Raw genomic sequence first — 72,089 nt, 5'->3', positions numbered from 1 at the left:
TTTATGGTTGTTTATATGTTGAATGGAATATGCTGAGTGGGTTGATACGTTATGTTATTCTGGCTCAAGAAACAAGTCCAAACATGCCTTAGGGTCAGACATGTAAATGAGTTTGATGGTTTCAGCCCTAATCCCTATTGGACATTTATCTACATTAGAAAGAAAAACAAAAGCGCTACATAACTTGGTGTGCATCAGCATGATTAGCAAGTTTTTTACTTTCTAGAGGCCCATGGCCCAGGATTTGCAAATTGGGATTAGGGCACATTGGCAAGGCTGGGTGGAGAAACTTGCCCAGTCCATGTCTGCACTATGTCTGGTTTTCTAGCCATCATTCTCAGATTCTTATCAATAGTAACATTTATTAACCTCATCTGACTTCCTTCTTATACCTCCCAAAAATTCCTGGTGTCATATAATAGTGTTGTAAATAGTAATAGCCTCTGTAGAGCCAGTATTACAAAATACAAGTTTATATATCTTGTAGTCATAGTTGTGTCGGTCCCAGAATATTAGAGACACAAGGGGGTGAGATAATATCTTCTATTGGACCTACTTTTATTGGTGAGAGAGACAAGCTTTCGAACCACAACAGAGCTCTTCTTCTGTCCTGGGAAACATACTCCCAGGGCCACAGCAAAATGCAAGGCGGAACAGATTATGTGTTAAGTATTCATGCTAAACAATCTATTCCGCCTTGCATTTTGCTGTGACCTTGGAGTACCTTTCTCAGACTTGAAGAAGAGCTCTGTGCGGCTTGAAAGCTTATCTTGCTCACGAACAGAAGCTGGTCCAATAAAAGATATTACCACACTCACCTTGTTTCTCTAAAATACAAGTTAGTCTCATAGCTGCTTGGTCTTTTGTTTTATTATAATCTTTAAAATAGATCACTGGTAGCCTGATCTAATTCCTTGATCTGGCCTGCCCTTGTTTAGAATCCACTAATTATTATGACTGGTATGCATGAACACACCAAAAATGCAGTCTTGGGAAAGGGTGCAACAACATGTATTTTCCCTCTAGAAACCCCACTCAACGGGGTTTCTAGAGTGGAGTATTTTCCACTCTAGAAACCCCAGTCTTATGAAGAAAGTAGGTCTTCATAAGACTGAAACACCTCAATTTGTATGATAAACTCAGACACAATAAGGGCCTTGATTTGCCATCACCTTGCACCTTGTGCAGTTGCTTACACCAGTGCAAAATTGGTGTAAATCGCACTAAAAAGTAATGATAGCATTTTACACTCACTTTTGAAAGGTAGCTATTACCAAACCAGGCGCATGATGAATCAGACCTTGTTGTCCAGTAGTCCATGGAGAGCCAGTATATGGTGCAAACCACTGAAGAAGTGAGTTTAAGGAAAAAGCTCTCCTGACAGATTTCATATGATTCATGTTGCTAAGGAAACCTTCTCTTTTGTCCGTGGCGTGGGCACAACAGCTGCCTCATCCAGATCTCATGACTGCTAAATAATGTGGCCTAAAAGAGATGCAATCAGAATAAAATAGTTCAAGTACCAGGTAACACTCTTAACTGTGTGATACCATCTTCGGTCCCCATATCATATTCATAAAGACAATGGACCATTATTTTCATTTCTAAAATGTCAGGAAAATAATGAAATACATACACATATTATAGCTAGCTAGCTACATTATATATATTCATCAAGGTAGAGATATATCCAGTTACATCCTTTTAATCTGGCATATAGGCAAATGAGATGCAAAGGCAAAAAAGAGGAATTACGTATGTTATGTACGCTCCTGAGATACACTGATGGTTAAATGGAGCATAGGTAAGAGCATATAAGATAGACTGGCAGATTCTTATCTACCAGGTACTCTAGAATAAAAGTAGATAAATGTATATTAGCTACCAGCAGCAGCCAGACTTGAGAATGTCTCTGACTGTTCTGGTAGGTGTAAGTAAGAAAAGTGTGCATTTCTCTATAAGGGATAAATAGTTCTAACTTGTCCTTAGAAAGTCCTCCTACATATCAGCATTACTATTCTCTTGATATGTGAAAGTACAGCGGTGTGACACAAGTACAGGCTAACTTTCATGTCATAGCTCCCAGGTGACCAGCGTTTTGAACTGTGAAGCCTTTGAGCCCTTCAAACCCAGTTAAATTAAAAGAGGGAATCAGAGTTCTGTTTTATCTCCTCAGAACTGGTAGATTTTGGGGATGACAAATGCAGAATTATTTTCCTTATTCTTTATGTTTTTATTGTACAATCTCTAGGGGTTTTTAAATTTAGGGCCACATTTTCATTCTAAATTTGTTTACCAAAAATGGCGTTCGGTGGCCAGACTGAGACCACTCGGAAAATTTGGCTCTAAAGAAATAGCAAAATAGTGCCGCTTTAAGGGAAGTACTGCAGTGACAAATGTCCACATATATGCTGTGAAATATTGTGCAGTCTTTCACCAGAGTATAGCTTAGTGAATAAAGTGGGACGCTAAGGTTCAGTTTTCTGGAATTTCATCTCAGTTCACTTGGTTACATCACAACTTTTAGGGTCTCAGTTTACCCATCAATAAACAGAGATAACGATTATCCTCCTTTTTGTTTTCTTTTCACCCTTTTAAACTTCTGCTTTGCAATTACTCTCAGAGGGGACAGAATGGATCGTGCAACCACAACAACAATTGAGGTATTTCTGAAATTAGGCTCAATATAGCATATTATAACCAAGGAATAGCTTTTTCACTGTTAACTATGGGTGATGCACATAAATATTTTTAACACACAACTATTGCATTTAACAGCTACTAAATCCTTGATATATTTATTAAGGGACACCAAGCAGTTCATGTTTAATTACTTCATAAAATAAATTGTAGTAATACAGGAAGAGTTAAATGCTATACTAAAAGGAAGAAGCTACAAGTAATCACAATTAAGAGGAAGTCCCAGGCTATTTAAATGCTACAATCCAATTATATCAGGTAAAATGAATTACTCCTTTAATGCTGACTTTATACGAAGATACCTTCTTATTGCTCTCATTAATAATCATCAGACATCATTTTAGCCCATCCTGGCTGCAATAACATTTCTATTAGCATCATGGTGTAGCAGGGCTGACAATTAAAATAAAAAATAAATCAAACCCAGAACTGCATAAATGTAATTATAGTTCAGAAAAGAGCTTTTATGACTATTTGATTAGTCAACTGAACAGTACTTATCTTTTAAATCTTAAACTTGAGCTAAATGAAAATTTAGACATACTATTACTGTAGCTCCAGGAAAACGAAGATGCTTGCAGCATATGCGCTAAAGAGTTATTTAGCTGTCTTCGTACAAATATGTAATACATTAGCTGAGAAGTGTCAACTGAAATGGACTTAATGAGGCTGGAAACCGACAGAACAGGTGGAATCACAGGAGACGTTTATTAAAGAAAACTGCAACTATTGACACCAACAGTCGGGCTTCCACACTTCAGTTCCAGCTTTATTTCCTTTGTTTACCATGGACCATGCTCGGCCAGGAAATCTCTATCTCACACAGCAGCATGTTGTGGCTGAATAATATAACACAAGTATATTACGGATACTGCCAATATCCACTGCCGCAGGAGGATTCTACTCATAAATTATAGTGGGTACGATTGCATAGCTATGACTCATGTGACTTCCATAGGATGGAAGTAAGGGCAGCAGCAGGATTGAGTCCACCATTTGCAGAACATATATAATTGCATAACACTTATCAGATCCTTCTTCAAAGAACAAAAAGCACTTACAAAGAGGCAGGAATGAATACTCCAAAAGGTGAGAATTTATTTATGGACTAAGAGCAAATAATTTTTGAGGCTTACCTAAGGCAAAGTATGGAACAGAGCCAACCACAATCATGCTCAAAGGGATACGTGAGAGGTTTGGAAAGTTATAAAACAAATATTTGATCAAATATGCATCATTATCAAATTTTCCCCAGGAATGTGCAGAATTTCTACTTCTAGCCTTGAATGTTTGATGCTGAGAATTTGCAAGCGACTCATTTACACAACAAAACATGCAGAACTTTTTTTTTGAAGGTATTTTGATAAGAGCTGCTATGTATTCAAAATTTTCAACCCACGCTGAAAACGTGTATTTTAAAACTTCATAAATACTTCAAAAGTTTCATATTTGAAACTACAGAGTCAGGAATCTAATACCCATTGCCACACTAGGATACCACAACAATTACATTCTCATATTCTCATTGTTTATAATACTGCCACCTGCACATTCAAATAGGATCTTAAAGTTCCTCCTCCTCTGGGAAGGAAAATAACAATACCTTAAGTCATGGGTCTGAAAGTAACATTTACAGTCTTCCTACCTTAAAAGTTATTTGGCAATGAAAACAAACCCCAAGCTGAAGAACTTTTGTTCCATTTTAATAGCATTTTCATAAGGCCACAATATAGACTGAGCAAGTTTTGCAGTACCATTCTGAAATTGTACCAACCCAGCTGAAAAAAAAAGATGGGGGAGAGGGAATTGTTAATGTCGCAATAGGCAGTTAAATCACCCAGCTCTCACTGAAAGATCAAAAGGAGTCGGGTGCCAAAAGCACATTCCTGGTTATTAAAGTCGCCTTCTGAATAATCCACTTTTTGTCATGAAGTTTCATGATTAGTATATAATGATCCAGATCTGAACAAGCCTGAATGTGAAAGTGCTCATACCCAGCGCCAATCTGAATCCAAAATTTATATATTTATTCTTCAGCCATCAGAAAATATTTGCCCACTCTCTGGAGTGGATTTTGTAAGACTGAAGTGGAATGACTTAATTTTCAGTATCTATTGCATAAAGATTACAGCTGTATCCAAGCCCCAAAGTTCAGGTACAGATTGGGCTCTGGATCTGAGCTCTTTCACATTCAGCCTTGTTTAGATCTGGAGCATCCTTGGGTTCCACCTCTATTCAAGACGTAGAACAGCAGCTACTATAGACTAATATTCTGTGCAGTGCTGAAGCCATGTTGGTCTCAGGGTATGGGAGAGAAAAGGTGGGTGAGGTAATACCTTTTGTTGGACCAGCTTCCATTGGTGAGAGAGAAACAAGCTTTCAAGCTTACACAGAGCTCTTCTTCAGGTCTGGAAAATGTGCTCAGAGTGTCACAGCTAAATACAAGGTGGAATAGACTGATTAGCAGAAATAACATATATTTCAAGGGACCATTCAAGGTGAAGTGGCCTGTTAACACCCCTCTAGCACAAGGGTGAAAGGCTGATATAAAATGATCACATTGCAAAAAGTGTTAACCCACAGGTGATATGATTGTTTTTTCCTTTTATCATTTTCCTGTGTGAGTTCCTTCGAGAGCATAGTGAGTATCTGGTTTCACCCCAATATGAGGCATATCACCTGTGGGTAAACACTATTCAAAAAGCAGTCACTCTATATCTGACCTCTCAGTCCTCATCTTCAAAGGAAACACGCGCTACACTTTCAAAAGATGAGTTTAGGAGCTTGAATTCAGAACTTTGTGAAACACTAAAAATCATGTACTGAATAGAGACTTGGAACTATGGCTTATAACAGAGGCAGGCAAACTACGGCCCACGGGACCGTCCTGCCTGGCCCCCAAGCTCCTGCCCCAGGAGGCTCACCCCCAACCCCTCCCCTGCTATCCCTCCTCCCGCACAGCCTCAGCTTGCTCACTCCGCTGCTGGCACAATGCTCTAGGCAGCAGAGCTGTGAGCTCTTGGGGCAGCGCAGCTGCAGAGCCCGGCCTGACCCGGTGCTCTGTGCTGCATGATGGTGGCAGCCGTGGCATGGCCCGGCTCCAGCCAGGCAGCTTAGGTGTAGCCATCAGTGCGCCAGGCAGTGTGGTAAGGAGGCAGGGAGGAGGGGGGATTGGATAGAGGGCAGGGGAGTTCAGGGTGGTAGTCAGAGGGCAGGAGTGTGGATAGGGGTCGGAGTGGTCGGGGGGGAACAGGGGGTTGAATGGGGGCAGTCAGGAAGGAGGGGGGTTGGATGAGGTGGCAGGGGGCAGTCAGAGGACAGGAATAAAGGATGGTTGGATGGGGCGGGGTCCCAAATGAGGAATGAGAGGAGGGTTGGATGGGGTGATGGGGGTCCAGGGGCGGTCAGGGGACAGGAAGTGAGGGGGTTGGATGGGGCAGGAGTCCAGGGGGGGCACATAGGAGGTGGGGGCCAGGCCACAACCCTCTCCCCTAACCGGACCTCCTTACAATTTACTAAACCGGATGTGGCCCTCAGGCCAAAAAGTTTGCCTGCCCCTAGCTTATAACAACAATCCATGACCCACCAACCCCCAGCCAGCTGCCTTCCCCCTGTGAATGGAGGGGTGTTAACGGCCCTTGAATTATGTGTTTACTTATGCTAAACAATCTATTCTACCTTGTATTTAGCTGTGACACTCTGAGTACATTTCCCAAACCTGAAGAAGAGCTTTCTGAAAGTTGGTCTAATAAAAGATATTGCCTCACCCACCTTGACTAACAATATTGTAAATCAGACTGCTTTAATCTATGTTTTGTGGGCAGAGATCTCCAAAACCATTTTAGGAGTTCATTTTTCTGGGGCAAAATTCTCATTACCTCATAAGGTTTCAGTATCCTAAATGCTGATTGTGCTACTAGTAGTTCCTCAGAGGTGCTCAACACAGCCGTTGTATGCATCTTGCAGGGACTGTGTATGACTGGGTTGCCTAGACTCTACTACTGTATGAATAAATTATAGTAATGAAAAGGAGAGGCTCTCAAGATGAGGCTGTGGATTCTTCCCTCTGCCTAGGACACAAAGGCAAAATGTTCTATTCTGGAAGCTTTACAAGCGCCTTTCTGGGGCATTCTTTCCTCTATATTTTCTCATTGCTATTAAATATGCTTAAGAATGTTACTCTGGCAATCGTTTCTTACTCTCCTTTTCTCTTCACCTCTCAGGACTAAAGTCGGCACTGAATCTAATTGAGTGCCAAGGGGGTTGGAAGAAAAGTATGTTAGAGCAGCTTAGGGCTCCTTTAGATTCATATAGGTTCCACTTTTAGTCTGTCCATCACTCTTTACATTGATTTTGGTTTACGAGATATTTTTAAAAGGTTTTTTTGATTGGCCAGGCTATGCTTTGTCCTCCTGCCACTTTTACACCCATCACTAGTCTAACCTCAGCTCAAATGATCTAGTTCTGAATGCAATGGTACAGTTCAGCAGCTGCGTATGTGCAGTTCCACTGATCTGCTGCAGGTTCAGCCATTCAGTTTTAACTCTCTTGGTTTGCTGAGTCCAAATCAGATGTGCCAGGAGGTGGGGCTGTACCAGCCAATTGGCAGAAATCTTGAAGCCTATGATATATTTGTTTTCATGAGTTCACTGAAGCTATGGAATGTTGTGTCTCATTATAAAAAATAAACAGTTATGCTGCACAACTACAAGCACTTGAAGAACAAACTAGTACCAATAACATTGTTATCTGCTCCAGAACCCAAGGTTAAACTTCTCTGGGATATTCCCAAAGCTTGTCCCCTTGTTTATGCCTTTGCACGTCCAGGTGCCAGTCACCACCAGAATTGCCAAAACACCAGCCCATGAGTGAGCTGTCATCACATCATTTCAGTCCAGGATGGGAAGTAGAAGTGTCAAATCTCATGCCTTGAGAACTGACACAAGAGCTCTGGACAGTTTGGATAGCTCCAGGGTCCTGAACCAAAGGCTACTGAAGTAAACTGAAAGATTCCTGCTGATATGAATGAGCTTCCAATCTAGGCCCTAGCTGAGAACTTTAACTTTTAAATACTTATTAACACTAAAACAGGACCCATTGAGATTAACATCTTATTATTTACAATACTGCTGTATTTTACTTTCATCAACCACACATCATTATGACTGCCCAAGATAATTTGAAATCCAAAGTTTACTACCCCAGTCATGTACTCCTTTCCATATCTGAACTTCAGTCAATACATCAAATCTGAGGTGAACAGAGAAGAAGAGAGGGGAAACGGAGCTATAAAGGCTACACCATAGCACTTCTACATGGTGGATAGTGAGTTGATTGTATGCTTCAATTCAGAGTTTTGGCATGAGATTTTCCAAATGAATCTTACTTCTTTTGAAAAATCTATGGGATTTGGGCACCCAACTCCTATGGCTCCTTTGGAAATCCCAGCCTTCTTTTGGGTCAATTATATGCTAATACACTATGTCAATGCCTTTGTTTTTGATGCTGTGCAGCCTTGGCTTGCTGAGAAGTTTAGAGTTTTTGTTGTCTTTGAAATGTTCATAATTCTGTTAAAAAACCCTGAGCAATCTTTAGAACAAATTCAAATAGTAAATATCCATCATACCAAATAAAGAACCACTCACATATTGATTAATAAAAATTGTTTTGTTGATTAATCCACTGTTCTCCAATACCTTTTAAAAATTCTAGTTTTTTGTTCCAACATACAGATTTCTTTAGATCCTGGCAGCCTTGGCAGCTGATTATTTTATAAAGCCACAGAGAAAGGAGCTTACAAGGAACCAAATGACTAATCATTATTCCTCATCAGCAATGAGCTGTGACTTGTGTAAATTGCATAATAAATTATGTATTTTGAGATAAATGAATTTACAATAAACAATCATGGAGTGAAAAGCTCTACTTCTTGTCTCCAAAGGCACAAGATCTGGTAAAAATCAGCGACAGGTAGTTAAGTGATTATAAACTGTAAAATAAATCAACCTGATATAATTGCTCTAAGGAAAAAATTACCAACATATTTAAAATTTCAGCAGTGCACCCTTTCCCATATCCATTCGGCATTATCTAATTACCTTCACATTTCATTTCCATCAATGATATGACCTGCATTTTCCTTTTATAACTGTCAGGGAGGGGTGGGAGTGTGGAGTGAGGGACCACGGTGATAAATCAACCTCACCATTAGGACTGAAATGGCTCATCGCTGCAGCTCTAAATCCAGGATTTATAAAGATGTCTAGGCCATATAGCACACTTGTGGACACCATAATAAATTCATGAGCACATTGCCAAGGCAAACTACTTCATTATGTGGCAGGCTGCTGGCCATTAATCTAGCTGAGAGAGATTCCTGGGAAACTGAGACTGCTTGGAAATTTATGCAGGCCTAAACTTACCCATTTCATTATGGATTTAATCTGCTCTTTCTGCCAGAGTGCATGAAAGGTTTTTACAGTTTAGATCAAGTGCTTGTAACTCCCTATTTTATATTATTTCTTCAACAATAATGTCCTAATTTCCTCCTCAAAAAACTGTTCATGCTGAATGACTTCACGCTTGCCTTCTTCTAACATTACACTAGATAAAATATTTATACAATCAATTGACAAAGAGCAATTTTTTTCTTAAATGTTCCATTAACATGTAAATTTTCATATGATCTTTATCTCATATGCAAAATGGGCTTTGCAGTGCCCATCCTCTCCCAGACTGTTAACCCTTTAGTCGGCTATAAAGAATCCAGCTCAAAACGGATTCAGTGGCATTATTAAGAGAGCCCTGAAAGAAGTCCTGTATTTAAATTACTATTCACTAAAAGGAAATGGAGCTTGTAAAGTAATTTGGCTCTCTTCTGAGGGCTGATTATATATATGCGTGTGTGTGTGTGTGTTGCGTGCATGTGTGCATGCACACGTGAGAAACAGAAAGACAGACACATTTGAGTTGTAAAATCCTATATTCATGGTATATGAAATTATTGTGGAGACTTTATAATATAACTTAATAGCATGGCACTATTTAAGTAGAGCATTCTTGTGAATCTGATATATTAGATCATAATAATGAAAACAACTATAAAAATAATAATTTGCATTTAAACTGCACCTAACAACTGAGACTCTCAAAACTGTTCTTTTTACATTTTTTTTTAAACCTGGAAATACCACTATGAACAATTTATCACCATTATACCCACTTTACTAATGGAGAAACTGAGGCACAATGAACCTAAGTGACTTCCCTAATGAATCTGGAAACTGGGACAACAAATAAGTGGCACAAAATATAATTGTTTTCTGTTTCTTTTTATTTGCACCCTGATTTACTACTGTTATAATCCCATTAGAAGGGCTATATGTCATAAAAATGGGAGAGTGCCCCAGCTTTTTGGAGGTGGCTCTGAAAAGTTTTCATCACTAGGGTTTCAAGGTGCTTTTATTTAAATACCTCCCATTACAGTCAATTGACGAGTTCCTTTGCCGTTGTGATAGCAACATCCTCTGCCTCATTCTTGTTACCAGTCCTGATAACATATACAACATTTATTGGATAATAATCCCATCCACTATTGACAATCCCAACCTAATGCTATGGTGCAGATATAGTTAGCACGGTAGACAATTAAGAAGCAATCAGGCATTTAGACAACTTGTTCATCACTAACAGGACAAAGTATCTCAGTTGTATTTTCCTTTTATTAAAGCCCTTCATATTATTTTTTGTCTTGTGTGACAAAATAGCGAGTGCTCCTGCACACACTAATACATAAACGGAGGGGGATAATGCCATGCACACACACAGTGATGGTCTACCATGGGATCACTGTACATTTATGCTATGGAACAACTCTGTCTTCAATAACAAAATCATGATTTTTGATGGCAGCCATTAGCTTTCCTGGCCACCTGGTACCTCAGTGCAGAGACCCTCTATCCCACATACCCTCAAGCCTAAAACTATGCCTCAAAACTAAAATGTCTATATGATAAAATCTAACTTCTTTGGGTATAAAGCTCATACAAGAAATCAATCTGAGGCCTGCAAAGCCTGAAAAATTGAAAAGTGAGGTGGATCCATATTCCCATACCTTACAGAGAAATCAAGAGAATCTACCATTTTAAGACACTATAACCACACACCTTCCAAAGAGAATTCTGATCCTAGCAATTTTAGGCTCTGCATAGCAAAGTCTAGTTCTCTCTCTGTGTACAATGAGATAAAAGCTCAGAATCAATGGGCTCTACATCTCTTTGGGTTCCAATGACAACACTGTCTACTTGAGATTTGTTCTCATGCTTAGTGTAATCTCTTCAAAACCCTTCATTGTGCACTTTTCTTCCTGAGCTCCCCCAAAATATAAACTAATCAAAGCTTAATAATCTAGGAGGAGACTTCAACATAGGATCCAAATTAACACACATACATATTAATCAAACAGCTATTTAATTTAAAACAACCTTTGCAGTGGAAACATTAATCTGATTATAGAAATTGCTCCTGGAGCTTTACTGTAGCAAACTACTTCTACTAACAATTTTCTAACAATTCTCTTTCCCCAGGCTAAATCCGGAAACCCTTACTCATCTTTTAGTTAGAAATATTTCCCATTGGGGTGAAGATTCAAGAATTTCATGGATTTCCAAAAAGAATTCCAGACAGCTGTTAAACTAGGTAATAAATTATATTAAATTGACCCTAGGCTACATCATTACAACACCAAGAAGCACTTAACTATGACTCGAACTGTTCATTGAAGTGCTTTATCTTTTGTTTCTGCTGTATAGGAACTAGAATTTTAGATTATAACTAGCATATTAGATACTCAGTTAGTAACTACACTTGGATTATACAGATGATCTGTCCTGTGTAAGGTTCACTTCCCACATGCATGTGTGATGGCCACCATTTTGGCTGATACACCAGGGGCTGAACCAGAAACATCTAGAACTAAAAGCATGAGCACAGAGCGTGCGATGAAGAGTCCAGGCTCTGTAACTGAGGACTATGACAACTCCCATCCTCTGTGGATGGGATACTAGGAAGATCTTTGACAAAATCACATCACTGGGTTACACATGCAACTCATTTTTGCTGTTTGTATTAATATATTTTAGTTGGCTAAAAATGGAAAAAAGGCATCTGCTAGTACATTTATATTGACTGTGATCCAAAAAGCTTAAAAAATGGCTAGACAACTCTCCCCCCGGCACTTTTAAGGGATGGGTGGTGGTTGCTGAAGTTGTGGTGGAAATCTAAGAGAATTTCGGTTGTCTGTCCAAAGGATGAAAGTATTTTTGATGTATCTCAGGTATATCATTGGTTTTATGATGCATTTGACCAGAAATTCTTGTTCAAGGTGGCCGATGGAAACCCTAGTATCTGTGGTTGTTCTCATGGCTTGAACAAAGTGTTTCTTTTTTAATATAAAATTGTTATGAATGAGGATTACATGGATGAGTGATGCAGTGTCCTGTAATGTCTATGTGATGGATCCCTCAGATATCCACCTACGCCAAACTCATCCATTTCACTTCACCTTGAATGGTCCCTTGAAATATAATGTAAACTATTTCTGCTAAACAATCTGTTCCATGTTGTACAATAGCTGTGACACTGAGTGTTTCCCATATCCGAAGAAGAGATCTATGTAAGCTCGAAAGCTTGTCTCTCTCACCAACAGAAGTTGGTCCAACAAAATATATTACCTCACCCATGTTGTCTCTCTAACATCAACATAGCTACAGCAACACAGCATATAAAAAACTAGCTTCCAAACACATTAAACATTTGACAAAAGGATTATATTAAAATCAGACATTAAAAAATCAGACAAATTCATGCAGCATTAAAACATACAAATTATTGAGAAACTTCCTGACAAAATTTATGGGACTTTGGAGGAATGATTTCAAAGATGAAATTGTGTTCTAAAACATATTCATCACTGCTTGAGGGACCTCTGCAGGTTCACTCTCATATTGGATGCAATTTAAACTTCACAGAGGGGGTACTATCTACTCAGGAAACTGCTGAAAGTGTTCCCAGTACTGATAGACATGCTTTGGGAATGAAAGACAGCAACTCTTTTCTAAGATAAAACCTAGGGAGAATTGATTTTGTACCGAAGTCAGATCTCACTCCATTCAATCAACTGTACTATATCTGGGGAAATAGCTCATATAATTGTGACACATCAAATGTGAAGGAAGTGATCCCTTAGAACTACACTGCCAACAAAAACAAACCCAGAACAAACACACATCTTAGCTGGGTACAGAACAATGGATTAACTCCCTGTTGGAGACAATCTCATTTGAAAAAAGTTAACTTTATAAGATCTAATGATCTCTGTCTGAGCAGATATGGGGCTCTTTCCAGATATATACCAAGTAGAACTTAACATTTGGAAATATAAGCACATTATGTTAAAGACGTCATGCTTGACCCTTTATATTTTCTTCAATAATACCCTTTAAATCACAGTCTGCTTAGATGATGTGTGGCAGCATCATTAGTTCCCTGGTTCTAGGGAGGGAGAAAGAGAGAGAGAAAGCAAGAGAGAGAGAGAGAGAGAGGGAATTTCGTTCTTGCTTCTCTCTCTTTTTTAATGTAGATTTTTTAACATTTCTGGTTTTGTTTTTAATCATTTAAGCCTGGCATATTTTCATTACCAAGGAAGGCACCTAGAGCCTGATCCAAAGTCCACTGAAGTCAGTGGGAGCTTTTTTATTTACTTTAGTGAATTTTGGAGCAGAAGCTAAGACACACAGCATGTTTATACTAATGCATATATTTCTATGTTCTTCATCTATCTGTAAAGGCAGTTATAGAGCTTACAAGTTTAGCTTAGCAATGCATTTCCTACTTCAAAATGTAAAAACATTTCATTTTTAAGAAAGGAAGACATTACAGTAATTTACTATATGTTTTATTTGGAAAAAAAACAGAACTTACCTCTCTTGGTCATTCTGTCTTATTGGCTTTGGCCTGTACTTCCTCCTTCAGGTTTTCAAGCTTCTACTCCCTGTGTTTGTATTTCCTATAGTTTTCACTTTCTTCAGCAGCTGATCAAACTTGGAGTTCAGCATAGAATTCATTGTCTTCAATGAGGCAGAAATCTGGTGATTTTGAATACTCATGCCAGCAGCCTCAGAACTCACAGGCAATTCCATGAGACCCTTTCTAGCAGTGAAAGACATTGCTTCATGTGGTGGGGAGGAGACTCTGGTTCTAAGGAAAGTCTTAGAGCAGGAAGGTTTCCTTTTGTGTTTCGACATTTTGATACCTTGCAATAATCTCTCTCAAGTGTCTGTGAAAGTCCAAAAACTGGCTAATTTCCTGGGAGCGAGAGGGGGGCGGGGTATTATTATTATTAAATCATTTGATTAAGAAATTTCACAGGCACAAATCTTTGTGAATCCCAATACCAAATTGTTGTTGAGTCAAACGTTGCCAAAAAAGATAGGCCTTCTGAATGGAAGAGTTGCTTTGTGTATGGTTATAAACTTTTTCTTCCTAATTCTTTGGGTGATCCATCAAAGAACTCAAACACAAACCGCTGACCAACAAATCTAGGACTCAGCTAGACTCTTCACATCACATCTCTGTCACACTTACCATCATCTCACTGGACCTTTATGGGAGGCAGGGTAGCTAGTGGCTGCATCATTGGACTGGGACTCAGGAGACCTAGATTCTGTTCCTGGTTCTGCTGCGGGCCTTCTGGGTGACCTGGAGCAAGTCACTGCACCTCCTCATATCTTGGTTTCCCCATCTTTAAAATGATGTCATTTACCTTCCTTTTGAAAGTGTTTTGTGATCTGCAGGGGAAAAGTACTATATAAAAGAACTAGATATTATTACTATAGCCTCAATCCATTGAAACTCACTCTGCTTTTAGAGTTTCCATGCAAAATACAAATGGGTTAGAGGTGTCTGAGAACCTTGTAGACAAGTTAACCAGCCTGAGTTGGATGTTTGTATGAATCTGTTAAAGGATTTGCATAGTAGTAGGGCAGTGTTTCCCAAACTTAGAACACCACTTGTTTAGGAAAAGCCCCTGGTGGGCCGGGCCAGTTTGTTTACCTGCAGCATCCACAGGTCCGGCCGATCGTGTCTCCCACTGGCCATGGTTCACTGCTCCAGGCCAATGGGGGCTGCTGGAAGTGGCGTGGGCCTGGGGCTTTCCCTAAAGAAGTGGCATCCCAAGTTTGGGAAACACTGTAGTAGGACATCCAGAACCATCCCTTTCCTCTGTATAATCTACCTTCAAAAAGCCTTGAGAACCTATCCCTCAGGATCTCCCTTCTCCTCAATAGGCTCTTGGATAATGTCATGCAACTCGCAACTTCTCTTTTATTTTGAAGTGTCTTCTGAGGCAGAAGGGCTAAAAGCTATTATAAGTCTCACTCCCCAAAGTTATTGTGACTTGGATCATGCTTCATGTTGAATCATAACCTTAACATGAGTCAGCAACATGATGTTGTTGCAAAAAAACAAAAGCAATTTTAGGTTGCATTAACGGAGGCATAGCATACAAATGACAGGAGCACTCTATTTGACACTGGTTAGGCCTCATCCAGAGTACTGTGTCCAATTTTGGTCACCAATGTATAGAAAGAATGTGGAGAAACTAGAAAGGATCCAGAGGCAAGTGACAAAGATGATCAAAGGGATGGAATGCAAGCCATATGAACAAAGGCTGAAGGAACTGGATATGTTTAGTTTGGAAAAGAGATTAACTGGGGGCATGACAAGCTTGAAAGGCTGACATAAAAAAACAGAGAAAAGTTGTTCTCTCTTGCCACAGAGAGCAGGACAAGAGGCAATGGTTTCCAACTACAGCATGGCAGAGTGAGATTAAATCTCAGGGAAAATATCTTCACTGTATGAACAGTATGACAATGGAAAAGATTGCCTAGGGAGGCTGTGGAAGCTCCTTTGCTGGCAAGGGGGGTTAGATTAGATGACCCTTGTAGTTCCTTCCAACCCTAGATGACCTTTCTAACCCTATGATTCTATGACAGTGTCAAGGTATGAACTGTGATACAGTTTAATCAATACATTTAATGGGCAGTCTGAAAAAAGAGGACAGCAGCAAGCACTTGCTACTGCCCAGGAGGCCCCGATCCTGCAATAAGCCCTGTCCTATTGACTCTGATGGGTGCAGGGGGTGCACATGTGGTGCTCATTATAGGATTGGGGTTGAATTCATTTCTGATTTAGAGGACTTGCCACACTCTGTGTCGCAGAAATGTTATGGCTTTAGGACTAAGCCATTTTAAAATCCCCATAACATTGTGTTCCTTTTGGGACGCCAAAAGCAAACAAACCATTGATTTCTCTCACCAAACTCTCTATTTTCCAAAGCTTTGTGCACAACTGGCAATACAATAAAAATAAAATTCTACCAGAAATGTGAACAAAATCCAAGCTTTTAGCTATATTCAATCAATTTAGGCCAAAACAAATACAGGAAAAATAATTTTGCTCAGCAATATAAAAGCATATTAAATGTACCAAATATTCCTGGAGGCCTATTCCAAAATGCCAAGAATAATACACATATTGAATTTTTATGAAGACAGCACAGCCCCTGAATGACCCATTTGTATTTTTAAGCCAGTGCCACCAACGCTAGCTATTCTAAAGCATAAGGAGACTAGTTAGAAGCCTTGATGTTTGTACTTTGATAGTTCAGTTCATCTGAGTGGAATGTCTGGCAGTAAGGAAAGACAAGCTTTGAGGTGAGCAATACATGAAGGGTCAACATGAACTCATGAGCGCAAACTAGCCTGAGCCCTGGCTAACTTACGCAATCCTGCAATTCATTGCATGGGGATTGACGGTCCCCTGTGCACAAAGCCCGATTTAATTGCAGGATCAGGGCCAACAACTACTTGTCTCCTTACATTGGCGACATCCAGACTGGCTGAGCTGGTCAATCAGTCTCCCACTTAAAAACTAGAGTGACCTAAGTAAGCAGGTGACCTAATTATTGTAACTCTTGGCTCCCACTCACCCTGTTGCTGTCTTGCGTGTTTGTTGGTACCACTTGTTGTTTTATGTCTACTGTGGGGGCTGGGTTTCCCCTTCCCCCTCCCTTGCAAGCCCCATGAAAGAAACAATCACAACTGTGGTTCCTGGGCTCAGGGAAAGACAGGGATTGCTTCCTTCTCACACTGTTAGAGGCACACTGAAAACAGGAAGCATCCTCCTCCACACCAGCCCACAAAATGGGATGGGCCCTGAGGGGAGCAAGTTTGCATTTGCATGTGCACTGCCTGAACGCTGCTCTGCTGGTGTTGGAATCTCCACTCCCAGTACAAGCCAGTGACTGTTACTGATTAGCAGTGCCCCTCAGAGTATAAGATCTCTAGGGCACGAAGTGTGTCCATTGTATTTGTCTGTATGTTATCTAACATACTTAGCGCTCTGTAGGAGCCGAGCAAGGAGCTCGGATGGTCGCAATGTTATTTTCCGTTGACTTGGTGCTTCCTGGATGTTTGACCCTATCTGCAAACTACCACACAATTCAGCATGATTGACAGGGTCAGTTCAAAAGAAGCGAAGCTATGCTTAAGTGGTATGGTGGACCATGACTGAGGCCTTTGCTGACCTGGGAAGGCAAACACATATGTTACCTGCATGCACTAGCTTAAATCCTGGCTGGCTCTGAGCAGTACTGCTAGCCCGCATCTTAATGAAGTATTAAATTCAGCCAAAGTGATAACAAAATAGCAAAAGAAATGGAACTCTTTAAACAAATAAATACCCCTCCTCTTTTTTTCTTTTTAAAGGGGGACAGACTGAAGAGGACAGTGTTTGAACTCTGGTGGTCCTTGACTCTCATTCCTCAGTCTGCCAGGGGTTGGGAGAACTTCTACCGAGGCAGTTTGCATGGCAATTAGGGAGTGACGCTCCTCTTGTTTCACAACTACGGGCCCATTAAGAAGTGACTCTGACAAGCTCCAAAGGAAGCCCCCTGCCTCATGTCTGCCATGGCCTAGAATCTGTGAAGTGAGGGGAAATGAGTAGATCATCAGGGCTCCAAGGTGGAGGATGCTGCCAGCCCTTTCTTACCAGGGGGTAGAAAGTCATACTAATTTCAACATTTCATGTTCAATGAGAGTGGTGTCTTTAAACTAATGGCAGAAATGGCTCTCCAGGTTGTTGAAGTTAAACTACATTGGCATTGCCAAAAAAATAGCAGTAGAGTGTTTCAAGAAGTCTGTCCCTGGGTAGGCTGGTGGAATATTGTGCACATAGTCAGCAATATTAGAGAGAGAAAGACGGTTGAGCAGATGTGGCAATGGGAATAAGAGTAATAAGCCAGAAAGAATGCTCCTTCTTTTCAGTTTTGGGTAATTCCTGAAAACCAGGAAACAATTTAATGTAGGAAATAGATGTACACAATGTGACTAAACAGTAACAGAACTGCTAGGTCAAGGTAAATGCATGTTAAATGGGTGTAAATTCTGAGCCAGACCCTGACCTGGTGTAAATCAGCTTCACTCATCAACTTCAGTGGAGCTATATATATTTATAGCAGCTGAGGCTCTCAGCCAATATGACTCAGTGTGTGTTGTCATTTGAATACACATTTTCATCCATCCTCTTCTGTTCATGTTGATTTTAGGTGTTGATCTTTTCTCCAAAGACTCTGTTGAAAACACTAAAGAATCTGTTCTGGTTCATGGCTCGTTAATCTCCAGTTAAAGTCAATGGAAGCTGAGCACGGGAAGGATTTGTATCATAGATTTGGTAACCTTACAGTACTTGGTTTGTAATTTTACTTCCAATTTAAGCCAGTATACAATTACATTGAAAAGTATATGTAAGATTATCTAATTTCACTGGGACCTTTCAAAATGAAATGCACAAAAAAGTGCCTTACTCATCCACCTCACATACCCTCATGTTTTGAGTGGAATGCAGTCGCTCTTTACCATTGCACAGCATCTTTAGTAGAGGAGAATATTATATCCAGTTGAAGCTACATGGAAAATTTAGGGCTAGATTCCTGGTAGAATTCCACTGAGGTCTAGAGAGCTGTACTAATTTACACCAGTTGAGAATGTGTTCCCACTACCCATATTAGATTTTGGACAGGACAGGACACTGGGACTAAGGCTTCACCACTGATGTACAGACATGCACACATACATGTGCAAACTACAGGATATTTAATGATCACATACATTATATAAATATGGTTAGGACTAAAACAAACAAAAATGGGTAGAGAAATTATCAAGAATGTCAGAGATTGTTTTTAAGATTGCAACAAAAAATGGAAATTTGGCAGAAAACTTTCTCAACAAATAAAGACTGAAAAAGAGAGACATCCCAGAAAATCCATGCCCCAGTGTTTAGCCCACTCACTTGGGATGGGGGCAGACCCAGGTTCAATTCCCTATTCTAATCAGGCAGAGCAGGGATTTGAGAAATGGTCTCCCACATTCAACAGGATTGTCTGAACCACTAGACTACTGACTATTCTGAGGTGGTTCTCTTTTTCTCTCATGTTTTTACATGGAAAAAAATGGAAAGGTTTCAGTTTTGTTCTGATAAAGAATGAAAACAAATTTTGAAACCTCAAATTTTTCACAAAATAAAATTTTTGTGTTCCAGCTAGCCCTAGTCAGAACTTCAGTTTTGTGTCTCATTGGGAAGGACAAACTTCCATCAATATGATATTCAAATACTATGCAGTGTTACTGGTTCAATACTGAGAGCAAAACACTACTAAAGTAAATCACCACAACTACTTATTAAAGCATCTTTGGGGCTCTTCCGTTAATAATAATATAAATTGTTAGCCTGACCCTGCTAAGCCTGGGTGGTCTGACAAGATTGGTAGCCTGGTGGCAGATATGATAACATAATTTTCCTCTCATGGACAATTTAAACATTTTCCTTGCTAACCTCCATCTGTTTGAGTAACTCCAAAGTTTCTAATATTCATCTACCTCAAAAAATGTTTTAGATGTCAAGCCAATCAATGTATATTCAGCAGAAAACTCCATGGACATTTTTTTAAATGAATCATTTTTTGTCAGCTTCTGTCCCCTTTCCTACCTCTTTAGAGAGATTTAGCCTCATGGTTTTCGGATGGGGTAGGGGGACCGGGGGAAAATGTTTGTTTGTTTATATGTTTTTGTAAGCTCTGCTCACCACATTTGGACTTGAAAGCCACATTGGAGCACTGGTTGCTTTTTCTTGTGCAAATGCATTATACCGCAGTTGCCAGGAACTAATGATATGTGAAATGTTTCATCCCTGTAGGTTTTTCTGCTCAAACATTTTATAAATAAATAAATAATTAAAAACAATGGCATGCACCATGTTCCAGACCTGAATTCCCGGAGAAGCTCAGGTCCTTAAACTGAATAATTTGCCTCAGATTGCATATTGCAAAACCCATTCAGCAAAAGATTATGGGCCTTTAAGTGCCATCCAGGCCTGAAATATGACTCTAGGGCTTTGGGATGTCAGAATTGCTAGTGAATATTCTTTTCTGGCAGCACTAAAACTACCTTTATTTAGCAATCTTGGAGCAAGTGAAAGGGGCGGTGGAAAGAAACAATCTGACAGAGAGGAAAGAATATAACTTAGCAGAAATAGAGGTGTAGTTTTCATGTGTGGCCACATGAATTCTTTATGGAATAAAATGCATTTGTAAATCAAAAAGCAGATGCAGATTTATATTCCCACTTAAATCTGCCAAAAGCAAATAAATGAACACTGAGAGTTCCTTTTAGTTCAGGGAACCATTTATAAGGGTGGGTGCAGGCACATACATGGAGAGTCTCCTGGGGAATTAATGGCTGTCCTGCACTTTACAGTAAAGAAGAAATAGACTAAACTTAAAATTATCACCCTCTCATAAATGTAAAACCATCTACATATAATACAGCCAGGACCCTGTATTCAGGAGTTACACTGTAGCATGAAAGCAAAAGGAGCTTTTGTCATTCAGTCACAAATTACTTAGGCCTGGATTGTGGCTCTCAGCCAAAGCTCTGAGATGGAGACAGTTCTGAGACACTCATTCCAATGGGAGCTCCTTCAGAACGTACCTGCTTGGCTACCCTTAAAAGAGATGGCAGTATCCATTCCTCACCAGACCAAACCTCTGCCTCCTTCCTGTTAGTGCAGGTTAAGGCCCCAACTGGGTTTGGTCCCAAGGAGCCCTTGCATTCCCTGAGCACAAGGACTTCTACTGTGTCCAGTTCCCGCTTGAAGAGTGAAAAGAGGGAAAGAGAAAACTTCTTACACCCTGAGCCATCACCAAGAAAGAACCAGCGCTCCTATTATATACATAGGACCTTGCAACGCCTTTGAGCTTAGTCTTACAACTGTGGCACTCAGACACTCAGTCCCTTCAACTGACTCTCCACCCTCTTTTCTCTTCTCTTCCCTCCATTTTGGCTGAGGTCAGCATTATCTGTAAATTATGTGGATTCTTTCAGGTTCCCGTCAGAACAACTTACACTTATAACTATTTAGAAACGGATGAGATAGGAGGCTTTTGAATTAAGATCCTGTGATGTTACAATTTACTCCTGTTTAAACAGAGTCTAAATGGGGAAAATCCAGACTTCTCAATTTAAATAAATTGATATTCTTTTGATGTCCCTTGAGCGTAAGTGAGAGTGGAATATGGTCTTAAACATTTAATATATTTCTCTCTCCATGTATGAAACACACACTGCATTTGAGTCAGGCTTCAAGGATTGTTGGACTGGGTCACTTGTACACCCTTTCAAGCATGCTGAACATCTTGACCATGTATCCTTAATGAATATTAAGTTTAATGTTTCAGTTACATTGTTACTATTAGCGATTATTCTATTGACTTTACTATTGACCTTAAGGGGATGTGTTTGATTTTTGACACTGTGATTCAAGTGTAACAATCTGAAGGATAAAAAATACATTTTGAAACCATTAAAAAAAATCAGAAATCTACTAGCTTGGCCTAAAATTATATATGAAATTTGTCACTGCTGTACATAAAATATAATAGACACACATTATAAAATATATACAATACAATACATTCTCTCTGTCTTCGGAAAGATTCTCTCTGCTTGGAAGAACTTTAAGAGAGCACTCAGCAATTTTAAAGTAATTTTTCAAAATTAATCTGCATTTCCATGACACAAATCTCAAAAGTTGAAAACTGTCCAGCCCAAATGAAGAGTGGTTGGTCTAAAACTAGTTCTGTTTGTTTATTTATTACTAAATATTAATTTAGGAATTTTAACTAGTTCTATTTATTAATCTATTTTAGGTCTTGGGCCAAGATTTTCAGCAGGTGCCCTTTGTGGACAGCCAGCCTCTGAAGCATCAGGATCCTTATAAGTGTCTCAGGTTGGGCATCTAAAATGGAAGCATCCAGAATTACTAGTCATATCTGAAAATCTATGCCAATGAACCTATTATCAATTAAACATAGCTGCCTGATGGATAAAGTATATCAGCTATATGACAATACAAAGGAAAATATTTGATAGTTTGGAGAAAGGCAGTGAAGAAAAATCCTATACCCCATTAAAAATGAAGATGGATACAGGTAGACAGGAAGTGATTACCTCAGAATTTGCCAAAGACAACCAGATTTACACATCTATATTACAAACAGTGCCAATGAATTTTTAATGACTACAAGTGCCCAGTCAACATGCACTGGTTCCAGAGGAAGCATAGCACCTGCTAAACTATCAGTACCATTTCCTGAATCATGCAGATTTTCCTTGCAGGTCTAATATTCTTATAATGTATGAGATCTGATCGGAATTACCACACAAGGCTACTACTAGGAATTATCAACCCTGACCAAGTATTAACTGCGCAAATAGGAAAGGCTGAAACATACTTAGCTATCAAGGATTTCTAAGCAGAGAATGTCATATGGCTTTTCTCTAGTATGAAATTCATCTTCATGAGTGAAAACTGATAACTCGTGTGTATGAGCACAGAAGACATCAGATTAGTGGCGAATGAATACTAAATTAGAAGATGTTGGATTTTCACTTTCAAGGTTTCCACATTGCCCTGGTTCTCAATTTCCTGTCCAATCTTTAAAATTGGTTTCTAAGCTAAAATATCCACATCTTGAAGAAGATTTTTATGCCATTATTTCCTGACATTGATGCATCAAAGAAGTTAATAATTTAGAACAGGCACCAAAAGGAAGATATGTTTTAAGTTCTCCCAGTCTTTGGAAACAACTTAAGAGGATGGAGAAAGCTAACGTTATTTCACAATCTTAAACAGAGCAGAATCAAAATATGTGAGTTTACTGTGATGTCCATGTTAGACCAAGTCTTGAAGTTTTATAGATTTTGCAGGGGGGGTTAGAAGTGAAATGTCAGTTTGTTATATATTTTTGTGCTGAAAATATGACAAACCCACTTTTCCCTTTCATAAAAGTTATAAATAAGTTGAATTTACAACATTGTGAGATAACTCACAGCACAGCCACATATGGTGAGATACGATGATACATAAGGAACACAGCTGATCACACCTACTTAAAAGAAAATGAATGTTTTCTAAAACAAAGGAAATTTTCATACCCCTGACCTGTGTGGAAATAACTGATATAATCAGAAAAATCAGATCAGTAACTTAAATCTATCTCTTACAAGGAGCCAGAAAAAAAAAATCATCAAAAGATTTCATTCAGCAGATTAAAAAAAATCTGATGACAGACATTTACAGCCCAGTCTTATATATACTTACACATACAACCTTCCATTAAAGTAAATGAAACGGCTTACTGTACAGGAGTATGCTCAGATACATAATTGTTCGCAGGACCAGGCCTTTCACTTCTTAAATTCATAGATACTGAGGTCAGAAGGGATCGTTACGATCTAAACCAACCTCCTGCATAACACAGGCCATCAAATTTCATATGTAATATAATTAGGGTTCTTGAGTTTAACTGATAACAATAGGAACTATCCTATGGTAACTTTAAAAATGTGTCAGGCAAATTAACACATAGAAGTTATGCTCTGATGGGTGTCACAGAAACATCACCTGACTAAGCCAATTCATGCCTAGAAGTTCCTGGATTTAAAACACCATTCATGACATTCTTCCTGCTCCTGCTCCAGGGAGGACTGTGCTATTCCTCTTTTCATCCATCTTAATATTCTTAAGCCTTTCTCCAGGTGATGGCCTAAGATATTTTTTGTCTGAAATGTTTGTGATATGGTGCCTGAGGTTTTCACAGGCTTTCCAAGGGCTGCAACTGATGAAGCGTTTTTATATTTCAACTAAGGCTGTCAATTAAATGCAGTTAACTCAAAAAAATAAACACGATAAAAAAATTAATCATGATTAATCTCATTGTTAAACAATAGAATACCAACTGAAATTTATAAAATATTTTGGATGCTTTTCTACATTTTCAAATATATCAATTTCAATTATAACACAACGAAATGTACACTGCTTACTTTTTATTATTTTGATTACAAATATTTGCACTGTACAAATAGCAAACAAAAGAAATAGTATTTTTCAATTCATCTCATACAAGTACATTATGTGACAAAGTTCCTCCTCTATGTTGGTGGGACCTGTGCTTATTGGCAGATTTGTTCGCCTCAGAGATTCACCATGTGGGTCAGGGAACAGCCCAGAGACCTTCCCCCTGGTAGAAGCCACAGCCCAGGTCAATTCCTCCTGTGTCTGATCAGGAGTTGGGAGGTTTGGGGGGGAACCCGGGCCCACCCTCTACTCCAGGTTCCAGCCCAGGGCCCTGTAGACTGCAGCTGTCTAGAGTGCCTCCTGGAATAGCTGTGCGACAGCTACAACTCTCTGGGCTACTTCCCCAGAGTCTCCCTTTCAACACCTTTATCCTTACCAGAGGACCTTTCTCCTGGTATCTGATAATACTTGTACTCTTCAATCCTCCAGCAATACGCCTTTCCCACTCTCAGCTCCTAGTGTCTCTTGCTCCCAGCTTCTCGCATGCATACTACAAACTGAAGTGAGGCCCTTTTTAAACTCAGGTGCCCTGATTAGCCAGCCTGTCCTGACTGAGTCTAGCAGATTCTTCTTAATTGGCTCCAGGTGTCCTTTATAGCCTGGCTGCCTTAACTGGTTCCAGCAAGTTCCTGCTTGTTCTGGAACTGCCCGTTACCTTACCCAGGGAAAAGGAATCTACTTAATCTAGAACTAATATATCTGCCTTCTAACACGGTCCTGTATCCATCTGGCCTGACCCTGTCACATGTAGTGAAATCTCTTCATCATGAAAGTGCAATGTAAAAATGTTTTTTGTTGTTATTACATAACTGCTCTCAAAAACAAAACAGTGTAAAACTTTTAGAGCCTACAAGTCCACTCAGTCTTACTTCTTGTTCAGTCAATTGCTAAGACAAACAAGTTTGTTTACATTTACAAGAGATACTGCTTCCTGCTTCTTATTTACAATGTCACCTCCAAGTGAGAACAGGCATTCACATGTCACTTTTGTAGCTGACATGGCAAGGTATTTATGTGCTAGATTTAAATGTTTATTAGAAAATATTAAAGAAAGGTGATACAAAGAGTTTGATGTGTCAGTCATTGGTCATCGGGGGAAACATACAGAGTATGGGGGGACGCTGGCAATTGGTTATGGTTCAGCATATAATACATACAGCCTGTAATGTCCCCAATGCGGGGTGTACGGTGGGTGGGGTCAAGATATAGTAGGGGGGCAGTGAGGGTACATCGCTCATATAGTGGGCTACACACAGTCATGGGTATGAGTAAGCGGGCCGGGTAATGGGGACAGGGTGACCCTCACGTGGTGGAATCCAGATTGGTAAGTTCAGGACTCAGGGGATATGGTTTGGTAGGGGGGTTGTCTACACTTGATCTTAGCCAAAAGGCCGAGAAGCGATTCATATGGCCCTTCATGCTTCAGCCACCATTCCAGAGGCTATGCTTCCATGCTGATGATGCTCATTAAAAAATAATGTGTTAATTCAATTTGTGACTGAACTCCTTGGGGAAGAACTGTATGTCTTCAGCTTTGTTTTACCCGCATTCTGCCATATAGTTCATGTTATAGCAGTCTTGGATGTTGACCCAGTACATGTTCGTTTTAAGAACACTTTCACAGCAGATTTGACAAAACGCAAAGAAGATACCAATGTCAGATTTCTAAAAATAGCTACAGCACTCAAACCAAGGTTTAAGAATCTAAAGTGCCTTCTAAAATCTGAGAGCAACAAGCTGCGGAGCATGTTTCAGAAGTCTGAAAAGAGCAACGCTTAGATGCGGAAACTACAGAACCCAAACCACCAAAAAAGAAAATCAACCTTCTGCTGGTGACATCTCACTCAGATGATGCAAATAAACATGCATCAGTCCGCTCTGCTTTGGATCGTTCTCAGGCAGAATCAATCAGCAGCACAGATGCATGTCCTATGGAATGGTGGTTGAAGATGAAGAGACATATGAATCTTTAGCACATCTGGCACGTAAATATCCTGTGACGCCGGCTACAACAGTGCCATGCAAATGTCTGTTTTCACTTTCAGGTGACGTAAACAAGAAGTGGGAAGCATTATCTCCTGCAGATTGTAACCAAATTTGTTTGTCTCAGTGATTGGCTGAAGTAGGACAGAGTGGATTTGTAGGCTCTAAAGTTTTACATTGTTTTATTTTTCAATGCAGAGTTTTTTTGTAAATTGTACATTTGTAAGTTCAACTTTCATGATAAAGCAATTGCATTACAGTACTTGTATGAGGTGAATTGAAAAATACTATTGCTTTTGTTTTTTACAGTGCAAATATTTGTAATCAAAAATAAATATAAAGTGAGCACTGTACCCTTTGTATTCTTTGTTGTAATTGAAATCAATATTTTTGAAAATGGAGAAAATGTCCAAACAGAAATGGCATTCCGTTATTGTTAAACAACGCTATTAATTTTTTAATCTCGACAGCCCTAATTTTAACCCTCACCAGAGGCGATAGCCTCCATTTTTGTGTTTTCTTCCATATTTATTTATTTATTTGTTTGTTTTTAACCACATGAAGCTCAGAAAAAATCTTCTGCTTAATTTTTCCTAAGACACTTCAACCATTGTTACTTTTTAAAGCACAGTTCCACTTGTGCTACTGGTAAAACTGGCTGCATTACTTTTTCCACTCAAAAAGTATTCCTCGGTCTTTGTTAATTCATTCAAAGTAAAATGTCATGGAGATATAGATCAACAGATGTATATGCCACTGAACACAAAAGATTTTATCGTAAAAACAATGACTAGCGAGAGACTCTGGATTGGCAAGGGTTTTAAAAAAATCTTTATTTTTTTTCCAAAGTCATATTACATCAAACGAACATTGCAAAATGAAAAAGGAAGGTTCCTGTTGATTTCCAAGAAAACCACAACTCGCATTGTTGGGCATGCATTATCAGAGACTTGCCTTAAAGGAACCAATAGCAGAAAAGTGATACAGCTCTGGGGCAAATCCCTCTTTCCTTCAAAGTCACAAGATTCAAAGATCTAGGCACATGAGTAGGCATGGGCAAAACTGAGGTGTGAACTTAATCAAATCCACTCTCTGCAATGGTGAACTTTTCCCTTAGCATGAACCATCAGCTAAAACTGCCCCACTATCTAGTCACATGTTTGTGTAATACAGAGCAGAAGTCTTTATGATAAATATCCATTTTGGAAGTGCCTATGTTCTGGCCCAGACTTTAGGAACAACTGTCATGGTTGGCAGGAGGGATCCATGTGAATTCTATTAGCACAAGACCACTGAATATTCATGAACCTCAACTGAGGTTCATGAATTTGACTCAGACCCCAAGCCACCCTGTGTTTGGTTGGGTTTAGGGTTCTAGCCAAACATCTCCTACAGACCTGCACGTGACCTGATTTATTTAAATAGATGTCTTTAAAAGGATCCAGTTACTGAGCCCTTATATATCAAATTACAGCTTTAAACTTTTTTTTTTATTTGCCCCAGTTATGAACTCCTGAAAAATGTGGTTTATGATGGAATTGCTGAGACACAGCTTCAATTAGACTATGGTGGTGCTGTCAGGTGCTGCTACCAATTACCTTAAATGTAAATGTTTTAAGAAAGGCACCACATTTGTCAGGATCAAAATGATTTCCAGCTTCCAGTCCATCGTTTTAGAAATGAGCGGAGCATAACTCAATTAAAGACAGAAACATTAAGAACATAGTAAAAACATCACACATTCATGATTTATACATTTATATTGACCAATACGATCAGTGAAGTATTCCCCCTAATCAATATTAAAAGACCACCACAGTGATTTAAATCTGTATGTGTCTTAAACATCCCAGTCAATAATTGCTTTCATTCACAAGTAGACTTGGCAGAACCGGATTTTGGGGTTGTTTTTTTTTTAATATATAATTTCAACAGATAATGATGATGATGGTTAAGCATTTCTTTCCCCAATTTTTATGGATTTAAATTTTCACAGTTGCAGGAATTATGGGGAGGAGAGCGGCGTGTCAGAAGACAATTATTCAATGACAGTAGACACTGAGATTCAAAAAGTTTAATTTTTATAACCATTAAAACACAAATAGTCAACCCATGTCAAAATATACAAAGTAAATATCCTTAAATCAAACTGATAAATTCTCAAATGGCATTTTACCTCCTTTACCTCTCTGTAAATTTTGGTTATTATCTATGGAAATGTTTTCCTGTTGGTTTGTGAGTGTACGATAAAATCAATGTTTACTGATAAAAATCAAGTCCTTCCAAGCCTATTCATAAACATATGAATATCTGCGAGCCACTCATTTCCCATTCTCCCGCAACAAATGAATTACTGCAGCAAAATGTTGCCTTCTTGCCTAGTCTTATCCCTAATTACATTCAAATGTACATTTTTATTAATAAAGAGTAAGGTTATGTCTATAGTACAGCCTATGTCGGCAAAACTTATGTCACTCAGGAGTGAGAATAATTTTCAGAAGTATTGGAACATATTTTTACATCTTTTTCACATTCATTTGTTCTCACATAAATGCATAAGTATTTGCATGCCTAATTAGCATATGCATTTACAATAGTCACAAAACCCATACCAATATGAATTTTAAATGAACCTGCTAACTCCCCAATGTAAGAATTCATCTCCTTTGCTTGGAAATCTATATTAAATCACCTACATTTGCTCCACCTGTATTTGCTTCTGTACAGAGTTAGACAGGAAACATATAAGTTGAGCAGGCTACTTTCCTGTTGCCACACCTACATAGCTCCTGTCATTGCTAATGAGTGATCTGAGCATTCAAGGAGATTAAAAATGTATATCCCCACTTTATACCTGAATCTTGAGAAGTGATCAGCATCTGCTATTCCCATTGACTTTCACAAGAGGAATTAATTTCTTGTCTATCCTCGTAATGCAACTTTTGTATTACAATACCAGCCAGATGTTCACCAGGCCCTGCCTTCCTGCTTGCAGTACAGTTTGTGCCTGTAAATTCTATACCTATATTTGAACTGCGGCTGTGAAAGCATTGGTCACAAGTCAGTTATTGTGCATCATGGCACCAAATTTGTACCTGCAAGATGCGCCAAAACTCCAATGCCAAGGAAAATGTGGTGCCACAATATATGCCTGCAAACTAGGATGTGTCTTTTTATAGTCTATAGTGATCAGCTGAACCATAGGGACCGACAAAACCAAACTAATTACTCTTGGGAATGTTAGGGCAGGACTACACTATAGGGCTAAGTCAACCTAAGTTATGCAACTCCAGCTACATGAATAACATAGCTGGAGTCGATGTACTTTAGGTCAACTTATTGCAGTATCTATACCACGCTGGGTCAACAGGAGACGCTCTCCCGTCAACTTGCCTTATGCTTCTCATTTCAGTGGAGTACCAGAGTCAACAGGTGCGTGATCAGTGGTCGATTCAGTGGGTCTTCACTAGACTCGCTAAATCGACCTCCGGTGGATCGATAGCCACAGCGTCAATCCACAGTAAATGGAGACAAGCCCTTTCTTTTAAATACTTTATTAAAAATGAAGAACTTTGAACACAGATCTCAAAGATGTGTCCACAGTGTTCTCTTGGAGCTGTTGTCCCTTGCACAGCTCTGACACAGAGAGGCAGCCACAGTGGTTAGAATAAATGAGTAAAACTGGTGAAAGTTTTCAGGAGATCCAGCAACAAAGCTGAGGCTTAAGCAAAATGATCTAGAATCAAGTAATTGGCTGTTACTTAACGTTAGAAATTATTATGTGGTAGATTGCATTATACATCATGTTTCTCCTATACAGTCTGTCCCACCCTTCTGCCTGCATGGAATCACAGTGAAATCACTGAGGATTTGCAGATCAGATTGCACATCTAGGACCTAGTATTTTTATTAATTCATTCATTCATTCTTTGAAATGAATAGTGTCTTTTAATTTATTTTTGGAAAAGACAGTGCCTTTTAATATTCCCCACTTTCCCCTTCTTTCATCCCCAAAGATCCTGTGCTGGTCCAGCTTTTTATTCCAACCATTTCAATCTATAACCCTCTAGGACTGGCCAAACAAGTTCATTTTCTTCTCTTTTCCTCTGCATTGAATCTTACTATGGCTACCTTTACTAGTCTGAGTAGCAATAGACTGAATCCAAAACCCCAACTCAGACCTCTGTGAAGCTACTACTGATAGTGGGACTGTGAAGCACAGGACAGCTGCTGACTTAAGGATGGATCAGACCAATTGTCCATCTATCCCAATATGCTGTTTTCTGACAGTGGCCACCAGTGCCAGATGCTTTACAGGGAATGAACAGAACAAAGCAATTTCGAGTGATCCGTCCCCTGTCATCCAGTCCCAACTTCTGGCAGCTGGAGGTTTGTGAACACCCAGAACCATCTTGGCTTATAGCTATTGATGGACCTATCTTCCAGGAACGTATCTAATCTTTTTTTCAATAAGGTTACGGTTTTGGCCTTCACAACATCCCCTGGCAATAAGTTCCACAGGTTGACTGAATTACTTCTAATTGTTTGTTTTAAACCTGCTGCCTATTCACTTTATCATGTGACCCTATATTTCTTTTGTTACGTAAAAGGGTAAATAACACTTCCATGTTCACTTTCTCCATACCATTCATGATTTTATAGACCTCTATCATATCCCCCCTTAGTTGTTTCTTTTTTCAGCCGAATAGTCACAGTCTTTTTAATCTCTCCTTGTATGGAAGCTGTTCCCATGGGCAGCAGGTAATGGAGGCTGAGGGACACTAAGCCCCCAGCTAACGCTCCCTGCCACAGCCCACAGGGCTGGGCCATGATGGGGCTCAGAGGTCTTCTGGACGGTCTGGGCTCGGGGCTCCTCTGGACTGTTCTGGGCACCGGAAGGGTGGCCCAGACTAGGGGCTGCACCTGGTGCCGGTCGAGGTTCATGGCTGCACTGGCAGGCAAGAGCGGAGGAGAGTTGGATGGGCAGAGTGGGGATGGGGTCTAGGTGCAAGGGGTGGAGTGGTGGACTAGTCATGTTGCCCATGGCTGTTTTACACTCAGTCTTTTTTGTTGCCTTTCTCTGCACCTTTTTTCAATTCTAATGTAGCTGCTTTGAGATGGGGTAACCAGAACAGCACACAGTATTCAACATGTGAGTGTACCATGGATTTATGTCTTGACATTATGATATTTTCTGTTTTATTATCTATCCCTTTTCTAATTATTCCTAACACTGTTAGTTTTTTGAGTGCCGCAACACAATGAGGGGATGTTTTCAGAGAACTATCCACAATAACTCCAAGACCTCTTTCTTGAATGGTAGCACCTAATTTAGACCCAATCATTTGTATATATAGTTGGGATTATTTTTCCAACGTGCATGACTATGCATTTATCAACACTGATTTTCATCTGCCATGAGTAGTGGTTTGTAGAATTGCCACTTTAAACTAATTTTTTAATCTACTTTGGCAAACATCCTTATTTTCCCATGATTTAGTTGACTCTGGGTCATGCACTGTAGCTCTCAGATACATTAGCCTGAAAGCAAAGGTGGAAAGGATTGATAAATCACAAAAATGGATTTCACTATGGATAAATTACATAGGAAAAAAAGTGAGTTCCTTGTTTGTTTTGAGGAAAACACAAAGTGAGCACTTCATAAATCTTTCATACATTTGTTTATGAATTAAACTCTTAAGTTCCACCTAATTTTACAGCTGTAAAATGAATACCATTTTTACATAATGTGAATTAACTCTTGTAACTGAAAGAAACAGACTAACTTATTCATAAATTCAAAGTATACCTTAACTTAGCATCCCATTACTTGTGAATCAAAACAATTTTCTGCTCAGGAGCTATGCAGGAACCAACCAGACAAAACCAAGTTTGTGATGGAACCAAGAATATCCTCCAAAGAGCCTGCAAGTATATAACTAAGTATGGCAATTGGAATATTCTTGCCCAAAATTCAAATGCAGAAGTGAAGTCTCTGTAACAGATTACTGAAAGTTATGTTTGCTGCTTTTTAAACAACAAAACTCTCCTAGATCTCCCTGTCATGGTTGTGTCGCTTGTAAATTTGTGGATTTTTCCTCATTGTTTTGGTAAAAGCATAACAAATCTGCCAGATTTAGCAATGACTGAAAATGGCTGAAAAAAACAGCTTACCTTCATGGTTATACTACATAATTTGTGGGTCCTAATTGTCCACTGCCAAACTCCTAGGGAATTGATTGCCATGGACAGGAGTGAAAACAGGGTATAAAATGCTGTAATATCATCAAGAGAGTATTTTGCATTCACATTGTACAGATGTAAATGCCTAGAGGTTGAGAATCAGGCTCCTGACATGTTAACTAAAAGGAGACAAAGGGTTGAATTAACTCCTTTCTGCATAGATAGTTCAAAACACAACAGGGAAAAGGATAACTTTATGCTTTCTAGAGCCAGTGACTGAGAACTCCCCCAGAGTGGAAGTTCAGAGGAGGGAAGGATGGGAATGGAGAGTAGCACTTACCTAGTCCCAGTCAGAGGGATCAGCCAGAGAACCAGTTTTACCCATTGGTGAAAGGAATGGAAAACTAGAGTAAGAAAAGGGAGACAAGGGAGACAAGGTCTGAAGCTGGAAGGGAGAAGGTTAGGATTTGAAGGAAGGAAAAGAACTCAGAAAACAGATAAAGTGTGGACAGATCATTCCGGGCCAAAGGGTAATCTTAGCTGAACCAAACTACGGAACTACTTGAGTTGCACTAGTGACAATGCACATTACTACGTGGTGGGAACTCTTTCTTTTATTTGGGCCCTAATCCTGCACAGACTCAGGCACGTGCTTATCTGTATGCACTCTATGGGAAATCCTATTGACTTCAACGGGGTTACTTTCATGAGCAAACATTTTCGAGACTGAGGTCTTGATATGCTTGCTTGCTTGGTCATTTGTTTACACTCCAGCAATGGTGGGGTTGGGACCTGAGAGGTTTTGGAAGTATAATTAAAATTCTTAATAGTCAAAGGGTGTGCTGTGTTGTTTTCAACAGCAGGAATTACTGTGGAAACATCAAAGATGCATAACAATCATATCACAGCGATGAGCAGGCTTGGAAAGAAATATGTGCAATAAGTTTATAGAGAATATAATGTGAGCATATATACACTATTAACACCTGAAATTAGAGAAAATAGAAAAATTCTTTACAAATAAAACTACTTGGAAGTAAAAAATAATAATAATACACATTTATAACAAGCGCTTAATCTGGAAATAGGTTTTCCTGGCTAATGGAAATTCTATAGTGTTATCTTTCTTCCATGTCACCATTTTAATATCTCTTACTGTTTTTTCTAAAAACATTTATCAGAAGTAGTACAGGGCTGTTAAGGAGATAAATCAAGTTTGCACAGACAGGTAACGTGTTGAACTGCAAGACATGACAGGGCATGTTTTATGGGGCAATTAATACTTGTCTTAGGTGCTGTGAGGTAGGAAGCCCTATGAAACACATCCTGGCGTGTCCCAGTGCTGTTGAAGAACAATTTGGGTTCTTAAAAGTAATTTGGGAATTAGTTGATTCTGTTTTTCATTGTCACTGACTAAGTAACTGCATTTTCACTGGAGAGGCTAGGTCAGAATGAAAGGACAAGAGGAAACAAAAAAGTATGTTAGAGAGGAGACTGGCAACACTCTTTTAACTAAGTATTTATTTTAGCATTTTGTGGTCATTAATGTTGTTTTCAAGTGTTCCGCTTGTTGGATATGTCCCACTGGTCTCCAGCCTTTCTGTTTTGAATCTTATTCAATAGTCCGCTCACTCAACTACCATTGTCAACAGTACTTCTCTCATAGTGGGAACATTTCCCAAGGGTATGTGCTTCATTATTTATGTAAATGAGGTGCTGAGGATGAAGCTGTCGATGGTAACCCCTGGTTTATTAGATGTGACAGTTCTGTTAAGGTTGCTGTACATACTGGTGGGCTAGTGCTTAGAGGCTGAGCTGTACAAATAATTGAATTTTGGTTTTCTGGCACGTCTGAAAAATTGAAAACATGTTTCATTTCAGATCAACCTGAAATGAAATGTGATCAACATGTTCAGCAAACCAAAACGTTGGGGGGAAAAAAACCCAAACTCACAACTGTTTCATATAAAACAAAAAAGGTGTTTCAAATTTAAAAAAAAAAATCAAAACATTTTATTTAGATGTAGAAACCTTTTGATTTTTTCTGAACATTTAAAAAAAAATTTAGTGAAAACTATTCCCCAGAATCAACACGAATTTGAAAAATGTTTCAGTCACCCAGTATCTGTATTACTCATCAAAAAAACTGTTGGCTGAAAAATTTTGCCTAGCTCTACACTGAGAGGCAACTGCAATTCAGAGTGGGGTGGTCCTGAGGTCTCAGAGGGGCCTTTCACTGGTCCCATGAAAACCTGCCAAGATTTGACTGATGTATAAGCCACTGAAAATCACACTGTGCACTAGCATAGAACTTTTACAACTATTTGAGTTTCTGGCCATGAACAAAATGTCTATTGCTGACACCACTCCCACCACTATATCCTTTGACCTAAGTAACGGCTAAGCTGGTGGCAACCTGAAATTGCCACTACTGGTCTGCTTATTATACCTATGATTTGTGCACACAGCTAGCATATGCAAGACATGTTCATATCACTATCATCCTGTATTTCCTTACCCAGTTTTGTATTTACAGTGTAAGCTCTTCAGGACATGAACCACGTTTTCCTATATATTTGAGCAAGGACTAATATAATGGGATGCTGACTTGCTTCGTGTCTCTACCGAAATACAAATCATAATTGTAGGGGAAAGAGCACTGGCCTGGAAGCCAGGAAAGCACAAGTTAGATTCCCACTAAACGTCCTTAATAATTCTCAGCCGTTCCCAGCCTTTACTGCTGAGCAAATTGCCAGACTCTAGAAGGAAAGCAAAAATCATTCCCTCCATTTTACAGGCTGATAACCACAGAGATTGGACAAGGTCACTTCTGACAGAGCCGTAACTAGAACTCACGTCTCTAATACAGTAGAACCAAATCACACCACTTAGGGCAGGTCTACACGAACAGCAGCATGCAGAGTGCAGACACTGCACGCCCAGCTATAGAGTATAGACATGCCAGAACCTAGGCTATATACCCTACTTGGTTCCCTATGTGCCCAAGCAGAGCCAACCATGTCTCTATTGCTATTTTTGGCAGGGTAGTGTCCTGCTGCCTCCCATTGCCAGAACCTTTCCCCATGGCAGTGAAAGACTCTGGCAACAGGGAAAAGCTTTGGCGGGGGAGAAGGAGGCAGCAGGGAAACTCCATTGCAAAACAAAAAACATCTAGGGGTCCCAGCTCTCTGTCCCCTCTCTAACATTATACAGAAAAGACTCTTCTCCCCTAGCCAAGAATCCTAGTTCGCAGCTTTCTACTGCTGTCTAGCAAACAGATGCAGTATGATTAAATTTCTTCTTTTTTTCTTTAAAGTGGAGGCTACTTCTCCTGCTAAACAGTTCCATACATTACTGACAAGGAACCCACTGGAATAAACCCCCAAATATTCTCCCCACTAAGTAGCTCTCTGCCACTAACCAACAGAGTGACTGCGCAGATGCTGTCAAAGATCAGTCATTGTGTCTTAATGCAGAAATCCTTACTCCCATGTAACCAGAGGTCAGATTTGGACCCTTAGACTCTGAAAACCATACTGCCAACATGAGAAAATTTGTGTATATGACATACTGAGCCAGAAAAACACTCATCACTTTCCATAAAGAATGTGTATTTGCATTTTGGGTGCATCCTGGATTGTCTGACATTAGTGAACACCTTGGAAAATCCTTCGAATTCCTAGCAGCTATATTCAGACTGCAGGAGTGGAAAGAATATTTAAATCTTTTATGAATTCCCCCTCCCACCCACTGTCATTTAAACAACAATAAATGTAATAAAGTACATCAATTTACAGCACAGCCTTTTTATTACATTATCATCAGATGGCAAGTATTTAAAGATTTATATACAAATGTTGCTAGGAAGGTAATTATATTGTGATTTAATGTACAGTTGTTGTAAAACAAAGTGTAGCAGTTTTATATTGAAGATGTTCTAATAATAGATGGACTCCACACAATAAAAGGTGTTATGAAAACTTTCATTTCCTATTCTTAAAGCTTCCGAAAAGCACAATAACTTCAGTACTGTGCAATCCACCCTCAGAGATCTCAGACACAGTGAAGCAGAAAGATACTTCCGAATTGTTTTGGTCATGCATTACAATGAGCAAATTGAAATCAGTAGTAGAGAGCAATACAAGGAAGTAAACTCAAAATAAATTGTATTATTCCTGGTAACTCTAATAAAAATCTAACTTAAAAACCCTGCATTATAAAAGAGCTATAATGGATGTTCTCTTTGCATAAGACACTTTGAGCTAGAGCCTCAGCTGGTATAAATCAGCACAGGTTTATTGAGCACATTATTTACACTGACTTCAATGGAACTACACCAATTTACACCAACTGATGATCTGGTCCTTTATGGCTACAGTTGTACTCCTCATGGGCTAACTTTAACAGGATAATGTCAGTACAGCCAGTCAAAAAATATCAGTTGTTTTCCGTGGGGAAATCTAATTATTATTTTTTTCAATTTCCTGCAAAAATTTTGGGTTTTTTGACCAAAAAAAAAAAGAGGAACAAATAATTTTCAGTTTTCAAAAACTAAAATTTTTTTAACTGAAAAATGAATTGCTTTTTCTTTGTTCTTTTTTTTAAAAGAAAAAATAACAAAAAATGTTTTGTTTGGTTTCTTATTTTTAAATGAAAAAAAAAACCCAGAAATGTTTTGACTGCAAATTCGTTTTCCATCTAAAAACTGTTTTGTTAGGAAAATGTTGAGCATCTTTAAGTACCAACCATACCGTGTCTCACTGATGTTAAATATATGGAATCCCCACTAATCAACAGTTTTCGGAGGGAGTGGGTGTTTGAATGGAAACTGTTTAGGGTAACCAGCATGGTAACATCTTGTTCCCTTTGGTGAGTGCAATTTCTTGGCTAGCCATGAGAGTCTCCTACAGTGTGCATGAATATGAATGCCCTTATGTCAGGAGCAAGAGAACATAAACAAGAGTGCGGAGATGAAGGATCTGAATGCAAAAAAAGTATTGTTTTGTTTCTCTCTCTTTGCCTGTTCATTACTCACCTTGACATACTGTGGACCTCTCTGTACATTTATATTTAGATTTCAACATTTCTCCCCTTTAAGCAACATTTAGGATCCACCAGGTTTACAATCTGAAACAACAGAGAGATGCAAAATAATTTGTTGGGATTGTTTTTTAGTCATTAAGTAGTTTGTTTTAGTCATTTGTTTTAAACTGTAAAATTGTTTTCTTACCATGTATTCTACTAGTATGGGAATTAGAAGACTCCATTCTTACCCTTCTAAAATGTGGCTTTAAAGAAAAATTATTGAAATTTCCTGCTGAAATTGCTGGTGAAAGGAGCTTATGGGTTTTTTAATGGGGATTGGTGAGCTTCTTAGCAAAGTGTTGCCAATATACACACTTCTGATACCTTTCAAACTGAAAAGTGAATGCAGCTGCAAACTCCTTACTAGCACACATGCTTCAAGAGTAGTTCCAGAGTGAGACACTTACTAGATTAATTTGCCACAGGTAAGAGTCCTGCAAGTGCTACTACAAAGTGAGTTTGTGAGAGGGTAGGAGTACCACAGAATAAATGAAGTACATGATTCCTGCATTGTTGTCCTGGTCCAGTAAGATTTGGGGGAGGCTTTTATTTATTTATTCCCAATAGGGCACGGGACCAGTTTTCCAAGAGTTCAGTATGTTGCAGCTCCCACTGTGACACTTATGGCCAGATTTTCAAGCGACCACAATCCCACTCTGGTCACTTATTTCAATGCCTAAATAGCTGCTGAGCAGTTTGAACATCTCACCTATCAGTCCAATTGTACAGTCCTCCCACAGTCACAGTACTCTATGAGGCTCAGGGGAATTTGTGACTGGCTATGGACTGTAGAATCTAGCTCTGAGAAATAACATCATAATTGCTAGTCAATGACACTGCCAGGTGTATTCCATGCACTACAGATGTGTAATTCAGTAATGTTCCTTATAGCTACCTCCATTCAACCACTTAGGGTCCCATCATGAGATCACAGGATTCAATGTAAGTTTTGCGTGAGTGAGAGCTGCAGAATTAGGCCCTTAGTTGAAATTACATGGAAGGTTTAAACAAATAGAAACCTCTCTATCCCAGGAAGCAGTGACTCTGAAAAAGATTTGGGGATCATGGTGAATAATCAGTTGAATATCAGCTCCTAATGCGACTAATGCAATTGTGGCTGCATGAACAGGGGAATCTTGAGTAGGAGCAGAGAGGTTATTTTACCTCTGTATTTGACACTGAGGCAACTGCTGCTGGCATCCTGTGTCCAGTTCTGGTACTCACAATTCAAGGATGCTGATAAATTGGAGAAGGTTCAGAGAAGAACTAAGAGAATGATTAAAGGATTAGAAAACATGCCTGATAGCAATAGACTCAAGGACCTCAATTTGGGATGACTTAATTACAGTGTATAAATACCACTTGGGGAACAAATATTCAATAATGACCTCTTCAATCTAGAAAAGAAAGGTATAACATGATGCAATGGCTGGAAGTTAAAGCTAGACACATTTTTAACAGTGAGAGAAATAATTATTGGCACAATTTACTGATGGATTATCCATCACTGACAATTTTAAAATCAATATAGGATTTTTTTTTCCTAAAAGATCTGCTCTAGGAATTATTTTGAGGAAGTTCTATGGCTTGTGTTACGTAGGAGGTCAGACTAGATGATCACAATGGTCCCTTGTGGCCCTGGAATCTATAAACATATAAAGGGATAAATCCTGAAACATGACCGATAAATCCATTTCAATGGTCAACTCCCTCTAAATTCAAGTACTGACATCTTCTGCAACAGCAATAGGCATTTGGCAGTTTTGTTTTATTATTCGTTTGCTACTGCCCATTGAAAAAGAGGGACAATGTGCTAATGTGCACCCGTTGTTCTTGTTTGTTTCCAGCAAATTTCTACATATATTTCTGACACATTTTCTTTATAAAATTTACCAACATATTAATCTATTGTATTACAGTAGCACCTATAGGACTCAGTTGAGATTGGCCCTATTGTGCTAGGCAATGTGTACACTAAATAATTAATAAACTAAAAAAAGCCAAAGAAAAAGGGAAAGGAAAGAATAATATCCCCATTTTACAGATCAAGAACTGAGGTATAAAGAAATCAAGAGACTTATCTGAGGTGACATAGGAACACTGTAGTAGAGTTGGGAACTGAAACCAGTTTCTGAGTGACAGTCCAGTGCCTAAACCCACAAGACTGACCATTCTGGTATTAATAAGAGAGCTTCTAATAGGGCCTGCTTCTACCCCCAGTAAAGTCAATTAGACTTTTGCTACTGACTTCAAGAGAAGCAAGAGTGGTACCATACAAATTAAAGTTAAACCTGTCTGGACAGCGCTGCTGCCACTTCCTATCTTGAAGTAATGATAAAAACCAGCAAATATTGGCTTCCATCAGCAGCAGCCCCACTATAAAAATTGTTCCAGTGCCTCAGGCTGTTGGACTGGTTACAAAGCAGCTTACTACTACTATGCTGAACACCCTACAACTACAGAATCCGGAGGTGACCACCTCTTCAGTTGTAGTGTTCTTTTCTCAAGTTTATCTTCATTCCCTAGCCAGCCACTTCTTTACACCATGTTGGACTCCTACATCCACCGGGATTTCTGTACAGTGACCTCTACTGGCATTAGCAAGGTTACAAAGATGTTGCAAGTTTCCATATATAGGTATTCATCTTCATTAATCTGCCAGCACTGACCACTAATCACAGTCACATTAAATAGATGTCAAGTAATATCAATTTATTTGATTTCTGAGGTCCAATTAAAACATAAAATGTAGCCATAACAATTATAGTACTTTTTAATAAGAACTTAGCAGCTACACTTTTCCTGCATCCTATTAAGCATCTTATACATCTATTAAGATGACACAGTGTGCACTAAGGAGGTCAAAAACTTATAAAGTAAAGTGTCCAAAAGTCCGAGAATAGTGAAAATGTTGTTGGCATTTGACATAATTTATACCACTAAAGAGCTAGGGAACAGGAAAAGGTTGATGTAGTAATAACATTAGCAGGAACTATAGTCCATGCAAGCCACTGTTAAATAAAGTGCCAATCAATAGCTCTTTTATTAGTAGGTACAATCAATGTACAGCAGACAGACCTAGCCAATTAAGCTTATCGACTGACCGAAGAGTACCAGGAAACATTCTTTCCTCAGTTTTGTTTTCCTTTCTGTAAGTGAGAAATGAGTTCCAGTTTTTATCACTGGATTCCCACCAAGCCATCTACAGGAGTTCCTGTAGAAAGGAAACGCTGACAGAAAGCAGGCTTGAGCTATCTTGCTATCCTTTAACCCAAGGTCAACAGAGAGAGCCAATACAGTCAAGGGTCATTCACAAAGTAACATTATTTATTTATTTCTTCCCCTCCCCCACCCCCCACCCCCAAGACTGTATGAAGCAAAATGTTGTTCTTCTAGACAAAGGGAAGAAAGCACAATCCCGCAGGAAGGCTTAACCATTAACAATCCTTTAAGACCTTAGGAAATGAAGCCTATTTGTTTCTAATTCATGTAGGCACTGTACAAACAATCAATTTCCCAGTGGGGGAACTTGAATATCTTTCTTGCGGGGGGAGAGGAAAAAAAGGCAGCTCCCGTAAAGATTATACAAAATTTCAATTTTCACAGTGTAAAGGCTGCTGCAGTAAGTGGGACTTTAATATTCAGCTATGACTAACTGTGCACAGGGAAATGTGTATCAATTGTATCTCTATCTCCTATCAGTATCTCTTTCAAAAGACTTGAATTCTCAATATGATCAAGTATATGACCATGTGGTAGTCACAATGGAAATATAACTAGAAAGAGTAAATGGTAAGGATTGCATGGTACATGGGCTCATGCTGAAAATAAAAGGTCAGATTCTGATCTTGCTTACCCTGGTGTAAACCCGAAGTGACTATTCACTTTGGGCCAGATGCTCAGCTGGTGGAAATTGGCATAGATCTGTTGAAGACAATGGAGCCCTGGCAATCTACACCAAGGGAGGATCTGGCCCTGCAATTTTTGTTAGATACCAGTAACTAAAATGCATTGGTTTACATTGATTTAAGTGGGATCAGAATCTGTCATGTTCATAGCTGTGCAGGCATTTCACACCTCCAAAATGTTGTTGTGTTGTCTTTGTTCGTTTGTTTTTCTCCACACATTAGACTACAGACATGTGGATAGCTCAGTCTGAAGCCTCATTTCAGACAGTTTCCCCAGTTGTAGCCAACTCCAAAAATATTTTAACAATCTGAATAATTTGCCTAGATGTCAGTCTGACAAGCCCTGGCTTTGTGTTGACTTCTTGTATTTTATGCTGTTTGCTCATTGTTTTATTTTCTTTCCAGATGAAAATTTACCCAGAAGCCTAAGAAGAACAAAGTCCAGCAACTTCACATCTTATCTGAAACTATTAGGGCTCCCCATTCCTTAATACAGTTCAAACTGCGTCTTCTGCCTGCTCCGACTGCAACTCCATTTTGTATGCTATGATCTTAGTTCTAGCACCTTGAGCTCTGGTCAAATTCTTCAAAGGTCACGTTTGAGCAATTTGTTTTAATCTATTTGATCAAAACCAGCCTGAAATACTTCCTTAATTATTCAAAGTTTTACTTGCGAGTACAGACGCTTGAGAGAGAGATTTCAGCGGGCCAGCAGTCACACAGCTGCGTTAGAGCAGTATTGCAAGCAGCACAGTATAGAATAGCAGGAAAACACAGAACTGACACAGTTTCAGTCCTTCAGGAGCTTTAAGATAAGAGATTTAAAAACAAGAACACTGGACAATGTTGAGGCCTTTTGTAATCAAACTGCTACAGAAGCCCAAAGATTAACTGTTTGATTTTCAGAGGTGTGATCACCCAGCACTCCAGCCCAAATCCATAGGAGCTTAGAGCACTCAGCACCTCTTCAAGTCACACCCTAAACCCACATTCATGGGGAGAAGAGACTTAATATAGGCTAGAAAGGATATTTCAGTTATTTGGGGGGTAAGAACCCCTGAAATCTGTCTGTTGTAGAGCTTTTTGGAAAAAACATTTAAAAATTCTATGGCTATTTCAGATACAGAACTTTTTTTCTCGTGACATGATCCTATACAATCCAAATGTGGTCAGTTAGGGCTCAAATGCTCTGCTCTCCTGCAGAAGAAACTAGTGGGAGAGGAAACAGCTCCTCACTCAGTGACTGGTTTGAGAACCAAACACACGCAGCTCCTACAGGGAGGGTTTATAGTCACAATTCACCACTGTGTTTCTCCAGAGTGATTAATTTCATTGATATCAATAGAAGTTACACCAGTATAGAGCTGGAGTAGCACAATGGTCAATCAAGCCCACTGTGTGCAGAGGTACGTGCTTGGAATTCTAGAAATCTATGGGGAAATCAGTTCCCAACTCTATCCTGTAGTATCCATGCGGTGTTCTTGCTTCCTCAGTATTGCCCCCTGACCCCCTCCCTCATCTCCACCCTGGACGGTATCTAATTAGTGTACGGGTCAGACAGACCCATTTCAAGACCCTGTTCTCACTGGTTCTTCCTTCATAGTTAATCACTGTCCCCAAGGGAAGGGACGAAAGAGCAACAAAAACCTATTTGTGGATTTCCACTTGGAAATCTGCCTCTTTGCAAGGGAAGCATCACACATCCAAAAGTGAATCCAGAGCTTCCCCGTCCCCATGCCCAACATGTCCTCAGCTAGAACCTAATAAACCTGTGCGTGTGCTGGGGTCCCCATTCATTCAAAAGATTTGACGCACGGTTTACCCAAAGGTGTTTCTGTGACTTTAGGAGGAGGAGTAGCTTGCTGTGGAACCCCCTTTGTTTTCAGGCCCTCTGCACTTTTTTTTGGTTTTTGTTTTCTGGTACCGTTACATTCTTCTCTTCACTGAGCAGCAGAGGGAAGCATTTGGTTTTTAAAATAGGATTTTATTTTCTGATTTCAATTTTTCATGTGTCGTTTGGATCTGGCACAATATCATTCTCCAGTGCAGAAGAGACATTGTGTTAAGCTTAATTATCAAAGGCTGAAACCCAGCAAGCAATCAATCATTTAGTGACATGTTCATGTTTTCACTGATTTGAAAAAATATTTTTTTGTGGCCACTAGAAAAAGAAAAACTGTCAGAAACAAAAACGGAGTCACTTTCCTAGACTATGGGGAGATGAGTGAAGAATGTTCATTTGTTTTTTCTGAAACTAAATCCAACTCCTTTTGGCATGTGAGACTGGAAGTCATGTACGATGTCTTTCATTGTAAACAATCTTTCTGCCGAGGTACGCGTTATAATTAAGGCTGATTTAAACAATTACAAAACTGTCATTTCTAAACTGCTTTCTTTAAGAGTCAAGGGTTTTTCTTTTTCTTTTTTTCTTACTGCCAGATAAATGTTCTGTCAGCTGCATTCCTGTGGAACATTGCCATCCAGTGGTGAGTTGGGGTCAATAATGGGGTGAATTCCCCTTACAGAGTCAAGTAAATTGATCCCATATAAGCTTTTCTACTGAAAAAGAAGAGCTCCAGTAGTCAGATAGATAATGACATGAACGCACCTTGAATCATAAATACACACTATTATTTTTTATCATTCAGAGAATAGCAAACTTCAAAAAAAAGTAGCCCATGAAGTTGTTACCATGTGACCTGGGTTTATAGAATAGTTATTTTGCCTGTTAAATTCTCATTATAGTGATCACTTGTTATTTCGGTTGGTTTACTAGTGAAGCCTAGATGTGTTTTTTAGTTCAGGACATGCTGAAACATAACTCACTTGTATCCACTGATTAGCAAATATACCATACTTGGCTTCTCTTTCTTCAGTGATACAAGATGATACATCCCATGTGTTTGGATAGTATAGTATTTCAACTGATCATCTACAGTAAACCACAACAGTTAACAATTAACTTTGCTTTCATTGGAAAATAAGGCTCTTTCTAAGGTCATAGTGTGTCATCACCAAGCATAAAGGAAACGGATATCACCATATTATGTCTCCATGCACTCTGTAGACGTACATGTGAATTTCCTTAATGATATCTCCATTAATCTACACAACAGAATACGGAGCCTATTTTCAAGAAAATGTTCATGTAACTTGCTTGAAAATGTACTTGACTTTCACACACAGATTCTTGCTCATGTTTATAAAATAGTGTGAGGGGGTTAATAATTGCTTTAATTTTAGCTACACCACATTGTTTATGAGTACACTAAATACTGCAATAGAATTACAAGGATGATAGGATTACTTCAGAACACAGAGTCAGTTGTAAGGCTGGCCAGAAAACAAGAATTCTGTTTCACAAAATATTTCAAGGTTTCAAAGTTTGCTTTCATTCCACAGTGGAACAAAACCAAGTCATGATTCAGATCATGGACTTGAACGTGGCTTTCCCATATCCCAGGTAAGTGTCCTGCCCACTCTGTTACTACAGAGTGGGTGGGCCTCTCTCTCTCTCTCCTTCCCTTTCTCCAGAAATTCCATCCTGGACCTGGCACATCTTCCTGTGAAACAGACACATCTGCTTTCAACAAATCTGTATTTTCCAATGAAAAACAAAATTAGTCAAAAAATTCCCAACTGCCTCTAGTCCATTATATTTGCATTCAGTCTTGGAAAGCATGGGCCAAATTCTGATTTGAGTTTCCATTTGATTTTCATAGGGTTTCACCAGATTTACATCCATGTACCTGAGATTGGATTCTTGTTCATCATTTCTTATGCTATCATTATACTGAATTATCCAATGGATGGTTAGCATGGCTGGCGCTTTAGGCCCTTATTCAGGCACATGCTTAAATCCATCCCAATTCAGGACAGCCCTTAAGCATGTCTGGACTGATGTCATATTGACTGCAACAGGACTTAAGTATGTGCTTAAATTCTGCCCCAAATAGAGATGTTTTCCTGATTTAGGACTATCGTGCAGCAAAACACAAACTATCCATTTTTAGTTCCGAGAGGCCTCTATTCTACTTGCATTGAACTCAACAGAAAATTATCTACTTTATTGATTCAAGATTGGGCCCTAATTTGATTTTTAGTATTATTTTTGGCTTTTCCTCCTCCCCACACTCAAAAGGATAGCGATGTCTGAATGTAGGTTGTTTGCAGGTTTGTAGCCAATCAGTAGTGTGTTGTCCCTTTACACCATAATATCCTATTACAGTTCATCCAATGATGAAGAAATCACTATGATACTTACACACACACACACACACACACACCCCAACCACCATCCCTGGTGTATCCTTCCAAAGTGAATAGGAGGAGGGGGCTGCAGTTCCTACTGCTAGCAAACTCTGTGGTTTCTTTTATGAGCTTAATGAAAGGAACCTACAAAATGATCATTACGGGTTTGTATGAAATGACTAGGTATGGAATGCAGTAAATCCCCAAACAAGCTTTAACTATAGCTTGTAAGACATAATAATCAGGTAAAACTGCAGACTCTCCTTTTATAAGATGCAGTGAAACCTAATATTTTATCGGAAACCTTGATTTATGTTTAATAGCTCTGCTACCTACTAAAAAAGATCTTGTATTAGCAAATGGGTACAGATCCAGACCATTAGCTTAGGACAACTGAAAAACTCAAGGGTTTTGTGAACTAATGCAATAAAATATCATTAAACACTGTAGCATGACAAGACAGACAGAAGGTTTGAGTTGAAAGTCAGGAGAAGTGTTTGAAATGAAGTAAAATGTACAATAGATATGTTTAGGTACATCTGGCTTACATTTGCACTAGGTCGTCAGAGGACCTTAGTGTCTGTGATGTAAATGAATAACAGAGCCCTCAACAATTTAACTGTCATCAGTATAAATGCTTTAACTGGCACAGTAAAGCAAAGTTCTGGGCCTCTTTCTAAATCTCCATAAGCTTCTGGTCTGAATTATAAACAGGGGCTGTATTACCTGAAGATGAAAGCAGCCAGGTCAATTCACTTAAAACCAAGGAATTACCACTGCTAAGCAATGATGATCAGCAATTGTGTTGGGGCTTTTTGATATATCTATTAAACAGACAGATCCATATTCTAGAAGACAAGAAGAGATCAACATCTGAATGGTTGGTCACTTGAAATCTAGTGTTTATACAAAGGGGAATGTGCAAGGCACTTCACCATCTTTGGTTAGTTTAGTCAAACATTCTTTGTTCCTTTCAGACAAGATGGTTTCACATTTATCCTTCGGAACTAGATCAACTGCAGGTCACATTGCCCATTATGGTCTCATCTGCCATGCCAGGATGGTAGGGTGGAAACACTCTGGCGAGAGGAATGGATCTGTTATTATCCCCAACCAGTCCCTCGTCACCAGCCCCACAATTTGCCTTGTTTTGACCAGCTCCGTCGTCAGTGGTCCCTGTTGAACAGGTCTGGACTGGGCAAGGTCTCTGTGCAGCCAACCAGTATCACTGGGGCCTTAGTGGCAGCCCTTTGTGCAGCTGCAGCGTGACACAGATGATGACGCACATTGTCGAGGAATGCCTGCTGACTAGGTTCAGCGGAGGCCTAGAAGAACTGCATCACGCCACTGAAAATGCCATCGCTTGGCTAGACGACTATGCAAACTCAAAAAAAAAAAATGGCAGGGGATGGTGCCCAAAGCAGAGATATCATTCTGCATAAAATAGGGTGGGAAGCAAGGGTACTGTATAAGCTGTACTAAATCCACTATTTGCAAATAGTTTACCTTTGAGGCAGCATGATCTAGATAGGGCACTTGGTTGGCCTCTGCCACTGACCTGCTGTATGACCTGAGGCAAATCACTTCACCTCTCTGTACTTCCATTTTTTCCTCCCACCTCTTGTCTGTCTTGTCCATTGAGATTGTATGTTATTTGAGGTAGGGACTATTTCTATCTATGTATTTATACAGGGCCAAGCACAGTGGGGCCCTGATGTCAGTTGGGGCTTCTACAAATCACTGGAAACGTTTTTATTTATTACATGTATTAATCATAGTCCAGTCACCTGTTTCTTATCTTTGTCATTAATGTTAAGGTCAATATTTGCATACAGTAATCTTACATTCAGGGGTGTTGGATCAATTTGTATAATGGGAGTGCTGAGAGTCTTTGAACCAAACTGTAAACCCTGGATATGATGGAAATCACTTCAAGCCAAGGGGTGCGGCAGCACCCTGAGCACCCCTAGTTCCAGCACCTATGCTTACATTTCCTACAGAATGAAAGAGACTGATTCTAGTACTCCTAATGCAGACAGAAAACAAATGGCTGTTTGAAAATGTATGGGTTTTGAAGTAACTGAACCTAGTTCGGTTGAATAAGTAAAGGCATTTAAACTTTAGGAAGATGCAAAAGCAGACTGATCACAGTTAGCAGTGCTATCTTTTTTCCTCTGACGTGACCAAGTTAGCGTATCAACACCAAAACCTAAGGACCTTCTGGGCTCAGGATGAAATTGTTTTTCCTCAACAATTGCATAGGGTGTTCTCTTTTATAATAAATTCCAAACAAATTAATGGATTCCAACATGCATCATCAAATTTATATTTCCTCCTCCACAGAGTCCTACCCCTGCAAGTAATACTTAAAATTCGTCATGAAGCTTTCAAAACAATTTATGCAAACAAACATCAAGCGAAGCTATTTGTATTGGCAGCACATTTCACTTAACAACCTACAACAAGGAACAGATGGTCTGAGCTCTGGAATCAGCTACAAAGAAAACAGTAGGAGCAAGTCCATCAGAAGCACTTTTTTCCCCCAATTTTGTGAAGATTACAGACTCGTTCTTGTTTATTTCTTTGATTAGGCTGTTATTTTATGTACTCATGAATCCTTCTCTTGCATATCATGGAACAATTCCACCAGAAGCACATTCCCCAACTGTGTACAGTTTACAGAAGTGTTGCTTTATGAACTGAACTATCTTTCACTGATCCAGCATTCTGTAAAGTGGCAGGGAAGGAAGCAAAACAACATGCAGATGTTGTACAAGGAATTGACACATTTTTTTGAGGCACACACTTAACAATCCATAGCTGCCTTTATCCGCCTGCCCGTCCCTTGGTTTTGCATGTTTAAATATTCATACAGTTGCCGCCATTATGCATACTTACAGCAATTAATGGCATCACAGGATATAAAGTTGCCTTTTTACAGATTTAACTAATTATGGGACAGATTTTGACACCCTTCCACAGAATAGGCCTTTATTCTGTACTAAGGATTTACTCAGCATGAGTAAAGGAGGAACAGTGAACAACTCAAGGGCCATATTCCATCTCCCTTCTTCACAATTAATAGTACCTTAATCTGTAGGTAGCTCCACTGATTTCACTGGGATAACTCAAGGAGTAAAGTATTAGCAAACCTGAGTAAGTGTGGCAGAATCAGAACTCTGAGTTTTGTCCCAATTCCTTTTACTAAGACAGATTTACCATCTGTTAAACCCCTTAGCCCCTGTCAACCCCCTTAAAAACCTTACAGTAGGATCATCTTCCCTCAAAATATAGGGGGATCATCTGCCCCAAATATAGTTGATGCATCATGAGGAGGAATATACTGCCCACATAACAAATTTTAGAAAAACATCATGAGGTGATTATGTTGAAAACGGAGAGGGAAAGAATCATAGAAATGTCATGGAAATGAGACAGAAATCATCGGAATTTTTTGGTAAATTAAATAACCAGTATTTTTCCATTTTGCTACCAAATAAAAAGGATGGGTGCATGTGCTGTGACACCGGGGAACAGTTCTCAGCTGAACTGATCTTCTTAAAACCCATCCCAGACCTCCAGTGTTTAGACAAGCCTTTTTACTAACACTTTCTTTAATTTAAATTAAACATTCATGAGGAATCCACTATTGGGTATGCTTTCACCACCAGTATTGTCACCAAATTCTTCTTCTCAGAGACTGCCATCCAGGAGCTAACTTGCAGCTGTCGATGACGTTTATGCAACTCTCTGTATCCATCAAGCCAACCATCCATTCCACAACTCCCCCACTGTCAGAAGTCAGAGGCAAATCAATCCCTGGTTTTGACACCTCTGGAATTACACTGGGGATGAATATGGACTATGATGTTTAAAACTCAACAAACATGAAAATCAGTGAATTTGGAACTTTTGACAAGACTCCAGCCACAAGCATGACATCTTGAAATAATAGGTCCTATCAGAAGGCATTAGCCTAGCTGGAGGAAGAGACCAGTATGGAAGGGTTTGGCATTACAAGAACTAAAACCATCTTTAGTTTTGACAGACCAACTTCAAGGATAAAGCAGGCAAAGTTGACACTTTAAAAGCACCTTTTAACGTCTCAATTGAATGAACTCTATTCCATACAGCACTATGTAATTCCTGTCTCTCTATGGGTTAGCTAATGAGAATGTGAAAACAGATCTGTACTGGGGATAACAGCCAACAAAGCTGTTTTCTTTGGCTGGATCAATGAGCCATGCCTGCTAACCCTCATCTACTGTACATTTATTCGAACACTAAGTTGTATAACTTAGTATTGCAGAAAGTGTAAAATACCACCCAGAAAAAAAACAACACACATATTAAAACAACATTTCTCCCATCCATAAAATTAATATGGTTTAAACTGTTATTTTGCCCAGAGTGAAATATGACAAGATGCAGTGGCAAAGGCCCATGGGTTCAACTACACCATCTACTTTTAAACTTAGCTTTACCCATTACTCATCTGTCTACAGGAAGAGAAAAGGAAAATTCAAGCAAATTGATAAAGCTAAACTAACAGTATGGCTGCAGAGCAGAAGATGTCTCAGGGAAAGCAGCAGGAGCACAGAAATGTGAATAAGCTTTGTCCAATTATGTTCTTATGTTATGTTCTCTCTTCTTTCATTTTCTTCTAGGTTTAATAAGTTTGTTTAGAAAAAACACCAAAAACTCAAAAGTTGATTTTTCAAAATCTGTACCATCACAATGTAGTTTAAACTAATTAGAAGGTAGGTACAATTCCCTTCGAGTTCATGATGTGACCCCTGTAATGTAATATCCAAACTGAACAGCCAGTTTCAAGTTCACTTCAGATTTCTTCATATTGGGGATTAAGATGAAGCCTTTCCTGAGATTTCATACTTTAAACAGCTAATGTTATGTGACATCCAAATGCCTTTATATTTTACATTCTAAAGTTGCAAACTATTGGCCCCACCATCAAGCAAACACATACCAGCCCTCAGAGCTCGACAGTCAGGGCCTGATCTAATGCCTATTGAAATCAATGGAAAGATTCTTATTGACTTCAGTGGGTGTGGAGTCAGAGCCTTATTCTGCATACTCTGAACAGTGAAAGAGAAAAGTAGAGCTCGGCAAGAAACAGTTTTCCCATCCTGAGATAATTTTCCAGATTTTGAAATATTTTTGGAACAAAATATAAAAATCTCAAAAATTTTCATGGACTAAAAATCCACTCTGCCCCTCCCCCTCCCGCCCAATTCCATTTGGGTCCATGGGAGAAGTAGATAGAATCTCATTATACCAAAATATAGTGCAACATACCACCTTACTGCAGGAAACTGTAGTCTTTAGGGTTATATGTGAAAAGATGTCATTGTACTAGGTCCTGTATAAACACAGGTCCCTGACTAAGAGTTTGTACTAGAATATCACACAAGCAGGATATGTTTTGGGTCCCTGTCCGTTTTCTCTTCTCTTTTTGCCCTTTGTTAACATGCCCATATTTTGCCACCCACTAATTCTGAATATTGATTTCTTGTTCATGTTGCCCCAGATTAATTGAACTCATTCCCTGCAAATATCTGTGCAATTGACTCCTTTGTGTTATTTGCATTTAAACCAACAAGACGGTAATTTCTCACTTCATTTGCTGTTAATTTGTGTCATTTGTCTATTTGCGGCTGCTGCTTTTGTTGGTTCTTTATCATTCAGGGCTCTGATATTTGTGGGCACTGTGTAGAATTATTGATACATCCAGATGCTAAGTTTGGTGAACAGGCCCTTTTCTAATTTCAATAGCTAATTATGATTTAGTAATGATGAGTGAACAAGAACCTAACTGGGTCAGCCTGTGACAGTTTGGCAAACAGTGGGGTGCTGCTGTCTTGTAGAGAAGAATCTAAAATTTTAGATTCTCTCAAAAACATTTCCAGTCCTCGAGGTTACAGAAATAATCTTACAAATGTGAACTAAGTGTAAACCAGTGCAGTGACATCTGCCTGAGTCTGCAGGCAGCCTGAAACAACAGTTCTGAAAGGTTAGAGCTTTCCTTCTCCATGTGAACGTGGTGGATAACTTTGGGAGCCTAATGCTCATACAGTTTGTTTATCAATTTATTAATCCTGTCACTGCTGCTCAAAGCACACAAGAAAGAAGAAGGACATTGCAATGGCCTGATTCTCCACTGCATTATTTCAGTTAGTGGTATTACACTCCTGTTAAAATGATGCGAAGTAGTGGAGAGTATGGCCCAGCATGCAAATCTGCACAATTTACTAGGAGTGGTGTGTATTGTTTTTGTGTCTCGAGTTGGTAAGGTTTTGTTTGTGGGCAGCATTTGGCAGAGTGTTGATTTTTCATGTTTTTAATTTGATCCCTGCGGGTTAACCTCCAGACGTTCATTTTTTAATAAACATCCAGAAGTTTGGCAGCTTATTAATTATGATGACGATGATGATGAATATTTATTTATTTGTATTACCATAGCAAATAGGAGCCCTAGTCCTGGATCGGGACCTCACTGTTCTGGGCATTGTACAAACAACAAAAAAGATGGGCTTATCTAAATCATATAGAAAATGCTCAGATCTCTGTGGTTTGGAAATCTGGAAGTACAGAGATACACAAAGAGAAAATTAACCAAACTTTCCTGAAACGAGGTAACGCTTTCATATGGGTTTGATTTCAGTTTTTGACTAACGTTTGTGGGTTTGCTATTTCTGTGCTATTTCATTTATTGCTGCTCTTATATATGACCTGCATCAAGGAACTTCACAATACTTAAAAACTGACAAATTATGGTACAGGATAGTAACCAACTTTACTGCTCTCTTTCAGGGTTGAATGAAAGTAAACCTGGCTTCTGGTTTTAAATCTGTCTAAACACCAGAGAGCTAAAACCATTCTCAAGAGCAGTTCAAATGCAGATTACCTCTTATTAGGACTCAGATTTCCTACTGTTGAAAAAATGCTGTTTCAGCTGAATTGTGTGGAACAGCAGTAGCACGCAACTACTGATTAGGTTAACCACAAGGATGCGTTTCCTACGGAGATCGCAGGGGGTATCATCTAAATCCACATTACTTAAATGCTATCCAGATTTGAACTGTTCAACTTTAAGCTGAACCTGGAAACAAGAATGATACAAACTTTAAAATAGCCTTGGTGTTTGTGAACTGTCAAGGGTTGTACATATGCACAATTATTTCAATATTTTTGAACTAGCTGGAATAGGGTGACCAGATGTCCCGATTTTATAGGGACAGTCCCGATTTTTGGTTCTTTTTCTTAGATAGGCTCTTATTGCCTCCACCCAGTCCCGATTTTCCACATTTGCTGTCTCATCACCCAAGTCTGGAATAGCCTACACAACAGGAAAATAGAATATAGTTAATAGGAGAGACTGGGTTGTAAAGAGATTTGGAACTTACACTTTTCAGAGTGGTGGAGGATCTGCAGTGTGCTATGGAGCTTATTATCCAAGCAAAAGTAAAGCCTGAACTACCCACTCAAAGGTGCCCTTTGTCAACTTGCTTACCAAATGCATCTGGGGTTGATTTCAAAGGAAAATATGTCTTCCCATGACAAGGGATCTAAAGTACTACTGAACCATCTAAATGATAGAGGTGACTCCTGATTATATTTTTCCTCTCCTTGTCTCAGTGCTCTTCCTAGACCAACCCATTCTCTACTTACGATTCCAGGTGAAATGTACTGGTTAATACAGTATGCACTAGTGATAGAATATGTCCATCAGTAACTTAGAAAAGGAACTTGAAGTGGATTCCAGAACTCACATCAAATGAGTTCAAGACATGCCCCCTTCTCTTTCTATTTTCAGAAGCAAGATCAATATCCATGGTCTTTGCTGGCCATAGACTGAAATCAGTGGAAGACGGTCTCTTTAGTGAAGTGTAGATCAGCCCTGTCCTTCAGTAATTCCACGCACAAACCCCATGGACTGTGTAGAAGGACTGCAGGCCCAAGTCCATCTCAGCTAGCTGGCTGGTCTACTGTTGGGAACCACAGGATACAAGGCCAGGTTTTCAACTCTAAGTAACTACTACTGTTCTCTTGATGACTATTTGTATTCATTCATAAGGAAACTGTAACCTAGTGTTAAAAGTCATTATATAAATAAATTCAATACACTCCAAGAAACTATTTGATTTTTAAAATGAGATGATTTCTACAGGCCATAAACATAGGCGGAGATTATTCTCTCTTTACTCCAGCCTTACGCTCGTGCAACTTCACTGCAGTCACCAGCTAAGACTAGAGAATGCAGTCATGAATCAAGCCCAGGTATCTGAAAACAGGCATAGGCCTTCCAGAAAACCCTCAGGTGCACATTGAAGAGCATATACTTCCCTTACCAAACAAAACCAGATCTGCTGTCCAGGACAAAAGGGGTGAGTGATGGCCATCTGGAGAGCCTTAGCGGTGTTAACCTCTCTTAAATCCTTAGATCAAGCGTACAAGGTGGATAACCATGTCCAGCACCATTGTAGGTGCTCAATGGCAGGGGAGAGTTCCTTATGGGTAATCCTTTCCCACTTGTGCACTTACAACCTGGCTCTAATTATGTGCAGGACAACAAAACATAAATCCTGATTGACATGAACTCAGTTCAGTAGATGACAGTAATTTTCACCTTCTCTCTAACTCTTCAAAAATGTCCCTGTAAAGCATTTGAACACTCTCCGGTACACTCCCAACCTACTTATATTCTTAATATGTTAATTTTTGTTTTATTTCAGAACAAAACCAACCTTTTAAAGAAAATTTTAACAGATTTCAAACCAGAAATCCTGCACTCCCCTGAGGCATTAAAAAATGCAAACTGAAGACTTCCCCTGTGTCGAGGTTATTACTTATTTCCTTCCAAAAACAGAAGAAGTGTTGCAACAGTTGTAATGCTCCAGCTCACTGGGCCAAGGAGGTGTTTTCTTTCTGCACACTCATTAACCATGGTGTGGAACTCAATAACTGTTCTAATTTCCTACTTTAAATGTTTTTCTTTCCTCCACTTTTCATTTTATGCCTTACCTTTACATAAGAGTATATTCCACCACTTACCTTGAGAGGCTAGTTGCTGTCAAACACAATAAAAGGAAAAGGAAAAGTGTTTGGAATCACAGTACCCTTAGTGTTGAAAACTGCAATTTTATTTCTAGAAATGAATTTAATCACTTAAAGCTTCCTTTGTCAGACCTGGATCAGGAATTGATAAGCTTTGAAGGCTGGCAAATATTTTCATTTGAACCTCTCAAATAAATATTTATGTTAGATATAATAAGGCAGTTACTCTATACTTCAAATTAAATACCAGCTGGTTATTAAACCTACTCTGAGAGTTAGTAGCTGTCTCAGATAGCCATAGTACCTACAATAAATGCTGATTATCTCATGGGTTCAGAGGTTCAAGCCTGGATAAGCATCTAAACTTTGGAATGTTTATCTGAACCTAACCCCCCCAAATTGGTGAGCTCCTTCAGTCATTTGTTATAGCTTCAGGAGTCCTTGGTACTTTATCTGGCTCACAAATTGCTGTGTGAGTGGAGGCACATCACTTCATTTTTCCACTCCTCAGTTGCCTGTTCTGCAAAATTCTTCTCTAGTGCACAAGGGACTTACGTAATCAGGATCAAATTTACAAAACTTGAAGTCAGATGTCTGCAGGCAAAAAATGTGTATGACAATTGTGGGTTCAATTAGCACAATGCTTAAGCTAAGCACCTCACAGTCTGTGTGCATGTATGTAGTCCCCTTACCCAATTTACACACATAATCACAAATAATCATGCATGCAATCATGGGTCTCAAAAGACTGGGACTCGGAAAATCTAAGCTTTCTTTCCATCTTTTCCACAGATTCCGTATGTGACACTGGGTCAATCAATCTCTCTATGCCTCAACTTTCTATCTGTAAAATAGAAATAACAATACTACCTGACCTCACAAGAGTGTTGATTGGTCTATGTGAGGTGGTCAGATACCATGGTAAAGAGCACCCTGGGAAAGCCAATAAATAAGTAACCCTGCCTGGGAACAGCATTGGTTCACATGAGCGAATCTCACTAAAAAATAGATTCCCCATTCTCTGTAAGCTCTGGAATTGCATGGCCAAGCATGGTGTCATCCTTCAGTGCCAATGACATTCATTCTAGTCTCCAAGCACAGCAAGCCTACCCCATGATCCCCATAGTCAAAGATAGTCATGAACCTGCCACATTTCTCATCCACCCCACCTACCCCTGCAGCCCCGTTGCCACACACTCAGACTTCTTGAGACCCCATCATTGTGGTTGCTGCTCACCTAGAATAAAATTGTGCCCAATGCAAGGAAACTATATAAGGCCCTAAGCACCCTTTAGGGTTGCATTGGTGCAAAGGATCCTCTGCACTGGACTCAATTTCATCCCTGGTCAATACATATATAGATAAATAAATTAATAATTATGACTCCAATGCACTTTTTGTGTCTGTTTTTAAAATCCACCCTGAGGTTATATGTCAGTAGTCTTTGCAAATCCTGTTTGGTTTTTTAAATAATGTATCATATTTGGGTAATTTCATGATCACAGTGGACACTTCAGAGCACATCTAACAGTGGGACGGTGACACTTCGTAGGTGAAAAGATCTTAGTGTGTTCTTTTCCTCTAATAACCATTGACGATGGACCATTATCCCACCATGTTGCATGCCTTGTTGTGTCTTAATGCGTATACTTAACAAGATTAGTTATAAAAGCACAGCACAGTGGCTCCCTAATGAGGCGAGATCATTAATTTTGAAAGTCCCACTTTATCGTTTATTACTGCAATATCATCACATGCTGCCTTGGCAGAGCATGCAGAATGTAAACTAACGGTCAGGAAGATGAGACAAATTTGGTCCTTTGTGAGGTGCTTTAGTGATTTTAGAGTATTTATAACATTATTGATATGACATGTTAAAAGCTATTTTGTATTTTGTATATAGTGGTCACATAACAGCCCAAAATGTCTAAGAGGAAATGGAAAGAAGTAGATTTGTTTGTAATACAGTGCAGGGGGTGGGAGGTATGGTCTACAGCCTTTACTCAGTCAAAATTCCCACTAAGTTCCCCCAAGATCTGGCTGATTAATATAACAAGTACATTTTCAAACCAGACAATTTAAGATTCAGCCAATAACGGTCCCTCATAACCAGGCAGAACCTCACTGAAGTCAAGGGCAGTCAAGCCAGAGCCACCTGCACACACGTACACATGAATAACTTTAAGCAGAGTAGTGCCACTGCACTCAATGGGACTATTCCTATGTGTGAGGTCAGGATGGAGGCTTCAGAAAGAGAAACGTACATTTATGTGAATGAATCCATATGTCCCTCCTTTAAACAGGAAAGAAAATCCCTTCTTCCTGCTGTTCCTGGAAGAGCAAACAGCAGTGTAGGAGCAGAAAGACACGTTCCCAAACTCTGAGTCAGCACATGGACTCAAGAAGTCAAAGAACAAGGAAACAGATCGGAACTTCCCACAAGCAAGTGACATTGCAAAAATGTAACTAGTGACCCAGAAAAGTTACTTAAATTTAAGAGATGCTCACACAACTTCTTTTCATTCGTGAAGTGTCACCAAATGTGGAGAATTTTTACAGTGAGAAGACTATTCTGAAAGAGTAAATTAAATTATAGAAGCATCAAAGGAAGTTATAACAGAAGCCATGTCCTTAGCATTGACAGATGAATGTAATATTTTCCTCTGTTCACCAAGATAATAAAACTGGAAGGGTACAGAGGCCACTAGGCACAAAATTAAGCTAGAATTGTAATAAAAAGGCGGCGAAGGGGAGTAGCATTTTACTTCACTAAACAACTACTGTTAAAGTGTACCAGCACATATCCTCTAAAGAAACAATGCACCTATAATTATGTTAAATACAGTAAGTATTAATTATATCATTATTAGCAATCAAAAAATTAATTTTCTTCTGTCACTTCTTGATATCTTAACTAAAGGCATATTTGCAATACTATTATAACAAGTTACAGTTATAGCAAGGGAACCACACTGCAATAATTCAGAAACATGTACACTTTCATATGAATATATCATGCCTAACTAATGAGATTGCTCATTTCATAACTTCAGTTCCATTTTTATTATTTCATAAAACTGGAAGTCCTTATCCATTTTATGAAAAACACCAAACCTTTGTGAAATTCATTAAATAAGCATAAAAAATTCATTAAACAAGTGAATTGCATTCATGGCTGCTTTGATGCAAATGCCCTTTAAGCAATGTAAAACTCCATATTGATTTAACCTTTCATGTTCTGATATTTCCATGCGGATATATATATAAAAAAATCTTTATTCAAGGAATGAAATTAAGTGCCGATCCCTTGATCTCGAGCCAGTGTGAGGTAGATTGGTCAATTTAAATAGTCACTGCTGATCAGCAAACAGCTGAGTTTGTATTAAAGCAGAGCAGCAATAAGTTTTATGTAGCATTGCTGACAGCTTAAAAAATATATATATCTCCGGCCAAACAATATGATCCCTGGAATCTATTCTGTGGTCAACCATACATGGTTCATTTCCACTGAGCTAAATTATAGCGAGGCCATGCTCAGGGGCCGAAGTGTAACGGAGCAAAGAAACCTTCCCATCTAGGTGCCCCAGTAGGATTTAGTGATCTTGCATTTCCTGAATTCCCATGCACTGCTCCAAGTGAGTGCTGACAGTGGAGTTAGCCTACTCAGGAAGTAGGATGGGAGTGAAGGCAAAGCCTTACCCATATTCCTTTCTGCACCAGCCAGCACAGCTGACCGACCTAACCCACCCTGGCACTGCAGGAACCTCTGCTGGGATGAAGCACCTCAACACTTCCGCTGCCATGGGCCTGCGGCTTTGCCACTGCTATCTAGCCTTCTGCATTTAAAACTCCATTGCAAAACCACTATCATCCTCCATACTTACTACTTAACCAGAATATGATGAGATCAGTCACCATAGCAATTAGGCATGAGAAGTCACGTTCTATATGCACTTCAAACACCTTACCCAGAAAGATAGTTAACATGAAAAAGAAAATTACCTATAACAAATAAATGTGCCTCATACCTGAGCTTTGTATCTGATTCAATACTGGGATTCTCACTGGCTAATACTGATGTTCCAGGCACTCTTACGTAAGAGAACAACTTATACATCAAGATTTTCATAACATTCTTCTTGTTTGAATGGAGCAGACGGCAAGTAAAGGTGAGAGGGCTCCCACTGGACATGAGAAGCACCATGATCATGAGGTTCGTTTTAAGCCTCATGCCATGAGAAACCAAGTCTCTGATGACCCATAACCCCATGGGTGCCATTCACATAGATGCCAACTAGCCAGCTGCCAAAGCGCAGTTTTAATCTAAGCTTAAGAGTAGTCCCAGCAAAGTGGCATGACACCAATGGGACGCTAAGCATGCTGCAAAGTTAGGTACCTTGCTGACCTGGGGCCTAAGTCAGGAAGATGTGAGAGATGAACATTGCCCTCACATAGACCCCTTTAAAAAAACTAATTTTTTGGGTGGTTCACTATTTGCATCAACGTGCTCCAGTGTAGTGGAATTCATTCTTTTTCATATGATCAGTGTTTTGTTATGATTGTATTTTCCATCTGGTGGCTGTATCCGAGAAACCGTAGTCTAGCGATAAAATTGTACATACACTGCAGAAGCAGAAAGTCAAGTGCCAGTCCCATGCCATCAATTTGTTCCTCCTTCTATGATCTGGAGTGCCTTGCACCGCTGGTCACCACTACTTTATGCAGTAACAGTTTCCTGCCTGTGCCACCCACTCCCAAGACCAGGAAACATGCATCAATACCTGCTAGCCTTCCATGTGCCTCCCGGTCTGAGTCCTTCTTGGACCTTCACCTCCTCCTCAGATACCTCCTTCCCAGACTCCTATCTCACCATATTTCTCTGTCTCTCCACCTACCCTGACTCATCAATTGGAGTCAGAAGGAGCTCAGTTTATATTTCTAAGCATTTAAACTATAAAATGATAATCTTTACATGTTAAAAATAACTCTTAACACTCATATTCCATCCCCAGAATATGCAAAACACACTTCTTGTCAGCAAGATCAGCAAAACAAAACAAATCTGGAGTTTCTAGGACAAGCAAGGAGTTCAAAAAAGCATTCAAGTAGATTTTAGAAAAGAGACGGCAACATTTTTTAAAAAATCATCACTTTAAAACACTCTTGTCTGATTTTTACCAAATGTCACAGAAAAAATACCTGAGAAGAGAGGCAGCAGGAAAAATTTCAGGAAGATGAGATTATTTCAGAGGTAGATAAAGGGAGCATTGAAAATTGATTTTACAAAGGACTTTCTTCATGGGGGGGGCATATTTTATCAGCAAGCTGGCGGCAGGGAAATTGCAAGAGTGAATGAATAGATGAAAAAAGTTTTTTGTTTATTTCCCTCCCTCCCAGCTTGCTGACAAAATATGCTTCCAATGAAGGACGTCTTTGATTGAACAAGCCCAAAACAGTACTTGAAGGCATTTAACTTAACCCATTATTAGATTTTAGTTTAGGTCTCCCTTGATACTGTGGGCCAACGATAAGGCCGTAAGGTACCTCAGAGGTACTTTAGTATAGACGGTCTTCAGAGACTACCTTTTCACCCAAGGCAAGATTTAAAAAGTAGCGTTGTGATAATTTAAAAAAAAAAATCCTTGGGAGCTTTTTTCATGATTACTAATTTAACAGACAGAAATTCAACATGTTTTATTGATAGTTCTAATCGTAAATTTGCCTTCCATACACACGGCTGCCAATGCCTAAAATAAGATGTGCGAGAACACATAATCTTGTGCCTAAGGCTTTTCAGGATAATACACAAAGAATCCTTGTGACAATTCAACCAAGATGTATTTAATGGAGAGCTGCTCCACAAAGGCATCTCCTTGAGATTTTTGCTCTAAAGAGGAGTCTTTTTTTTTTTTTCTTGTGCATTGCTATCAGCTTCACCATTCAAGCAGTTATAAACTTGCAGCAGTTTTCATTTTTTCTGATTTGTTCACAAATTAAGCAATCATTTAAAAAAATCCTCCAATATAAAGAACAATGGATTTTTCAACTTTACTTTCTGCCTGGAATTGGAGGATAACATACAGCATACAGAGCATTCCTGTCTTACAAGAATGTCTGAGATTTCAAACAATGTGTTCATCCTGAATTGAGATGAAGTGTCAGAATATCAACTATTTTCACAGCCAGAAATAAAAAGTTGGATTGAGGCAATCAAAATATTTCATTTTGATCATTTCAAACTGTTATTTTGATGTCAACTTTTTTTTGTACATTTTTTACTATAAATTAACTTAAATTTCTAAACAAAAAGTCATTTCAAACTGAAAAAAATGGGATTTCATTTCAAAAATGTCAAAATGAAGGGTTACGGAATAACAGTTTGAAATGATCAAAATGAAACATTTTGATTGACTCAATCCAACTTTTTATTTCTGGCTGTGAAAATTGTTGATATTCTGACACTTCATCTCAATTCAGGATGAACACATTGTTTGAAATCTCAGACATTCTTGTAAGACAGGAATGCTCTGTATGCTGTATGTTATCCAAAAATTGTTCAAAATGGGAAATCCATTGAAAACAAACTTTTTGGTTTTGATGAATTACCATTTTTTGACCAAAAAGAAATATTGTAGTCAGAAAATTCCTGACCAGTTCTAATATTGAGAGTTTGCAGCCACAAAAATAGTTCATACTGCACCACTCATTTTGAATGATATTTGTAGGAAAGAGTCACAGAAGTTATTTTTGTGTAAAGAAGGATTACTGTCAAATACTATGCCAGGGTAAATGAATCAAGCACACTGCATAGTAAAAAATCAGTGGGTTGAAGTGAATGGAATTACACGAATGTATACCAGCTGTGGACCTGACCTAGAATCATTAAAAGCTGCATCCAACAATCTCAATGTGAATATCATATTATAATTAAACATATGTATTTTCTCTGTCAAATAGTAAATATGTAATGGATGCCGACAAGCATTCTTCACTAATGCAGATAACTGCATCATCCTGTTTTTCTCTTTTGTACATGGTCCTTATCAGATCTCCTATCAGTGTAGAATCGATTGCAGCTGCAAAAAATTGATTTTATTTAGTATTTGTAAATGTAGTTTTATGCATTCTTCTGCTATGTTATAGACTAATAGATATGCTTCTATTTAAATAAATTTCACTTGTGAAGAAAATTAGTTTGGTTTAGCTAGAGCATCTAGTCAGTGTTACATTGGGCTAGAAACTTGTTATCTTTTGCTACTATATCATGTGCAATTTTCATGTTCAAAGGCTAGTTAAATTATTTACACTATACTTCATATATCATGTACAACACTTGCCTTGACAAGAAGAACAACAGCAACTATGAAGTCAGTCCCCTTCAAAATAATAATATTTAATGTCATTCTTTGCAAAGAATGGCTCGAAACTCCAGATCTAAGTCCCCAGGGATGTGGGAAAACTTGGACTTGAATTGAGTTCTGGGTCTGAACTTCTGAGTCTCAGTGCACGTATAATTCTTTGGAACATTACTCATAGGATAGTTTAATGCACTGAGTATCACAATGCAATACAGTGAGCAGGTTTCTACTACAAATGCACTGCAAATTGTAAGCATCTGTAAGACTGTAACATTGTATTATAATCTAAAGCCTGTATTACAGAATATTATACTCTTGGAAGCTTTGTACCACATTGTGCCATAACATTGTTCTGCAGAAGCCTCTTTTTCGGGTGTAGAAAGCAGCTCACCTATGCTTATAGGCCTGTCTTGTGAAACCACCAATTAGTAACAGTTATGGTGCTATGGACAATAAGAGAAGTTTTCACATCTGTCCACAAGGTATGTGATTGAGGTTACCAAGTCATTTCACACAAGCTACTGAACATCTTTCAGGTAATGGCGACTTTTGGTCAATAATAACTTGTCAAGGATTTGAAAGAGCAGCCTGGAGATTAAAGACTCTGTATCCTATAGACTATCCATTAAACCATCTAATCTGCACATTTACTCTTTCTCTATTTTGCAGTTTCAAGAAATGTTTCTTTATTGTTAAAAGTTCAGGATTGTTTAACAGAATAAAGGACTTTTCTCCTAAACCATGACTCAAATCTCAGTTTTGGAAGCATATAATTTATTCCTACTTAACAACAGGGATCACTGTTTGATGTTTTACCACAGTATTATGATATCTTTATATCATATAACATCTTTCGCCTAAATTCCAAAACGCTTTACAAACTGATTGACACACTGTACATATAAGAACCCCCTCACTCACTACTAAAATACATCTATCTCCAATTTCACAGCTATTTAATACTGCACAACAACACTATAAAAATAGAAAGTCAACAAACTGAAACTGCAAGGTGGGTGATTAGCTGGACAATTATCTGATTTAAAATATGGCTAATACACCAAGACTAACGCTGCTATCTTGTGAAAAGTACCGTGGGATGTTTCAATAGTGAGCATGTCCTTACCTTCACTTCTCATTGCAAACATGGGACCATCAGCAGTACAGGGCACTCTAGTGTAGTGCCAGGACATGTTTTCAGTACTGATTCAGAAAGAAGAGTGCCATTTACTATATCAATACTACCATTTCTTGGTGTATATTGATTTATCTTGAAGGTGTGCCACTAAAGTCTTGAGTGTGTCAGGCTGTCTGGAGTGGCTCATGACCATGACTGCCAACTTCAGGGAAAGCTGTTAAGACACAGGGCAAAAACCCAAACTGGTTGTAGGGTGGATAATTAGCTTTCAGCAACCAAGTATCAAGTGTGAATCCTCAAACATTACAACAGCCTTAACATGGAGTCACAGACAGTCCCCGTGGGTACTCCAGTCTATCTTGCCATCTAGGCAAGCCTGCCTTTGAAATAGATTGTCCCTTACACCAAAAATCACAACAGGTTAATCCCAGTCCCAAAGGACCAATCATTTACCCCAGGTCAATTTCACCTTAGGCCTCTCGCCAAAGACAATGCTTGTAACCAATCCTACAATAAACTAACTAAAGATTAGCTGAGAAAAAAGACGAGAGTTATTTACAAAATTATAGCTAGTAAATGTACATACACAAATGAGTTACAATCTTAAGTTTCAAAAGATAAGTGGGGCTGTTGTAACATGCAAACTCTCTATGTCCTTTAAGGCAGTGGTTTTCATAGCCGGTCTACTGCTTGTTCAGGGAAAGCCCAGGCCAGTGGGAGCTCCTGGAAGAGGCGGTCAGTACGTCCCTCGGCCGCACCTCTTCCAGCAGCTCCCATTGGCCCAGAGCAGCAAACTGTAGCCAGTGGAAGCCATGATCAGCTGAACCTGTGGATGCAGCAGGCAAACAAACTGGCCCGAGTCGCCAGGGGCTTTCCCTGCACAAGCAGCGGCCCGACTTTGAGAAGCACTGTTTTAAGGCTAACCTAAGCTAAGCAGCTTGGAGATCCCTTGCTTAAGATTGCCCCCTCCAAATTTCAGACAACCTCATGATACAGTTCCTTCTGGTCAGGCATTTTTATTCCCTTCCCTCAGTGTTCAAACTGGTGGAATAAGTATCAGTGCCTGTTTCTGCTTTATGGATGCAAGTGGAGGTGTGGGGGGCAATCCACAAAGTCTTCCTCCTGCGATATTTCACGATGGTTCATTTGGTTTCAATGGGCCTTCTGGTGTGTCAGACTAGCACTTTACATTAATTAATGCTTCTTGGGTGAGCTACACAGTTACAGTTACCATGCAAAGACTCAATATAACTTTTTACCGTGGGATACAGCTGTTATAACCGAGATCAATACAAGCAGCATCCTACAAGTGTTTCATGAAGTCTAAACACTGAGCACATTCTTATCAACTTAACATCTGTTTTAACAGTGCTAACACATAGGTGAGCTAGACTGGTTTCCGGCTATGCATATGTCAGTGTTCAGTGAGGCCTGGGGCCTTGGCATGACCTGGTACCTCATCTACTGGCATTACAGATCAGACAATCTCTGACAAGATTACAGATTCAAGTATATTAACAATATTGCCACAACAGTCACAAACACAGATGTTTGCACATTCTTTTAACTTTATTCAAAGTTATCATTATATATGATTTGTATTATGGAACTGTCTAGTGTCACCAATCAACTATCAGGGTCCCTTTGGGCTCAGCACTGTACAGTCACACAGTATAAAGACCATCACCACCCTTAGGAGTTCCCATTCTGGGTTATATCACATCCTTTGTCCTTTACTTCACTAAAAGCTATCATTGCTATTTATATATTCACTAGAGAAAAACATGTTCTAGAATGAGCTGCTTTGGGGTGAAACAAGAGCAAATTGGTCATATTTCACATCATTTGAGATAGGTGAACTCTGATGCTTGCAAATGCTTTATTAATATAGTCATGTTAGGTTATTGTGTTCAGTTCACCCTTTTAATGTCTGCAGCGCCAATTCAGAGTGGTGCTTAAGTACATGTCTAACATTACACAGGTGAGTAGTTCCTCCAATGCGATTACTCACATGTTGCCAATTAGACAGACGATTAAGCACTTTGCTGAATCGGGGCCTGTATGTTCTGGTACACATCTTCCATTTCAGCCCTTATTATTACACTGGTCTAGTGAATTGATTCATAGACTTTGAGAAATAATTTTAAAAATCACCAGTCGGATCAAATTTCATAGCCTCAGCACAGATTAGCAAGTTCTGAGACCTCATTACCACTTTGTTCCATATACCAATAGATGTAGGCAACTAAACTAATTTTCCACTATTGAGGAATATGATCAACGCAGTTCCTAGTGGTATTTTAGCTCAGGCCATGCCATATTTTTATTTGCGTGCCATTCTAATAGCATAAAAAAATTATATCAGATTTAGGACATATATGATGATCTAACTATTGGGTATAAAGTAAATTCATTCCAATTATATAAATTGGTAAATTAAGAAATGAGTTATTTAAAGTACAAAGAGGTTATAATGTAGCCACAAACACACAAACAACATCACAGAAATTCTTCAATTTCATTTCTTGCCTTGTGTGCTCATTGATGTGCCATATGTTGTTGCAAGTGCTATGAAAATATCATAAGAAGATCATAATTATAAGGTTTGTTGAATTATAGAGTAAAGAAAAAGCCACTTATTTATATTTAAATACGTACACTGGTAATTGAAATGTCACACGCTTCTCTGTTCTTGACTCCAGAAAAATATTTATCTACCAGCAGTTTGATGTGCTTTTCAACAATGGGCTGGATTCATGAAAGGGACTTGCTATTTACATGAATCTCGCTTTTATTTTTTTTCTTCTGATTTATGAATTGAAATGGTGTCTCATAAAGTGCTCAGGGCCCAGTAATAAATGTATAGTGATGACGAGCTTAAGATGATACAAATAGCATCACTACTAAATGGGTACTCAGCAGTTCTTGGACCACATCTATAGGAGAATGTTACAGCAGTTTAACTAAATCAATTTTAAATTGACTTAGTTAAACTGATGCAAACCCTTCTTGTAGATGCACTTAAACTGGTTTAACTCTTGCTTTAATACGTTACCAACATAAATCAAACTGATTTAAAAAAGGTTAAACCAGTTTAGGTACATCTACATATGGGTTTTGCATTGGCCTAAATTGTTTTAAACTAATGTCACTCTTGTCTTATAGACAAGGCCTTGCGGGTAATGTTCATCCACACATGCCTATAAGAAAGACACCCATCTAGCTCCTTATTTGAAACTATACATAGTCCCCAGTCCTGCAACAATACAGACAAAACCCTATATAGCATATAGCCCCACTGAAGTTAATGAAACTGTGAGAGAGTGAAAGGGTCCTCCCACATAAAGCTCATTGCAGGATTGAGGCCCAAAGTTTGACATCATTTTTTCCTTACATTGACCGGCACAAGAAGTCTCTGTGGGGCTTAGTTCAACCTAGCAAGCTTGTTTTTACTTTAAAATGATAGCATTTTAACTTATTGTTTTATCATCCTAAAGATACAGCCAAATATTATTTAAGTGGTGAAATGCAAGGTGAAAAAAAATCCTGTCAGGGCAAGTGGACTTCTATTTGCCAATAGTTGGAAGTCAATTGGGCCAGCTGCTTATAGGTCAGCCTCTTACAGCACTGGATGAGAGGTTGGACTGCATGGGAATCAGGACCAAATGATTTCCGTATGTGACTTAGTGTCTCTGTGGGGTACTACTTGGATTACATGCATCTGTGGAAGCACATGCCTTGTAATGAGTAGTGAATGCCAAGGCTCTGCTTAGGTTTGCTCCAGGGTTTTCTAGCCTTAAAACAATTTTTGTTGTGTTTTGATGGGGATATTTCTATCAGCAGAGATTAGTGCTATTGAAACTCCAAGGTGGTTAAATATTAGTGTAGAGACAATTCTGCTTGTAGTGATTTAAAGTTCTGTATTTTAAATATTTGCTAGTTAAGGGAACTACCAAACATTTGGAATAATTGACCTTTACTTATCTGTAGAAGGGATTTCTCTGGAGAAAAGCCCCATTGCTGTTGTAGCACAGTTGGGGCTAGGATTTCCCTAAGAGTGAGGTCTCTCTTATATTAGGGGCTGGAAGAATGATTCCACCTATAGGAAGGCCAAAGACCCACCCACCCCCGTCCCCAATGGCTGGAACTATAAAAAGGGTCAGGGCAAGACTTGCAAGAGCATAGGGTAGAATAAGGATACTCAAAGGAGAAGAGCTTAAGATAAGAGGGAAGATCTTCTCATGGATCAATAACTGGTTAAAAGACAGGAAACAAAAAGGTAGGAATATATGTTCAGTTTTCAGAATGGAGAGTGGTAAATAGTGATGATACCAGAAATCTGTTCTGGGACCAGTCCTATTCAACATATTCATACATGATCTGGAAAAGGGGGTAAACGGTGAGGTGATAAAGTTTGCAGGTGATACAAAATTACTCAAGATAGTGAAATCCAAAGCAGACTGTGAAGTTATAGAGTGATCTCACAAAACTGGGTGACGGGCAACAAAATAGTATATGACAATCAACGTTGATAAATGCAAAGTACCGTAATGCACATTGGAAAACATAATTCCAACTACGCATACAAAATGATTGAGTCTAAATTAGCTGTTACGCTCAAGAATGATTCCAATATCTCTTTCATAGGGAAAACTGTGATCATCTGGTCTAATCTCCTGCACATTGAAGGCCACAGAACTTCACCTACCCATTTCTGTAATAGACCCCTAACCTCTGGTTCAGTTACTGAAGTCCTCAAATCATGATTTAAAGACTTCAAGTTACCAAGAATCCACCATTTACACTAGCTTTCCTTGTTGATCTATCTCATATTCAGTTCCTTGTAGGATTTCTGCTTTCTCTTAATAACCTGTTTGAGATATTTGCTCATCCAGTTTGGTCTGCAACCCTTCCATACAATTTTTCCCCTTGCTTGGGATTCAGGGCTTCAAATACTTCAAGTCAAAGTTGCAGAAACTGATTCCAAGCCTCCTCCACATTCAGATCCTTGCGTTCTTCAGTCCAGTCCACTTCCCTAACTAATTCCCTAAATTTTTTAAAAAGTTTGCCCTTTTGGAATCAAGGACCTTAGTTGCAGACCTATTTTTGTTTATCCTTCCATTTAGTTTAAACTGAATTAGTTCATGATCACTCAAATCAAGGTTGTCCCCTACAACCAGTTCTTCTACAAGGCCCTCAGTGCTCATCAACACTAAATCTAAAATGCCATCATCTCTTGTTGGTTTGATAACTATTTGGTGAAGAAATCTGTCAGTTATCTCAACCAGGAAAAGCTGGGCCCTATCATTATTAGTAGCACTTGTCCTCCAATCTATATCTGGGAAATTAAAGTCTCCCATAATCACACAATTCCCAGAAGTATTTATTTCATTAAAATATTAAAGTCTCGATCCATATCCAGATTGGATCCTCGGGGTCTGTAGCACTATCCCAGGGCAACTTCCAATACCTTTCTTCCCCCAAGTGATTTTGCCTCAAATAAACTCTCTTTTATCCATTTCACCACTTCTAACTTCTTTATAGTTTACCTCATCATGAATATACCATGCTACTTTACCACTTTTACCTTTATTTCTCTCTTTCCCAATGTCATACCGTTCAAAACCTGTACTCCAGTGATGACAACTATTCCACCATGTTTCTGTTATCTCTGTAATATCTGTTTTCACTTCTGCACCAATAGTTCTAGTTCCTCAATTTTGTTACCCAGGCCCCTTGCATTCGTGTACAGACATCTTAGTTGTTTCTGATTGGCTTCTCCCAGATTCCTCACCCAATTAGGTACAATCATTCTACTGCCAAGTATCACCTACCTGACCATTAGTGTAATTGGTATTGTGGCTAGTTCTCTGAAAACACCCACTCAATGTGCAGCATCAGCCAAAAAGGCAAACAAAATATTAGGAACCATTAGGAAAAGACTAGATAATAAAAACAGAAAATATCATAACACCATTATATAAATCCATGGTACACACACACCTTGTATGCTGTGTGCAGTTCTGGTCACCTCATCTCAAAAAAAGTTATATTAGAAATGAAAAAGGTACAGTGAAGGGCAGCATAAAGATTAAGGATATGGAACAGTTTCCGTAGAAGGAGAGATTAAAAAGACACTATCCAGCTTGAAAGAGAGGACTAAGGGGGATATGATAGAGGTCTATAAAATCATGAATAGTGTGGGGAAAGCACATAAGGAAGTGCTATTTACCCCTTCACATGACACAAGAAGCAAGGGTTACTCAATGAAATGAATAGGCAGCAGGTTTAAAACAAACAAAAGGAAGTACTTCTTCACACAACACACAGTCTACCTGTGGAACAAGTTGCTAGGGGATGTTGTGAAGGTCAAAAGTATAACTGGGAATTAAAAAAGAATTAGATAGGTTCATGGAGGATAGGTCCATCGATGGCTGTTAGATAAGACGGTCAGTAATGCAACCCCCATGCACTGGAATTCCCTAGGCCTCTGACTGCCAGATGCTGGGACAACAGGGAATGAATCTTTTCATGATTGCCTTGTTCTGTTCATTCCTTTTGAAGCATCTAGCTTTGGCCACTTTTGGAAGACATCTAATGGGCTGGATGAACCATTGGTCTGACCCCGTATGGCCATTAGTATGTAGTAAAATTCTCATTGGTTTAAATGGAAGCAGCATTAGGCCGATGCCGAGCACTTTGGAAAAATCTTATCCTAGAAGTTTTCTTACAATTACTGCTGACCCCTGTGACATGGGCAGTTTTCTGCCGTCTGTGCATGGGAATCTCTCACTGAAGTCAATGGAAGGATTGTATAAACAACCTGAGGCTTGCTTGACTATTGATGGATCTGGTAAGCAAACTGGATATTATACTAAAACTATGCTGAAAGATTCCAAGTCAGAAAGACTTTCAGAAGCAAGCGTTTATCAAGAAAGGAAGAACTACCATGATAGTCATCTCCTACAAATATATGACGTATTCAGTAGTTACATTAAATAACTTGTACTAACACACTATTTAAAAAGATATTATGTGAAGGCCCCATGCCAGCTGTCAGATAGATGATGTTCTTCCATTCCATCAGTGTTTGATCATTTTCCTCTGAGTAATGCATCAGATACTTTTCTGGATACCAGATCACTTCATATTGGGTGCTATTACTTGTATTACCATTATTACTATCTATTACATGCCTCCACCCTCTTCCTCCCACTTTTTGTGTTCCACTGCACTGTCCCGGTCTGCTTCAAACAGAGAGCAGCAATGCTGAAATGGAAAGCAGCTATTGCTGCAGGACCAAACATTTTGTCTGACCAGAAACAGAAAGCCTAAGAAAGATCATGAGACCATTTGTTTCTGTGATATTTTCAGGTTATTTTACAGACCCAAGCTGCAATGATCTCTGCCAGGCATAGGGGGTCTGCCTGGGTGGAGCTCATTGCAAGATCAAGGCTTTAGGTATTTATCCAGATCCAACTTCTACACATTTTCTTGTCCCTCTGCCACTTATTGCCTTAACATTGTTTTTGTTCTGATGTTTGCCTTACCCTTCCATCCCTGCTTCAATAATTAGCCCCTACTAGCCAATCTGGTTAAAAAGTATTCTTTGAATATATTATGCAGAGATCTTTGCATTAGTTGCATTAACCCAGCATCTAAATGCAGTATTTGACCATATCTATAACTAGTTCAATACTATTCACTGATAATTCAGTCAATGTACAGCTGCAAATTTCATTAAATAAATTTGATATATGTTTTTCCCTTGTATACACTATTCTCAGTCACCTGCTTTCCCACTGTACTCCCCAAATCATTACTTTCTTTTCTCATTAATTTGTAATAGCATAAAAAAAAAACATTGAAAGGAAAGAAAATATGGAGGGTTTGAAGAGTTGCTGAAAGTTGGTGATGTTTCACCATTAAAAGTTTAGGGAAAAAATACTTTTTTTTTTTGCCAACATAAATATAACTCCCTACAATGAAACGCACCAGATTAGTGAAAAGAATTTTGTTAGGCAGTTGCATTTACTCTAGAATTATATTGGTTTAACTGTGGGAGTGCATATTGCAGCATCAGGATGGAAAGACCCAGATCGCATAGCTATAATAGTGCCTCTTAAGCAATGGGTCAGTAAATAGCATAATGAAATGTGACAGTAACTTCATTTGTAAAATATACAATAATGCTATTAGGGCAAAAGTGTTAATAGAAAGGTCAATATTTGCATAATTGCATTGACTTTAAGGATGTCGTTCACAATTGACCTTACAATGACTCTCATTGATGTAAGTCACAATTGGCCATGCTGTTATGACAATGTGATGTGCTGACCTGAGCTGCAGTTAACAGTCATGCTGATTCGGAAACCCAAATTCAACTTTCTTGGACTGAGACAGATCATGGATTTGTGATACTTGACATTGAGGGGGGAGAGGGAATAATATGATATATGATATAAATTCAATCATATATTTTCCATAGCTATTTTTTTTCCACAGACCCTCTAAGTAACCCCAATTTCCCCATTATTTCCCCCTTACTCTCAAAGACTTTTATCAAGGCCCAGAAAGATTAATAAGTACCCTGCCTCATAGATGCTGGGAGCAGACAGGAAAAGAGGGCAATGGTGATGGCATGAGAAGGATGAATGACAAATTGCATTGGAACTTCTACCAAAGAAAGGTCTCCTCTTCTACGCTACAGGGGTATTCTTATGGCAACTTGCTTGGACCATCATTCTAGGATTTACTGACATATTTAGAGATGGTGATATTTACAAGCTTTGGACCTTGACGTTAGCACATGACAACATCCATTCATTTTAGATGGAGTTGATTGTGCCTAGGCTTGGTGTAGTGTTTGGG

The sequence above is a fragment of the Chelonoidis abingdonii genome, chromosome 19 (genome assembly GCF_003597395.2).
Source record: "Chelonoidis abingdonii isolate Lonesome George chromosome 19, CheloAbing_2.0, whole genome shotgun sequence".
NCBI lineage: Eukaryota > Metazoa > Chordata > Testudines > Testudinidae > Chelonoidis > Chelonoidis abingdonii.
This window is presented reverse-complemented; position numbering follows the sequence as displayed.